Source organism: Aythya ferina, assembly GCF_964211825.1.
Source record: "Aythya ferina genome assembly, chromosome: 1".
Lineage (NCBI taxonomy): Eukaryota > Metazoa > Chordata > Aves > Anseriformes > Anatidae > Aythya > Aythya ferina.
Genome location: NC_140296.1, coordinates 71,899,929 through 71,961,242, shown reverse-complemented (window position 1 = coordinate 71,961,242; position 61,314 = coordinate 71,899,929). Strand labels below are relative to the sequence as shown.

Genomic DNA, 61,314 nt, shown 5'->3' with positions numbered 1-61,314 from the left:
TTATATGAAATGGGAAGCTCACTACAATAGCATGGTTCAGATGAAATAGCTAGCTAAATACAGCTGTATGCAAAAATATTATAATAAAACGTTACGTGGGTAATGTTGAATGATTCGTTTGTTGTTTTTAAACAGAGGAGAATCCATGGAGCTAATTATTAATTGGTGAAATAGAATACATCTTTAAATCCATACAGTAACAGAAACATGAGTTATTGCTTTGTGAACTGTGTAGTTATGTTGGACTACAGCAAGGATTTCAATGCCAAAAAGAGGCTTCTGAAAAATTAAGACTGCACTCTCAGAACTAATGAGGTTGTCCTAGAAATGCCAAGTTGCCTTGTGAACGATGAAATGTTCATTTATTTCATTGCAATATCCTGAGGATTCTCTATATTCTTTGCAATGGAAATGCATTGTCCTCCAAGCAATTTGATCTTGTGCTGGTACAGATCACTCAGCCAAACAATAGATCCAGGTTGAAATACATACACTTATTGCGATATACATAAATGTAGGTATGAGAATTTGATTAGCACAGTGTTCTCCACATGCTTCGAGTTATGGCCGTAGTATAAATACGTAGGCAGAAAAGCAGAGAGGTCCAGAACAAAAATGTTAAGGAAAGGTCTCTACAGTTCAGAGCTCTAACTGTTACTTTGCTGTTGCTCAAAATACACCCGATATTTGAAAAAGTCAACAGTTTCATAACCAACCTTGGACAAGCTAATCTTTGACTAGCATGGTCAGCCAAGACAGAAACTTTTCTGATAACTGCTGTTGTCATTGATCTTCACCTCGGTTGGCTCACTGCAGCCTCACACTTATTTTTTCCAACTCTTGCAAAGTTGCTGTAGACTAATTAAAAATAATTACTTGTCAAATCTCGCTGAACTGTGATAGCTTACTTGAAATTTTTTAGCTTGATCACAAAGGATACTTTGAAGTTTACCACATTTAGACCAGTATAAACCACATACAGGTCAATGAAAGCATGCATTTTTACAGCTTTGTGCTTTTGCCTTTTAAATAAACTAATTCAAGTCTTTGTCATGTTTGTCAGAGTAACAGATTTACTAGTTATTGGTCTTTAAATTAATAATTAAAAAAGCCACATTATCATTGTTTTCATATTAAGAAGTTCCCTGTACCAATCTCCATTTTTTTGACATTATCTGAACTGTCAGGGGAAAGACTGTAGAAATTCTCCATCCCCCCATGATCCCCCCCCCCCCCCCCCTTTTTTTTTTATTATTTAGCTTTCAAAAAGTTCTTTGTGCAAATCAGAGGAGCAGTATGTAGGCAGAATTCAGTCAAGGGAGGTAAATCATGCTTGTCTTACATTTGAGTTAATTGGGCTCCACAAGCAGGAGGAATGATATATGTTGGATACATCCTTATAACCTCTATAAATTACTAGAGACAGCAGATTTGTATTTCATTATTATCTATCAAAACAAGCTGGAAGGAACAGAAGGCATTCTTTCTGTCAAGGTTGCTCTTTGTATAAATACATGTACATGCATTGGATGGAAGGCACACCATCATTACTTCACATTTATAGTGGTGAAAGTACTCAAGAAGACTGAATAAAATGAACAGAAATAGAAGAAAATCAGGACTGTTATTGGATTGTTATGGAAAACTTTGCATTATCATCTTAATCTTCTGGAGTGTCTGAATTAAGTTTATCAAACTTGCTTATATCCCACACATAGCAATTCAGCGTATAAAAAGATGACTTCAGATAAGAATTATGTCCCAAATCCTTGCAACATCCATACAAGTGCAATTTCCCTTTCTTTGGTTCATATTGCAGTTATAATGAAGAGGTACATAAATTAAGCTTTAGGCTTATGTTGAACTCAGGCATTAGAGATAGGGATATAATACTTTTCCCAGAGGACTAATTCCAAATCTTTGACCTGTATGTGCCAGGAGACATGCATTTCTGTGACTTGATGAGATTCTTGTCCTTTTATTCAATCATAAATTATAACGGGATCATATGAAGGATACTCAGGATTCTATTTCTGTGGTATCTTCTTTTTTTTTGCAAGGAGAAATGTCACTTTTCATTGGCTTGAGAAAAGAGCAAAGAATTAGATCTGACAAGCTCTATGACAAGCAGAGACTGTTCCTCTCCCTGTTTCACACTTGCCCTTTCTTTTTAGTCACTTCTCCAGCTATCCCAGAATTATTTCAGAGTTACGGATTTGATAAGGATGTTAACATCTACTTAAGTCCCCTTACATATTAAGGACAGCAACCCACATTCACAGTTGTATTTAATCTAAGCATTTTATTTCCTTTTTCATTTTAGCATAACTTCCCTAGGTTCTTAATATATTAGGATTATTTGAGCAAAAATGTCTCTGAAGACAAATTTCAGACCTGATCTCAAGTCACTGCTGCCCATAAATGAGTCTGGTCTCATATAGGGCCACGGGACAGAGGCACTTCGAAGGAGTCAAGGAATGCAAATTGGTATGTGATGGCTATCAAACCTCAAACTGTACTAGCCAGTGAGTAGGGTAAGTATCTTGAAAGCTAGGTGTGTGTCTCTGTGAGTGTGGCACAACTTGGGGAGGTGGCTGCTAGAGGACCCAGGAGCTCCAGGCTGACTGCCAGAGGGTCCATGGGGCCTGAAGATCAACTGAGAGACCCATTTGTGTATGTGCCTGGGTGGGGAAAGATGTGTGAGGGTGCCTGTGTATCTGTACCTGCAACTGGAGTGGGGATGCGGCTTGGAGGCTCAGGTGCCAGCAGCTGGGGAGACCTGGGGATTTGGGGAGCAAGTTAATGCATAGACTGGGTGTCTAAGGTCAGATCCTGCAGGGGCTCACAGTGTATATAGGTAAGTAGGTAGGTATGTGTGTATACATACATGTATTTCCCTCTAACAGTCCTTCATCCTGACCAGCCAGAGGGGAAGAGGATGAGGCCATTGGTGTTTGTGTGGGTGCTGAGCGTGGCTGCTGGTGCTGCTCTCCATGGCTGGCCATGTGTGTACATATGTATGGAATGAGATGGACGTCAAAAGACTCTGTTAACGAATGCAAATTGCTATGACTAGATATATTTTTATTTTTAATGCCAGGGTACATAGTTCGCTCTCTTTCTAGCCAGCCAGGTATGACCTACTGTCATACCATCTGCAAGTTTTTGGGAATGTATCTGAGCTTTTATATTAGGCCTTTTTTATTTTCTCCTTCACACGAAAGGCCAAAGAGGGGACATCCTATCCGCTGAGATACCCATCAAATCATCCGGTGACGATAACATCTCATTTTTCTGCAAAACAAACCAAACCAAAACCGACAACACCTCTTTGCCGAACGCTTTCCCTCGACAACTGCTGGCGGGGGGGAGAGGTTGCCAGAAGCGGCCGATGCCTCTCCCTCCCTCCGCACTGCGCACTGCCCCCTGCCTCCACACTGCCCCAGCCCACCTCCTGCCAGCCCTCCCCGCCTGCCCCGGCTCCGCCCCGCCGCCATTATATGGCCGCCCCGCCGGGGAGGGGGGAGGAGGAGGAGGAAGAGGAGGAGAAGAAGAAGGACGTGCGGCGGTGTCTGTGGCCATGGCGCTGAACCCGGTGCTGGGGAAGCTGGTCAGCAAGAGGGTGGTGCTGGCCAGCGCCTCGCCGCGCCGCCAGGAGATCCTCACCAACGTGGTGAGTGCCGAGCCGGCCATAGCTGCACCGCCCTGCCCCGCCGTGCCCTGCCCTGCCCCTCCCGGCGGGAGGCCTGGCGGTGCCCCAGGGGCTGGGGGGGGTGTGTGTGTGTGGGGGGGGGGGGGAGGACACAGTTCACACGTGAGTGCTTGAGAAAATAAACTTTATTTTCGTTGTTTTCGATCACGGTTTTCTTTCTTAGGGGTTCTCGGTGTCGGTGGGTTTATGTGCAGATTGGTGTACGTGTGGATTGAGTTACCCTGCTGGTGATGCAGCAGGGCTGGCTCTGACTCATAAATGCCTGCATACCTACCTCTGGCATGTCACAGGAAAGTTTGGGAGGCCTTACTGTGGGCCGAAATAATTTGGAAATGGCCTACCATCTCCCTTGTTTCATGGGGTTAGCGTTAGGTGTGTGCAGCGAGGGGAATAAGGTCAGTGTCACTTTTTATTCTTGCACACAGAGATGAAGAAGCTGGATCCCCTCTGTCAGAGCATTGTGCCCGTGGGGGCACACACCGACCTCACCAGTCTGGCTGCAAGAAGCTTCTGAATGGTGCCTCAGTGCATGCCTAATAGATTGCACAGGGCCCTTCTTGTAGGAGAAGTTAGAACTTAAATGTAAAGAAAGCATATTTTTTGCAAAATATGGAGATGTAGAGAAGCACAGAGGTTGAGACATGCACTCAGCTATTAGAAGCATAGTGTCTCTGCTGGGTGCAGGAGGTGTACGTGTGTCATCTGCAGGCAGGAAGCAGGGAGAGTTGTTGTTATTTTGACAAAACCACAGATAACTGGCACTTGGTTTCTACTTATCACATGTATAATAACACATAACTGCAGGTGGTAAAGATCCTGTAAGCATGCAGTACTGTTGCACAAGTGCCATGGATGGATTAATATCATGGTGGAATAGGGGAAAATAACATAAGCATACTAGTTCAGAAGTTATTTCTGGTGAGGCTTCTTGTTCTGGACTACTTACAAATGATATGAAAACACAAAACCCTATAATAGAAGCAATTTATTTTTTTTTTTTTTAACAACATGAGGCTGACTGTATTGTTTTCCTTTCTTTGTTACAGGGCCTGCGGTTTGAGGTAGTTCCATCCTGGTTTAAGGAGACGCTTGAAAAGTCATCTTTTGCAGCCCCTTATGAATATGCTGTAGAAACTGCAAAGCAGAAGGCCCTGGAAGTAGCAAACAGAATGCACGTAGTAAGTTACCAGTTATTTCTGCAGTGAGATTTTTGTCTTTAAATGGTGTGTGTTACAGGGACTTAATTTGCACATACTTCTGAGGTGGTCTGTGAGTGTTTTTTCACCCACTTAAAGGAGATGGATGTTTTCTGTCATTTGTGAGAGATGGCATCCCTGAAATGTACTTTCCTACTCAAAAGAAGGTCCAATGCCTGCAGTTCAGGCTTTCTACAAGCAGACATAGCTTGCATTTTTTGTCAGAAGTGTACAAGTGCTTCAGCTTGGGATACATAATTGGTATCTCCTTTCAGCAGTCAGGTTTGTGACTGCATCTTAGCCTGACAGTTGCTTATTACAGGTATTATTTGACTGAATCCAGTACTTTGCTGTAGCTTTCATTGAAAAGTAGTTCGACTGAACAGTTGTGACAAGGTAATAGTTCAGAATTTGTGAGTATAAAGATGCTGAAGGTAATCAGAAAAACAAGGCATTCAGCTGTAAAGCATTCTGGAGAAAGAGATTGATGTTCGCTTTAAGAGTGAGAAGCTGATAATTTCAGGTTCTGTAGTCAAGGCAACAATTTTGAATCCTAATTATTGCCAAAACCTGCAATCCAACTTTTATAAGTAGTATATTTGATTTCTGCCCTTGTCTGTAAGCAGTGTGAGCAGATAAGGGTGTTCTTTACCAGAACCTTTTCATCAGTCTAGCTGACAAGATTCTACAAACTGTACTGTAATGTCTTAATACAAGCCCTGAAAGAGAGAAATATATTTGTTGAACCTATACTGATATCAGAAAGGGAATGTCAGACACTTTAAACCAACAATGTTGTCAGATGTCACCATTCTTCAAAGCAAATATTGCATGATCTTCAATGTAAATCGTTATCCAGGTTTCTGCCTACTCCTTTTTCAGAGAATGGTGTTCAGAGAATACATTAGGACTGTATTTTCAGTACAAACTTATGAACTAACTTACACTGGGCTTTCATTGCAAAATATGCTGGTGATAATGCTAATTCAGTGGATTTCAAAATGCTTCATTACAAAGGATTTTTTTTTAAATGTTGTGCTTTAAATAGAACTAATTCCAGCTATCAACAGCATATCTGCAGAAGTGCCTCCCTACAAATGTGTTAATATAATGGTGAGAGTTACAGACAAGTTTCCTGTCTACTTGTGTTAAATCATAGCTGTGTACCTCATTAACATGGAAGTGAATTGAAATTCACCTGTAAGACAAGTTAGTTTAAAGCCAAGAAAGGGCTAGAAGGAATCTGTATATACCCCTACTTAGTTCCCCAAAATGGGCTGTATATGTTTCCTTTTAAGAGAGAAGCAAAGTGTAGCTAAAGGAAAAAAAAAAAAAAAAAAAAGAGAGAGAATGAAAAAATGAAAATGAGAATGAAAAGAATGAAAAAACTGAGAATGCAGTTAGATCTTTCCTGGATGTACATGTATTTGTTCATCAGTAACGTATTTGGCAAAGTTGTAACCTGCTAATAGTCTGCTCAGGCCTCCTTTTTCTTCACTTTCATGGTGATACAAATTATTACTGTTTTGTAAAAAGTGCAAAAGGAGAAAGTGTTTTCAGGTCTGTGTAGTAGTACCTGTAAACTGGTCAACTTAAGTTTTCTCACCTCAGGTTTTTAATGGGCTTTGTTCTTTCTTCCTGTTTTGAGAAATACATTATTTCTTTATGCCTTTGCAGAAACACCTGAGAACACCTGATATTGTTATAGGAGCAGACACTATTGTGGTAAGAGGTCTTATATGCCTTATCATTGTTTTAATTTATGATAAGTGTAGAAAATCTTTAGGTTTAAATTTAGAAAGTGATTTTTGCTGAAAAGTTATGCCTGAAGTATGATGCGTTTTGAGGGTTCTGTAGATGTGTCTATAATTTTTTTCCTAAATGAAGCAATGTTTGGTATCTTGGGTGCTAGGAATATTAGTACTGTTTTTCCAGAGACACTAGTATTGCTTAACTATTGCCTTTGATCCTCTGTAATGTGGGTTCCTGTGCAATAGAAATTCTGTTCCCTGGTGACTTACTGTCAAGAAGTCCAGATCATGTGAACTGTTTAATGTTGCCCCTCATGCGGCGAGCAACTTTATGCCTATCATCTCCGCTGAGACAGTAAACAGTGAAAGTCAGGGGAAGTTGAATTACCTTTTGGAGAGCTTTTTTTGCTGGAGGGTAGTGGTGCTAGACAGTAAGTTAACTGTTCTACCAAAGTATCTGCGCTTCTTGCTCTGCTCAGTAGACTTATTTTGAAGGCTTGTCTGAAGTCATGGTTTAAATCTTTTCTTTTCTGGCCTCAGTTTCAAGAAAAGTGAGAAGACAGCTCGGTATCTCTGTCTTTCTGTTTTAGTCCGTGGATGAGCAGATCCTGGAGAAACCAGTTGATAAGCAAGATGCATATAGGATGTTGTCAAGGTTTGTACTTTCAAATAAGTTTCAAAGTATGTTTATTAAGTTGTTTTTACAGCTTTATCGGTTCTTTGGTGTGTATCAAGAAGTCTGGCTACAAATCTTTCAAACATTTTTAAATACCATGTCAGTTCTGTCTAAGAGTTAGATGTGCTTTTAGATCAGCTTCACCGCAGGGAACTGATAAGAGATATAACCGTTCCGTTTTCACTTGAATTAGTTTTCAGAATCACTTGTCACAAGACTCTGTATGCTTCAGTTGGTACAGGAAGGGAAGATACGGAGATATACCATGTAGGGAAAGAGGACAGAAGTGTTTTGAGGCTTGAAGTTCAATGAAAAAGAATTCTGTGTATGAGAGAGTACATAGTGATGTCCAATCATTGATGACTGGACATTTCCTTTGAAAGGAAACAAGGTAGCGCAATTTAAAACAATGTCCTTTAGTTTAAATGTTCTTAGATAAATAATTTGCTAATCACTTTCCAAGAAGAATGTGTATATTGATGATTATTTTTTATATTAAGAGCTAATACTGTCAATAGAAAATTCATTAGAGAATGGTTGAGGTTGGAAGAGACCTCTGAAAGGTCATCTTACCCAACACCTCTGCTCAAGCAGGGTCACATAGTGAAACTAATTATAAGAATGCGTTGAAAAGTAATCTCCATTTATGGTACATCTTGCAGTTTTCATCCAACCCAGATGCTGGCTTTTTGAATTTGTAGTTTAACTGAGGAAAAAATCTCTTCCATCACTGTTTCCAATGGATGGGCTGGCACTTTTTAGGCTTCTGTTTTTGTTGGTTTTTTTTTTTTTTTTTCCTGGAGGATACTTTGTCATTTAAGATGAATGGTATGTTGTAGGATTTTTTTTCTTCCTCCAAGAAACTGAAAGAAATTAATCACCTTTCAGGAAAGACTGAGATGTGACGAATCCACTAGTCAGTCATTCTTCTCTTGTATGGGGGAGAAAACACAAAATATCTTCCACTTGATTCAGGAGTTTACATGGTAACTCCAGAGTCTTCTAGGGAGAATATAAGGGGCTTGGTGTTTTTTTGGAGTTTAGCTCTCTAAGTCTATTTTAGATTATTATTTTTTTTGCACTGATGAGTTAAGCTGATTCTTATTCTTTGTGGCATGTTACTAACTTAGCAGCAGTAGCTTTTCCGCTCTTTCCAGTAAGTGACAGCAGCATATGTTATTAGTAGGAGATTCCCAAAGGAATCTGTCTGGCAAGAGATTTCTTAACACTCTGTTTTTGCTAAAAACATGCCAAGTTTGGTTAGTTCAAAAATAGTACTTTTTTTTAAAGAGTGTAGTCTACTATTGCACAGAAATGTCTGATTTTTTTGAAGGTACAGCAGTTCATTCTCTTAATCATGCATATGAAATGCACTTAAAATTAAACTCCTGTTAATTGTATTATATATAAACTGGAAAAAATAGGAAAGATAAAAATACATATCCAAGGTGTCAGGCTAAAACTTTTCACTCATCGTTTCATTTTAAAATTAATTATGTTAAATCCTGTGGTGTTTATTAAGAGTGAGATGCTCCTGGACACATCAAATTATAGCTTGGTCATGAGAGTATTCCTTAATTAGTCTCTTCAAAAATTTAAGTTTTCCTAGCATTTATTGTACTTCTGTTGTTTTTACATTTAAAAAAAAAAAAAAAAACTTAAAGCCCTCACAATTAATCAGCCACAGTGTGGCACTCTGGAGCCAACTATGAGAGAGATCATACTGGCTCAGGATTTCCACGTCAGCTCAGCTGAGAGTTGGGCTGGGTAAGAGTGAGCATGAGCTGTCTTCCTGTACACTCTGGTTTTGTTTCTGTAGCTTGCTGTGGGACCCCTGGGTGTCTGGATGAAATCCATACAAAAGCTTTTTTAGTCCAAGCTGTGTCACCTTTGGGAACAACATAACTGAATGTCTTCAACTTTTTTGTTTGGCTTGTTTTGTTAATGTCTTTTCACTTATATTGAAATAAATAAAATAAACTTGTTTAGGATACAAGTCAGAGCCATCAAGTGATATATTTATGTGATGGTCTGTTGCACAGGCTGTGGTAACATAATTATGTAGAATATTTTTACATGTGATGGGGTTCATTAAACTGTTTCTTAATGTTGTTTTCTGCAACAGGCTGAGTGGGAAAGAGCACAGTGTTTTCACAGGAGTGGCTATTATACACTGCAGCAGTAAAGGTACATGGGTCATTTTATTAAAACTCAGTATTTTAATGAGCAATTATTTACATAAGGACTTGTACAGGTGAAGAAACAGAGTGGAAGTTCTTCATATACAGTCTGAATTGGCTTCCTGCTCAAGATGAAAATTAACATATTGATATGTAAATAAACTCCTCACAGAAGCCATCCTTATTGCATTCAGTGTTCGCACTGGAGGGAAGAAGACAAAATACAATAGACTATAAAAATACCATCTCTGAAAGCTATGAGACTAACTAAAAGACCAGTGTGAACGTGTGTGAATACTCTATATGAAGTTCAAATACAGTACTACAAACTGTGGGACTGGATAGAATCTAACTTTGTATATACTACTAACTTTGTATATACTACTATACTTTGATATACTACTAACTTTGATATACTTCCCTTTCCAGAAAATAAGGGAAACAGAAGTCTATTTTTAGGAGTTGAGTAAAATAGTGGCGTAGTGCCTCAGTCTTTATTGAACTGTAAAGAGCAATAAATCTATATTATTTACTGGCTAATTTCTTCAGTAAACAAATGTTTTTTGAGCACCCTAATATTAAAATTTGAGGAGTGTTTGGTTAAGCGATTTCCTCTGATAATTGCGTTAAGACTTCATCAGTGAATATTTTGTCAGGGTCAAGATCTCGTCCAAAACTTCATTTGTCTTTCTGTTGACAAATTCTTTGCAACTTTAATTTTTTATTAGAATGGTTGCTCTTAGCTCTTGTAACAGAAATAAGGTCAGTGTTTCCAGTACCCTTATTAATATTTCTACAGTAGGAGTAGCTGCTGGAAAATAAATAAAATGTTGTCAAGTTGTATCTGTAAGTAATGTAGGAAGAATAATAATGCCTTTCATTGATTACTCTAAGAAGAAAATGCAATTGCACACACTTGCAGTAGTGATGCTAATGACAGCTTGTCTCATGTGTAGCTTACAGATTTAAGCCATGGTGTATTCAGATGAATAAAAATACCTTAAGTCAGCGTGTTCCTCAAGTGATTCAATGAAAGAGTTTTCTAGAGTACACTTTTAATTTTAATCGTAATGCTGTTGCTAAGTGCCCCATAAACATTAGATGAAATTTTCATCTTGAGCTGATAGTTTTACGTATTAATATTAATATGGAACAACATACATAGGAAGAGAGATTACTAACACTTCTTAAAATTTCTTACGTGTGATTGTTTTTCAATTTTTACACCATCAGCAGTTGGATAGTATTCTTGTGGTCTGTACTGCAGATCTTCCTCATTCCTCCCCAAAAATGTCCACTGCTACCAGAATACAGACTAATGATTTGTACAGCAGTAGCAGAAGATGTGACTTTTGTAGGAAAGAGTGAATTAATAATAACTGTTTTTGTAAGGCTGCTTTCTTTTGAACATATTTTGGAGCAGCCTTGCTCTGCAGTTTTACCAGGCTCACAGTGTACCTCACAGCCCCACAATGTTGGGGCCCACACGCTGGTGTGCAATATTTTATAGCACCTTTGACATTGTTACAACCACTTCCAGATATAGAGGGCTGAAATATTCCTCTTATTTCTTGAGAGATGGTACAAAAATTGTACTGATGGCTGCAGATGGCACTGCTGAATGCCTGAGTCTGCAGTAAAGATGCAGCTGCAGAGTCAGGCATCTATGACAGCTGTAATTCTATCTATGATGTGTTATGAGTAGTTTGACAACAGTTATAAAGTTAGAAGGGTGTTTGCAGACTTTTTTATTCTTGTTGCTGGATGTATATGCTAGCAGTTTATAAATAGTTCTGCAAAAGCATCAACTTGTGTGTTGTGCACAGGGAGAGCAGCCTGTTAGCTTGAAGATAGGACTACAAAGATAGAAGATGTAAGCTTTTACAGCTTTCAGCTTTTACTGAAAATGATGAGTATGTGGAGGGGGAGGTAAACGGATAAGTTCACTGTCCCTAAAGAGCATTATTAACCATTTTATAGCTGTAATATATTTTTCTAGCAAAAACCTCAAATTAATATGAGGTGAAATGAAACCTGTTATTCTCTAAGCTACTATTTTCATGTTAATTTCTGTTTCTAATGAAACTTTTTCATTTCTTTAGGTAATCAACTAGAGACAGAGATCACTGATTTCTATGAAGAAACTAAAGTAAAATTTTCAGACCTTTCTGAAGAGCTGTTATGGGAGTACATTCATAGCGGGGAGCCTATGTAAGTAAGACCCTGAAGCTAGCCATCAAAATGTACTCGAGAGTAGGTCTGAGGGTATGTTGCTAGCCTCTGGCATAAAGCATTTTGCCTAGTGTTCTGTTTTGCTGTTTCACGTGATACAGCATAGATGATGCAGTGTGGATGTTCTGACCTTGTCTAGAACTGTAATTCCTCCAGGTAAACTGAACTACCTTTATAGTACACTAATAAATTTGAAAAGTGAAGACTGAAATGTCCTGGGTTTTAGCAAGTACCCATACAATATTCAGGTACCTCTCTGTTAACTGAAGCATTCAGGAAGCCTGGATACCTGAGGTAATGGATAGTTCTCATTATAGAATAGGTGAATGGAACAACTGTTGGATAATCAAAATATTGAATAACTTTACTGAAAGAAGCTAGAACTTGGCTTATTTAACCTATCAAAACAAAAAAAAAAAAAAAAAGGAAACAGAGGCATACGATTGATCTAGGTTCATACTGCTCTCATAGCAAGAAACACCAGCTTAATTTTCACCCTATTCTTGTGGCCAGCTTACAATTATGGCACAAGAACACATGTCTTTTGGCTTATGGCTTTACTCTACCTTTGCAATGTAATGGCCACTTACAGACAGTGTTGATTCCACAGAAGGAATGGGAGTGAGAATAGAGTGCCTAACTGCTTTTAAGGTGAAGTTGACTGGACTGTTTAAAAGAAAAGAGGTTGTTTAGAGACAGCAAGGGAATGATCGTGATGTCACCGAACTTGCTTTTCCCTTTCATTAGCTGCAGCTTAGTGAAGGCAAATCAGGTCATGGTTAGCACTGTGGACTGTGTATCTTGTGATCTTAGGTGGACTTTTGGCTCCGAAGCTTCAACTCTATGTAAGAATATCAATGGGAGTGTTTTTATGCACTCATTTGTGGCATAAATATAGTCATGTCCTGCTAAGGAAGGAGGAACCAGTGTAGACTTTGGATTTAAGTGCGTGTGTGTAAATGAGGTGTGCTCCTTGAGCCTTATAAGGTTCCCAGCTTATTAAAGAGGCTGGAATTAATTTGGATTATACAGAAAAAAATTGTTATGGCAAGAATATGGTTTATAACAAATTCCTAGTTAGATTTTTGGAAGGCTATCCTTGGTATGCATTTGATTTAAAGGGAAAATGACTGAATTTTTACAAGAACATAAGGACAAAGTATTCTGAATGTTCTCATTATTTCCTGTAGAAGACAAGCTTTAGCGGTGCTGTGATACATCAGAATGGCTTATGAACAGCACTGGGTAATTCAGTTTATTCTGCTAACGGTGTGCAATGGCATATGCTTGAAGGATCAGCAGTTAAATATCTTTCATTTCTCTCTGGAGCAGAAGCCACTTGGTCTTAATTCATATGATCAAGAGGACAGGCAGCATTTGCTCTGGGCTTGTAAGGGAACAGCTAATGTAGTGCCCTGTAAATATTGTAAACCAGTAGAAGTTTTTGTGTGTGTTTTGTTTTTGTTGCTCCTCCTTAGCCACCCATACAAGTTACATGGTTAAGTTCCTGTAGGGTTGATGGTGTTTTTTGTTTTTTTTTTTATTCCCACTATAATAAGGACTTAATTTCATAAAATAATATAGGGCTGATTGCATGAAAAATTAAAAATTTGTCTAACTTTTGCTGTTGCAATTGGATTGAGTTGTCCTTTTAATATCAAGAACAGATGTGACGTGGTATTTTAAATTCAGTCACTGGTGACACGGGCTAATTCTAAATGTGTATATCTGACCTAAACTATGAACAAAGGAGGGAAAAGCACTATCTCAATCAAGGTAGACTGTGAGGCTATAAAAATACCCTTCATCGTGTCTGCAGAAAGATAACTTTTCGCTTTGTTTCGTTCCTGATCCTCTTTCCAACCAAGGATTTATTTAATTTTTTTTGATTACTGGAAGGGCTTTTCTTATTCTTTGCTCTGTTGAAAGAGGGCTGGACTATAGCGATCCTAAATATTTTGTGCTTGTGTAATAGTAGGCTTGGTTTCTGTCAGCCTTTCTAAGCCAGCTGTTCATTTTGCAATCTTTCCCTTGTGGAAAAAGTTGTGAATATCCTGGGCAGTTTTTGATAGCTCTGCTTGAATGGTGGAATGAAAGCAAAGGACTCCTGCACTTGGGTAAGAGATGTTCAGAGTCTGGAGCTGTACAGTTTCAGAATTAACTATAAAGTAATAAAATAAAAAAATAATAATAATAGAATATGTATGTCCAAGTTTCTTCCCTTGTGTGATTTCTCCAAGAGTTATTTCCCCTAAAGCTATAGAATATAGAAGCAAATGTATCTTTCAGGCTTTGCAAATAATTATGGTCTCCCGGCGCAAATTAGCAAGCACATAGCTAGATCTTTTCAGCTCCTATGAGCTGAAAAAAAATCTTACAGGTGTGGTGTTACAGAAGTAAGGGAATCTGTATTCTTATGCTAGAATTGACTTCAAATCTTGTTTTTCATCAATAACATAGCTACATTTGACTACTTTCTCTATGAAAGAGCTGTTCAGTGTTCACCAGAGTCCGTTACTACATCTTTTTCCTGCACCTGCCCACACCTGCTCCTTTGCAAGTTCCTTGCCAATGGAAACTCATCTTTGACTTGTTTGTTGTTGTGAATATGCCAACTTTGCCTCTCTCAAGAGACAGGAGAATGAATCCTGACTTTCTTTACCACTGGTGTCAGTAGTTCTTGTGTTTGCTCTACAAAGCTACTACATATTTAAAGGAACTTATATGATTTGTGGATATGTGAAGATGGCTAATATTAGATATCCAACCAACTGTCTCACGGGTAATAAAAATGCAAGAAATTAGTGTACTGCTTCTGACCTATTTTAAATGTTTCCTTCACTGAGGATGAACTTGTTCTTTTGTGTCTACTATTGTTCAGTCACTAGCTCAGACTGTCCCATGTGGCTGAAATTTGCCTGTATTTCTAATAATGTGAATATACAGGCCAAGACACATGGAACTGTCATACATGCATTCTTGCCTTTGGAAATCAACTCATAACCCAATCAAACATCTCTCTTCTTCTGTAGCACCAGTCGTACTTGTCAGTGCAGCAGTAGTTTATTTGATCACTTGCTCTATTTGGACAACTCAGATGTAGTATATGTGGACATATTATTTTGTGGCATAAGTAAAGTTGAAATTTTACAGGTAACAAAGGAAATGTGTTTTAATGTTGCACTTTTGTTACCTCTGATTCACTTTTCATAACTTTTTCTCCTCCACTGTTTCGTGTGTTGCGTGGTATTTTTTTATTGCTTGTTTTTTTAATTGCTGGTTGTTACACACATTCCTTTTGAAGTCATGGTTTTCCCTAGAAAGGTCAGTTGCCGAAAAATGTTTTGGCTACAGCCAACATCTTACAGCTTGTCAAGAGGTCTTTAAAGTGAGTTGTTTTTTAATACAAATTAACTGATGCTATACACACTATTATTCTAAATGAAGCCTCTTTTACTAGCATAGCACTAATTTTATCATGTCACAGAAGCCAGTCAGATTAGCCAGAGCTAGTTATAAGAGCTGTGTATATACTGATGTATTTTTTCAGAATTTTTGGCATGGAAGACACTACATAAGAGATCAATGGAGCTGTTACTAACTGCATAGCCTTACATCTTTGGATTAGGAGCTGTAGTAGAGAATCACCTGGATGCAGTGCAAGAATGTTAAGTTCTCCTTAAAAATAAATGAGGTGACAAATGGTGTTAATATCCTTTCTAGGAGCATGATACCACTGCTTTTGATTCTTGTTTTTTTTTTTTTTGCCTACTTGTCAGCATACACCCGAATGACTTCGTCCTACTGGAATACTGCTTCATTTTAAAAATAAAAGCAATATATTTAGTGATGAGAGTATTTCTAGCTTAGATGGTGTAAGTCTTCAGTATGTTATAAAACAAGAATACTTTGAACAAGAGAAAAGCTATACACAGGTGCTTAAAATGCAAGATTAAAGGAAAATCCTATTTCCTAGTTTATAGTAATTCAAAATCCCATTTGCTGGGATACTGACTCCTTTGCTTCTATTTAGGAGACTACCTGAAAGGCTCTCCGGAAATAAGTTCTAAGTTTAGAGAACTTGTTCTCATGAAATCCAGGATGAAAAGTAAATTATCTTGTGTAGTAGCCTTCTTTCAAAAGCAATTTGTAATTGCCTACTATCCAGAGTTAATAGATCTGAGACTGACTGACCTTTGGTTTCAAAGGTTGCTTACTTAGGCTTTCAGACTCTGGTGTTATCGTGTAGTAAATGCACTTATACCTTGTTCCTTAGATGTGAACAGTAAAAATGTTGGATCTATTACAGCTTATCTGGTTGTATGTATTTCCATTCTGCACAGTGGAATTTGCATAATTACACCTGAAGACATTAGATTCCCAAGGTTACTTTCTGTGGAATGCATACCTGTGCCAAATTACTAGTATTATCATGACGTTTAAGAGCACCTTGCGTACAACTCTGCATTTCAGAACTGCACAAAAATTAGAGCCGAGTGGAACAGCAGTGGATTTTATATCTGATTAGGACTTTCTTGAGGAAGAGCAATCTATCCTCTTGACCTTCATTTTAGATATTCCTGTGACTGAGAGCCACAAGACAAATACTACAGTTGTTTGGTTTCCAGGATGTCGTCTTCGGTGTGAGCTCCTTTTTGGAGCCAACATATACCTAAAGGCCCTTCAGCCTCTTGGGGAGTAGAGTTAGGGTCGGTACACAGCTGGGTGACTGGGTGGCAGTGTTGGTCTCAGTAACACCTGCTGTTACCTTCCTTTGTAGCCAGGACATGGAGAACACTGGGTGTGAGCAATGGCAGCACAGTTTGACTGCAGTCAGAGGACGTAACTCCAGCTTCTGTGGCTATGGCACTTGGACTGTCTGAAGCTTGAGGACCGTAGGCCACCTACCCTTATGGGAAAAAAAAAATATATATATATATATATATATCACAATGTAAATATAAGGACTGATAACTTTCAGTGTTGAGCCTAGCTGGTAGCTTTAATCCACCTCTAACTTGAGAACACTAGTCTTTATTCCAGTATTAGTGATTGTGTTCTGTGCTACCTTTTGCTGTTAACCTTGCTCTTAATCTTAATTTCATAGGTCTCAGTTGTTGTTTTCACTCCCCCAGGGACAAGGCTGGTGGATACGGAATCCAGGCCCTTGGTGGGATGTTAGTTGAATATGTCCATGGAGACTTCTTGAATGTGGTGGGATTTCCTCTGAATCACTTCTGCAAAAAGCTAGCAGAATTGTACTATCCACCCCCCAAACATACTGTACAGCATATAAAGCATGACTCTATCCCTTCTGTGGACACTTCTGAGAATTTGAGTGATGGAGAAAGTGAATCATCAAATTTCACAGAGCATAAAGGTGCTAATAAGTTGGACAGCAGTAGTATGTGTCCCTCAAGACCTGTTTACAACTGTGAGAACAGCTCTAGTGTCAGAACTGGCTTTACGGTACCTTTGGAAAATCAGAACGGAGCATCAGAAAGTGCAGCAAAACTTCCATCTAAAATTCTAGACCTGATGGATGGTTTTAAAGCCTCAAAGGTAAGGAAAAAATAAAACTACTTTACTAAAGGATACAGTTGTTTTGTTGGACTTTAATATATAGCAGGTAATGTGAAATACCTGAGCTGGGATAAGAATAATAATTAGTTTAAAAGGACCTGTGAAGTACTAGAGGATCTAAGCTGAAAATTCTGGTACAACATAAATATTGTTTTCTGGTATTGACGATTATCTATTCCATGAAACTTCAACTACCCATGTGATAAAAATCTTTCTCTTGATTTGAAATGAAAAAAATCTGCGTATTTTAATTTTGTTTGTGTACGATTGGCTTTGCGTATGAACAGTGAAACTGCTTCCAGAGTGTCTGACAACAGTACCCCATTGCCTCCTATATGTGTCTTTTGTCATGCTAATTAAATACAACTTAATGAAAATCATAACTCTTTCATAACTCAAATCATAATCTTTCATTAGCTACAACAGTGATTGAGGCTCTGATGCATGTTGTAATTGCCTCCCAATTACAAAATAAGTTACTTCAGAAATGTATTTATGCAGATTGTACTCCAATACTGAAGTGGAATGCTATAGGGAAACTTCAAAATGCTTTAAGTAAGAATTTACCACTGAATATTTTGATGTTTTCATTATTTTTTTGTACTGATCGTAAGACCAGAATCAAGTAGTAAGTTACCTTTAGATATACTACAAAGAAGACATTTTATGGGGTTAACTTACCAAATTCATTTAAAATATATACAATGCTTGTTGCAGTTTTTCCTTTTTAACTTTTAATGGCTAGTATTAGAGTTCTTTGAAAGATAGCACTTTTTTATTCCTATTACGGAAGTAATTTTTTTTTATACCCTGTTTCATGTTGCAGGTAAAATCTCCATGCAATATCTGATAAAGACATAGGCTACAAACTGAAGGTCAGGTGCTCTGTGTAGCAGCCAAGTGTGAAGGGAAATGAGTAGCTGGACATTAAGTGCTACCAAGTCTTCTACTCAGAGCTCCAGTATAGTGAAGGAGAAATGAGCAGCAGTCATGCTAAATAGATCACCGATTTCAATCAAGCTATTCATGTTTCAAGAAGAGGTGGAAAAAAACTGCTCAAGTGGCAGTGAAATGACAAACCTGAACCTAAAGATATATTAAAAATAAGCTCTTTAGGAGGCTGGCCCGTGGAAGGAAACACCCAGAACAGTTGACACTGGTTCTGTTGAAAGAGCAGGAAGCCATGCTCAGATCTTAAGGAAAACTACAGTGCAGTCACTACAGATCTGTGGGTGTGCTGCTTGCAGTCATACGAAGGGAACGTGTTTTGATGTACTTGAAAAAATACTAAGCATCATCTCACACATTCAAGTTAAGTGCAAAATAAGAATCATAACCACTTTGCTGTTGCGTATTACGTACGCTAGTCACTGTGATCTGATGTAGTTTTGTGCAGTAAAACTTGGTGGCAATGGCAAACAGAAGCAGGAGCTCTCCTTTCCCACTAATCCAGTGTAAAATCATAGTACACAGTGCCAAATTTCATCTTGAGCTAGTGGGACTTTATTTTCCTGTGTCTTGGATCTTTGTAAAATGAACTACTAGTTGTAGTGGACTATTTCTATAACTTCACAAATCTTACCTTCTCTCTTTCCCCTTGTAGAATAGCGATAAGAGCACAAAAGCATTGAGTTTCATAAAAGCTCAAGATCTATTTCATTTTGATCCTTGAGTGTTGTTTTAAGGCTTTTTGTAAGTCAGACTTAAATCTCCTACAGGGGAAAAGATGTTGCCACTTAGTTTATTCTGAACACCTGCTGCTGCAGAGCAGGAGGGGATCAGGTTTAAAGCATGTTCTCAAACTTAACACATTCTGAATTTGCATAGTTTGATCTTTACTCAAACCTTTAAGGATGTTTTTTTGAACTGAGCATTGTAGAATGGTAGAAGAATGATTCGTATCAGCTAGGTTTTTGACTCTTTCCGCATTCTCATTCCTCTTGTAATTTCTAGGTCATATTAGTCCAAAGATTAAACAGATCTTGGAAGGCAAATGCCTGTAGTGTAGATGCAATTGACTCAGTATAGTGAAATTCTGGATTCTAGTAAATCCCAATTCTACATTCTAATTAGTACAACAGAGAAAAACATAAAAAGAGGGAGATGATAAAAGTATATAATTACACAGTAGCAGACCTTTTCAAAGTTAATCTCCTGTTTCTCCACTTGTTTTTATTAAATAGAACGTTAATCCATTTTTCTTGACTGCCTTGAACTTTTTAGTTCGTAGCTGCTGGCGGTTGCGAAGAAATAGATTCAGTGATTGCTGCCTGTGCTTCCATTCTTGTGCTCTATATATGCTCCTTGGTTTTAGGTGCAGAATTGCACATAAATTTCAAATGGAGAGGTGTACATAGTCACGTATCATTAACATTTCTCTCTGGTCTGGTTAGCATATCCGTAAAAGTTTGGTTAAACTTTTCAGCCTAAACAGCTTAATTGCCCATGGGTTTTTCCTCTACTATCCTGCATTAATTGTTCTGTCTTCCCCAATTCCATATATACATCTTAAGGTGAGCATGTGGTATGGTTGTGCTTTGGAGTTTCATTCCTTTTTCTACTTAATTTTTATTAATCAAAGAACAATCTTGTAACTGAAGCAGCTACTGTGCCTTAATGAAACTTTCCAGTTCCTTATTGGCATCAGTTCAGATAGTTAAGCACGTCTGATTTATGGAACGTGTTCCATACCAATGGTTATGATAAATATCTGAATAAAGAGGTAGTTTGTATAAAAACTCAGTAGGCTGCATTCCAGAATAGTTCCTTTCTCTCAGACATGTGTCTGTCCTAAATACTGTTACATGGCTAAGGCATTGAAACTCCTCTGAGAGGGAAGGAAACGAGTCATAACAGTTTTTTAGGAATTTTGTTACCCTATGTCCTTTTTAAATAATAGTAATAATGTAGAATAGTACTTCTAGAACGTCTGTGGCAAAACATGTAGTTGCTTTGTTTCTTGATTGCAGTCTTTTTAAATGCAGCACGACAACATTTTTTCCTACATATAGGCGCTGTTTGTAGCCTCTAAGCTGAAGATGTTTGATTATTTGAAAACCAAAGGTCCTCTGAAGGCTGTGGATGTTGCAAACGAGGTTGGAACCTCAGTGTGTGGAACAGAAAGACTCCTTGATGCCTGTGTGGCTCTTGGATTGCTGGAGAAGACATCACAAGGTGACTTTTCCAATTCACCCACCTTTCTCTTTAAATAAAAAGGGGTGAATAAAGAGACTGGGTAGAAGGGAAGGAGGATTAAAATGGTCAAACAATGCTGCTTACCTTTAGTCAGGGGAGAAGGGTACCTTCTCTTACCTCTATACCTGTCTACTCACTCTCAACTGCATATAGTACTGGAAGAGATTTTTCAAAGGTTACAAGAACTGACCTGATGGTGTAGATATCTTGAATTTGAGGTGGGGGGGATTGTTGTTTCTTTCTGTTCATCATTAGCAGCTAGAAGTGCTTTATCTGGGAGCAGGCATTATTTAATGAAATCACCAGAGAGCAAAAACAATTATCTCTGAATTCTAATAAATTTAATGGGCAGTCCCAGGGAGCAGTGTAAGAGCTCAAATATATTGCCCAAAATAAGGACCATGTAAACTCACTTCCCTACTGCAGTCATGCAGAGTCACAAACTTGAGCAGAGAATCAGGAATTTTATGAGAGCTCTGAAATGTGTCCTTCATGGACAGCTTCTTAATTTTTAGTGCCCCTGACCAGTACAGGGCTTGAAGTGTATGTATGTGATATTCAGTAATAGGATTAACTTTTTCAGCCTGCACTCTGTATTTATAAGTTTCCATATGAATCATCTACATGGTAAGGTCAAGGGCTGAGAAAAGGAAATAAAAGCTTTCAATGCTGTTAGAGGACAAGACCAAACACCGAGAAGAAAGCCCTTAAGGGCAGAACAAAAATGCAGTCAGGAATGACAAACTTCTGGTGGTCTCCCCCTGAATATCAGGTATATAATTGAAATAGTAATAAATACATAATTTTATATATATATATATGTATGTATGTATGTGCTTACCTATATCCTTCAGCACCTACATTCTTTTTAACAAGAAAGTCCCTAGTTCATTGTTTAAGAATGAGGATGCCTTTAGAACTGTTCCATAGAGATCTTTGTACAAAAACCAAAACCCCTGTGATGCCAAGATGAGGATTTCCTACACCTTTAACAGTTGTACAGGGTAAAATGGCTTCAGATACTAGCAGACTGTTGTAAAGTGCTGAAACAAAACTGGTTACAATTGTTTTTCTCCATTAAAGGCTACAGTAATACAGATTCAGCAAATACTTATCTGACATCAGATGGTGAATACTCACTTCATGGCTACATTATCCACTCTAACGATCATCTCTGGCCTCTCTTTACAAACCTGGAGTCTGCTGTTAGAGAGGGAAGCAGACAGAACCATCGAGCCTTTGGAAGGAAAGCAGAGGATTTATTTAAGGTAATATAAACTTTCACTGTGCCAAAACTAGCTGTGAAGAACCCAGAAGAACTGATCTGGAGGGAAATGGAGACTGAGTTGTTTAAGAAAATTGGTGAATCTCAGAAATGCTAGAAATACAGTGGAACTCACTAATGAGACTTATGTTCCCTGCAGTGCAGGCTTTAGGTGCTAAAGTGCTGGAGTAATCAAAGAATGTACTAGGAAATCTTGAGTGCTGAGAAAAATTCTGACTGAAGTTTTGCCCATCTAGCTAATATATTCAGAGCGATCCTGGAGCTTGTCTTACTGATTGATGTGTGGCCTTTCAATAATAGCAGGTAGTACCTTATACATGCACTCCTTCCATACTGAGTGCTGCTGCTTGTTACTGATGGTCGTCCAGTACAATCTGTGCTGGCTGCATATTCAAAGCTGTTTTCAAACTATTTGTGTTAATGTACTAGAGGAGGGATCCAGTCTATTTTATTTAGGTTTGTAATTTTGTAAATACTTCAAGTTGGTATATATTGCCACTAAAAATGGTAATCCTTCTCTTTGTATGTTTCCATATCTAACATTCTAACATTTCTGGTACTGAGTACTTTCTTAAGTAACTTAAAAATAAATAAATAAATGTGACTAGCTTTAACCTTTTTGTCTAAAGTTATGGCCTGCTCATCTAATCATTTTCACATTATGGGAGAATAAAAGAATTAAATGAATATCAGGAAGATATCTTCCTGATATCAGGAAGAACAAACCTTTTTAGACTGTGGCAGGAGAAAAATCTTTTTTTTTTTTTTTTTTTTTTTGCAAAAGTTTCAAGGTCTGGAGACATTTTGCTATGGAGAAAAGCTGTTAGTGAATGTATATCAAAGACATAGTGTTGCTTTAAAAACAGTTCAGGTTATCTCTTCTTGCTATGCTACCTCAGCTTCAGTGGACAAAAGTGTTGAATTTAATAGCATGAGACATCACTGAGACTGCGTCCAAACTAGCTAAGTGTGTGTCCTCTGAGACATCCTACAAAAGATGTCTGTGTGACAGTTCTGGAGAGGATGCAGAAATCTGCTTGTTGCTACAGTGAAGCAGCTTGTCACTACTAAAAGACACGGATGGGCAACTAGTCAATGGTGCTTTCACATGAGATTTCTGAAATTAAATATCAGCTAATCATGCATAAGGACACCTGCTGCCTTGGCTGAACATAATCTCAGCATGCCTAAGTAATGAAAATAAATGCCAATGACTGTGTTTTTGTTTTTTTTCCCTCTTAGGACTATTATCACAGCCAGGAGGTGAAGCAGCGTTTTATGGCTGCCATGCACAGCATTGCCCACCTGACAGCACGAGATGTGGCTACAGCATTTGATCTTTCACAGTTTAAGTCTACTTGTGATTTAGGAGGTATGGTCTGTAATTGAGCTTGCGTGCAAATTACAGGGAAGAGCTTGATTTCAGTTCCATATTTTGTTACTTAAAACACGTACGTTTTTCCACTTGAATGCAGTAAAATGGTCTAATACTGTTATTTTTCTGGTGCTGTAAAGTCAGAATTAAAGTGCAATTAACTGAAAGCAGAACTCTTTAAAAGATACTTGAGTAACATGAAATAAGTGAACATTTGTCATGATTAGTTACATGCTGACACATAGCTCGACAAAGAAAATAAGGAGGTTTGTGGCTTAGCTGATTTTGATTTTGAAAACTCCCTATCAGTGTTTGTGTGAAACACAGTACTGCCAGTACAAAAATTTGGATTCTTTTAGAATGAATTGAGTTGTTCTGTAGTTCTAATGTTTTTATTTTTTTCTCCAATTAATATCTAAGATGACCACCGAAGTGTTGAATACTGATGATAGACCTGAAGAAACAAACCTTGTTAGTGTCCTTTTACACTCTTCTTGGAGTGGCAAAAAGGGGATGTTACTATATAGGGAAAAGATCCAATGTAAGAAAAAAAAGCTTAGTGCCTGGGGAGATGGACATCATGTCAGAGGAATTAACAGAATACTGGTACAACCTTTGCCACTTGTGCAGAGACTTCAAGATGTTACCACCCCTATCCTTTCGTATGCTGGAGAGTATTTGTCAAACTTCAGATATCAGTGCTTTATATCTGGTAAATAGTTCTAATGTACTTCATCCACAAATTACAAGTCCATTAGTCGTGGTGTTTAAAAAAATAAAAAGGCACAAACACATAGTGGTATCAAAGGTCATATTGTCAAGCCTGTGACAGAGTAAGAAATAATGCATTACCCAAGCTTTAAGGCATTGTTCACTGGGAGGTGTTATTGACAGTGTTAATTTTAGAGCTTACTAGCTACCTCTAATTCTGAGTTAATGTATTTCTTAATGTTACATAGAGCCTTATCCTTAAAAATGTATGCAAATTTTGGGAGAAAAGATTTGATTTTGACTTTTTAAAACTTTCAACAGGTTGTACTGGAGCTTTGGCTCATGAATTAATACAAATATACCCAAATATGAAGGTTACAGTGTTTGACCTTCCAGAAGTCATTGCAAACATCTCTTACTTTCAGCCTTCAGAACAATGCGCAGCTCCAGTGACATTTGTATCAGGTAAATGTAATGTGATGTTTCCTTGTTTCTGTTATCCTGAAGCATAGAGCAGGCTCTTTTTCTGTGGAGGATGGTGTGCTGCCCTGCTCCAATCCCAAACCTGTTTTAGTACAAGGCAGGGCGGGCTCACACATGCTAAATAGGGCCATTGTGCTTCTGACTGGAGTCAGCAAACTGACTGTGGCCAGAGAGTGGGGCTAAATAAGGAAGTATGAATTTAAATAAACTTGTTACTTCTGGGAGTAGAGTCTTGCTGTATGTCCTTATATCAGGCTTTTCATTTCTAGGCAGGATCAACATGGTGGTTACAAAAGACTTCAGTTTTTTTCCCTCCTTGCTTTCAGCTTTCTCTCCATCTTAACATGTTACCGAATTCTAACCTGTGATCTGCTTTACTCTTAAACTATCCTTAACTACAAATCAGCATATTGCTACCCGTGTTTGTTCATCTTTCTTACCTTACCCACACTGAAACTCCTAGTTCCATCTTGATGTTTCCATTTCCTTCTGCAGGAATGTACTAACTCTCCTTTTCAACAGGTGACTTCTTCAAGGATAATCTTCCAGAAGCAGATCTTTATATCCTTTCACGCGTTCTTCATGACTGGCCAGATGAAAAGATTCATGTACTGCTAAGTAAAATATCAGCTGTTTGCAAACCAGGTAAGTTTTTAATCTCATGCATTTACAGGTCCATATTAATACAGTCATAACAAGTTCATATTAAAAAATGCATATTTTTGTCTAATCATAGCAGCCTATGCTTGAATTAATACTTTGCATTAAGTTTGCATATTTGCCTTCTTTAATAAAAAAGTAAACAAAGCTTCTAATAAAAATACATAAAAGAAGCCCTTGCTGTAGTTGCAGATTTTGCATGCTACTGCTTCATATTATCTCTCTGCCATACCCAGCCTTTCTTGCAAAGAACTATATCACCAACTACCAAAGTACGTCTCTATCCAAACTACAAGCAGGCTGACTAAAGTGGCTTCAAGGTAATTGAGGAGAGGCAGTTTAATCTGTTAGTCAGTAGTGCTAATAGTAGCAGAGTTCAGTAATACTTGAGGTACAGATTTCTTGAGAACTATATAGGTTGAGAAATAAAAAGCACAAGTATCTTGTGCTTTCTCCTACATCAACAATATAAAAGATCAAAAGGGAAGACAAAGAAGCAAGAGAAAAACTGGAGTGCTGTATTCAACTAATTCCTTAATCTAAGGGGATTAATTGTAGCTATGAAGTTTGTTTCACAGGAGAGTGTTCCAAATAAGATCTAGGTTGGTAAGCATAATCCTGTTTATAAACCACAAAAAACTGTGGATGACTGCCTTATTTTCTTATACAAAGACTGGGGGATGACAGATGCTTAAAGGAGTTGCTTGGTTCAAATGATAATGAGACAGTAAAAAAAAAAAAAATAAAATAAAAAATCAGGAAGTGGTCTGAACTTCAGTGAAGTGGAGGCAGTGCTCAAACCTCCCCCTTCCTCCTAACTAATGTTTTTGTCCAGGAAGAGATTAGTGAGAATAAATTCATAATTGACACTGAGGTCTGTGAAAACACTGGTCTGAGGGGGACCTATCTATAACTGTCTCTGAACAAAACACTAAAAATGTGAAGCTAGAAATAATTTACTGAAGCACTTCTGGTTGTTTTGGAAATGCAGGAAGTGCCTTGCTAGTGGCAGAAATTGTGCTCGACGAGCAGAAGACGCACCCTGCTAGAGCTGTGCTACAGTCCCTCAGTATGACTGAAGGAAAGCAGAGAAGTGGCTCAGAATATAAACAGCTACTGGAGAAATACGGATTCACAGATGTACAAATTAAGATCACAGGAACCTTACTAGATGCTGTTCTGTGCTTCAAGAAGAATCTGTCACCTTAGTGTGAACAGAAGTAACATGGGATGATGAGTTTTTATAACACTTACGCTGGTTGACGATGTCAGTTTAAGATTGTTTTGACCCTGTATGTGAAACATAGTTGTTACAGGCTTTGAATAAAAAGTTGGACTGTTGCTTGTGCAGGAATGAGTTCTATGCTTTAAAAAGTATTTGGGGCAGATTGAAAGCTGTGTATGAAAAAACTTTTGTACACTTTGGCTAGTCTACAGACTATGTTCAACTTGGAGTTGATGTAGCTGTATAGCAGCAAGTTAAAAATGACAAGCTTTCATGAGCCTCATTAATATCTGTTTTCTTGGGCCTTAAAGCTACAGAATTCTCCCTTTGCAGTATATTCAGTGGTCACTACTCATTCTTATCAGAAATTTAAAAAATAATAATGATACTCTATCAAAATCAGGATGGTAGTCCTCTTTTTCACTTTTGTGGGGCTTTACTGAAAAGCAACTCAAGGATAACATTTTTAGAATTTTTTTTTTTTTTGCCTTGGGCAAAAGGGAAAATAGAACAAAGCTCCAACATGTTCCTGCAAGAGCAGTAGTGTCACGAGCTTCAGCAGTCTCTAAACTCCAGACATAATATATACCCCACAGGCTGCAATTGAGAGCTGTTCCTTCCAGTTTTGTTTCTTCTGAATACAGATCTGTGACTACATACGATTTCTGTCTCATTTGGCATGAATCTTAGGTGTTACAGTTTTCGTAAGAGAATATGTATGAATAGAAATTTTAGCAGCTTCTTCATGTTCCAATTTTTAACTGGAGAATTATATTCTCTATCCCCTCTCCTCAAGTAACTCATCACTTAGGTCACCACTCTTAACCTTTGTTTTTTCCTGATACTTCATTGGCATTCTTTTAGATTTAAAATCCAGTTTGTGGTGGAAGCTTTCCTGGAGATTAAAGTTGCTTTCCAGAACTAGCTTTCTTGTCTATCAGTTGTGAGTTTCTTGCCATATGTCCTGCCATGTGTTCCTACAACAGTAATCCTGATGAGCCAGGGTGATAGAGGCAGTGCCTATGTTGAATCACCGACCTCTGCAAATAAAAGTTTATGAGCAAGGTCAAGAGTTACATCTACCTGGTCTTGTTGATTAATCAGAAGTTACTTTGCTCTTTGAGCACTGAGTGAAGTGAAAGTGCTACAGTGATTCAGTTAATCATGAGGAATGTGTAGTACAGAGCATTTCAGCTGTACAAAATCAGGGAAATACTGCCAGAGAGGGGTGTAAGTCTTAGCAGAAGCTTTTTCTGCGTGGAATTCGGCTGCTCTGATCTGCATAGACATTTAGAGAAAAGATGTTGAAGTACTGAATAAATTTAAAACGGTTTTCAAAACATTTTTCTCTATTCTAATGGCTTGCCATTATGTTTAACGGGTTGGTATCCTAAGACTCGTTCCAGCAATTAGGTGTTTCTCACTTCATAGTTGTTCATAAAGTTCATAATGCTGTTCTTTAAGCTGCGAGAAGCTGTTTGAGTCAGAACACTGCAATCCTAAAGTTGGCACACCTCTGTCACAGACTTAAACCTGTGCCTGTAAGTCCTGTGTACTTGCTGACTATAAAACTTAAATAGCACATGCTTGGTTACCACACAGCCTCAGTGTACTCTCTGATTAAAGTGCAGCACTTTATATGCAGTGAGCTTTATTCCCTTGGGCATGGTGTCTGTGGTAAAGTACGACCGCAGCTCTGCTGGGCTCTTCATCAGACTTCCTTTTTGTAAAGTAGTCTGAATGTAGTCTATATTCCTGGATGTCTCCAAACAAAATACACTGTTCTATTTTAGAAACTGGTCTTGCAGTGAGAAGAAAAGATGCAAGCTGCATTTTTACCTTCCCAAGTGGCTTGCGTCATCCACACCCCTCAACTTTTACCATAGTCAGGAGACTGGGCAGAGCAAAGGAATACTCCTGAAAGAATTTAAGAGGAGGTGGCTGTGAGACCTTAATAAATGTGAGCAAGTCCAGTGGAAGTTATGAAGATGGCTTGGGGCTGCATTATGTGGCTTGTGAGGAGAGCCTTGAAGGAAATGTACCTCAGTCTAGAATAGGTGGTTTTGGAGGAAATCTGGCCTTTCACTGCTGAAGAGACAGATACCAAAAAGACAGAGCCAGGCTCTTCATTATGGTGTGCAGTATGGAATGAGAGAGCATAGGCATAACTGGGGAGAGACTGACTGGATATTGAGGGGAGGGGAAGGGAGAATCACTCTATGGACAACTAAGTGTTGGAGCAGGTTGCCCAGAGAGTCTGTGGATCTCTGTCCTTGGAGGTTTCAAGATCTGAGGACAATGCCCTGAACAAGCTGATCCGACTGTAGAGCTGCCCTGCTTTGAGCAGGGCTGGAGACTTGCGGTCCTTTTTGTCCTAAGATGTTCTGTAATCATTCAGTCACCTGAGAAATCATAAATTCATCTTCTCTCATTAATGTTCAAACTCTGTCCTTCTGGAGAAGGCTGGTATTGTTTGCTGACTGGTGAAAGGGGTGGAGTTAATGGCATTGCACTGAAAAGATTTCCTGAGCAGTGGGTGCAAGAAAACTTGGGTCCGTTAACTAATCAAGTAATAAGGAATGAAGGAGCTAAGTTTTAAAATCCAAATAAATTGCTGCTAATAAAGGCTGTAGGTTTTCTGTTGCTTCCTTGGGAAATGGCATTCAGTTGATGCCTTCTTGAAGACGCTGTCTTGCCCACATTCTTCTTTAACAAACAGTTTGGAGGAAATCTGATGCATGGGATTTTTTTTTTTTTTTTTTTGAGGTGGAGAATCACAGGTTGAAAAAATGGTGGATGAATGAGATAGATAATGGCTATTCTGTTTGTGCCCCCCTCTGGGGGTATACAAAATTTGGACACTGTCTTCCAAAGTTGTACCACAGTGATGACTTAAAAATGACAGTCCTGCATCACTCTACCTATTATTCGCTGTGTAATCTGAGACTGTAGTACTCACCTCTGTTAAAGGCAAAGGAGAATCACACAAGAAGGGTGAGAGAGAACAGAAACTACAGATTCTTGACAAATAGGGTTCATTTTTCTAGCCTGAGATACCTAAACATTAGGCATTCAAGTCATCTAGTCACTTCAAGCTTCTATTGCTAGAGAACAGGTGTTTTCAGTAGATGCATCATTTTGCCTATTTATGAAAGGAAATTTCCTGGGTTTTGTATGGAAATCGATTGTACATTTAATGGTGGATACTCTGTAAGAAAGCTAACTGAAATGCAGACAAAAATCCCATGGCGGAGAGAATGTAGGTTCAGATCACCTCAGATATGCTTGGCTAATTATTTTTCTTTGTGAAGCACTTGTTCACCACAGCATAAGTGGCTTGAACTTGCCTTAAAGTAACTAATAATATGGTGATGATGTAGAGATCTCAATGAGCTTTTAGAAGGACTTTAATGACGCCTGATAGTAACACAGACCTCATCTGGCAATTTTATTGTCAAATCCCAATCTTTTCTCTACCAAGCTGCAGTGTTATGCTTCATTTTTTTTTATTTTTTTTTTTATTGATTGCTAAATGTCAGAAGTGTACTGATTGGAATGGCAGAGGGGATTGTCTTCACAATCAGAACACAGTTATTAATATTGTACAGCACTTAATACTAAAATCACTGTACGATGCTGGCATTTTGATCTGAGTTGGTGGCCTCCTATCTCTATTGTGGCAAGAGAAACTTCTGTGTAAGATGCTGGTCCAAAAGACAGTAAGTAAAACAAGCATTGGTTTGTCAGTAATCCCCTTGCTCGTGTCTTCCCTTTCATGGGTGTGAAGATGGAGGAAGAGGCTGTGTGAGCACAGAGTAACTCAAGTTCTGCTCTCTACCCTTGGTCGCTCCCACCAGGAGAACCTCAGTTTGTACAGAAATAACTTGCAATGTCAGCTGCTGCTGTAATACCTGCCATCCACCACAATTTCAATATGAACATGGATCAGCAGTATAGTCCAAAGAAATGTAACTACTATACTTACCTTACTGCTTTCCATAGCAGTCACACCAAGTCTACAGTAGCCCCCTCTTGCCCTGCAAACATCTGTGATGTGTGTTGGATTTTTCCGTGTTTTTTATAAGAGTAGTGGATTCTACATTTAATATTGGTTGGCCATTTAAAATACAGCAAATGAGTAAATGAAAAATGGACTCACCTGTGTCCTATATTTTGCACAGTTATATATGGTAGCAGAAATTCTCTTGCTGGATAATGGATTAGCACTGTTGCATGCATTTGTTTTTAAATTAGGCTGTGGGATTTTGCTGGCTGAAATGGTAGTGGATGATGAGAAGAAGAACAGGAGCACAGCTTTGCTTCAGTCTTTGAACATGCTTGTGCAGACAGAGGGAAAGGAGAGAAGTGGCTCTGAATACCGAGGTTTACTGGAACAACATGGATTCGCAAATGTGAAAATCAAATTGACAGGAAATTTGTTAGATGTCATTCTCTGCATTAAGACATAGGAAAAAAAAAAAGATCTACTAGTAAAATCTGGATCATGGTTGATGTCTTGTAACTATGTAAGTATATTCTGTTTCCCATCAATATAAAAAAAAAAAGATGTAACTGGAGTTACTCTTAAAATTTTAAAAAGAAGTGATTGCATTTATTTTAAATTTGAGTAAAGTTCAAAATAAAGTATGTGCTGGCAACACTTGATGGCACTGATACCTACTGTAGTTGCACAACACTTGTAGTACGGTCAGAACCAGGCTCCAAACCAATGGTATCAGCAGCCTTACAGTAGTATTGACGTTGCTGAGAAGTCAGTTTCTCTGTACTGGGTGCAATTCAAACAGTCCAACTTTTAGACCAGCGCACATTGATTGCTTTGTCCCCGCTTCAGGAGGTTAATGCAGGTATAACTTCAACACCATCCACTTTAATACCATTTTTATTTTTATAGTCTCCACTGTAAATAAAGAACTATTATCCTATTTACTATTTGTCTGTAGCTTTGCATTCTACCTTTCCTACTATAATTTTTTATACACTTTTTTTTTGCATCTTTTTTCAACATATCCTCTTCTTTTTCATAGTCCACAATTTGGTTAAATGTTTCAAATGCAATTTATAGTAGTTCCTCCATATTTTTTGCTCACCTCTTTTCTTTATTGTCCACCACTTGTGTATGCGCTCTTTATGTGGTAAGAAAGTGTGTGGGCACAGCAGCATTCCAAAGTGGGGGTGGGCTGACTGCCACTCTAGAGACAGGGTTGAGCCTGAGATGCAGGAGGTGCCACTCCTCTGCTTCCCATGAACGATTTTCTTCCCATTACCAACCTGTAACTGATTCCTGGGATTCCTTTTCTTGTCCTTCCTCCCTCACAGCAGTGCTCCAGTTCAGCCCCAGGGCTTGTTTTCTCCTTAGTAATTAAGTGAATGAAGATCATCACATTGCTGTGGTCTCCAGCCACGGGGCTCAGTCATTTGTAAGCCTCAGAAGACTGAGGGCTGTGGAAGCAGGCTGCTCCTCAGGAAGCACATTGTTCTCCTATCTACATCCATTTACAAGGATGGGCTGGAAGGGCCATGACACCAAGTATTCAATAATAGACATCGTGTATGTGTGAAAATCAATGATAAAAATCACTATTTCTTCAGCGTAACTGAGTTTATCACCACTGGTTTACCCTCTTTTCCCCTGCATAAACTTGTTAAAAACTGCTATCTCATAAAATGCATTAAAGCATTCACCTGTGTAGTATGGAAATATTAACTGTTAAATGAAGCCAGGAAACAGCACTATTGTGATGGCGTAGTCAAGATAGGAAGAACTAGAGCAGAAGCTTGTCAAGATCAAGATTCCTCTGTGTTCTGTGAAGTTTCTGGAATAGACAGCTGCATAAAAGCACGAGTTTCATCTGTGTTTTTTTTTTTGTTTTGTTTTGTTTTTTTTATCTCAGCTATAATTGGAGAAGAGATGTGGGGACACCTCATTTGGTTTAAGAACATCCTCCTCCTCCTCCTTTTTAGCCCTGTGTAGCTCTTATGAAAGTAGATAGCAGAATATGAAATTTTTCAGTTAAAGAAAACTAAAATTTTAGTTAAAGAAAAATAAAATTTTCAGCCTGGAGAAGAGGAGGCTCAGGGGTGACCTTATCGCTTATTGCTACAGGTACCTTAAAGGAGGCTGTAGCGAGGTGGAGGTTGGTCTGTTCTCCCACGTGCCTGGTGACAGGACGAGGGGGAATGGGCTTAAGTTGAGCCAGGGGAGTTTTAGGTTGGATGTTAGAAGAACTTCTTTACCAAAAGGGTTGTGAGGCATTGGAACAGGCTGCCCAGGGAAGTGGTGGAGTCACCATCCCTGGAAGTCTTCAAAAGACGTTTAGATGTAGAGCTTAGGGATATGGTTAGTGGGGACTGCTAGCGTTAGGTCAGAGGTTGGACTCGATGATCTTGAGGTCTCTTCCAACCTAGATGATTCTGTGATTCTGTGAAAATAAAATAAACAAAGCAGCACAGAAACGAGGAAAAGAATGATGCTAAAGAGAAAACGAGATTTCCCCCAGTCAGATGCATCTGAGCTCCAAGGTGAACAGGACAACCACTGACTAAACAATTTCTTATCGCAAAGGTTTCATACATTTCACTTTCATTTTGCAAACTGACAGCACCGGAGTCTCAACGAGCGAAATTCTTTTCTCGCCAGCAGGAAGTTTTATGGGGAAGAAAGTCCCAGCCTAGATAACTGCGTGCACGGGGTCCGGTGTACGAGGGGTCCCTTCGGTATCCCGGCTCAGGACACTGCATAGCGCACACACACACCCCTAACCGCTGGTTTCGGGCGCCTCAGCCGCCGCAGCTTTGCGGTTGGGCCGCCAGGTCATCCGTGTACCAACACGGCCGGCTTTATTCACGCCTGTGGGAAGCGCCCGGTGAAAGCGCGGGCGGTTACGGGACCTAACGCAGGGGAGCGGCCGCTGCGCTCCGCCGGGCCGACGCGGCGCAGCCCGACTGGCGCCGCGGGGAGGGGGGGGAGGGGGTGTAAGGGGGGAGCAACGGCCGCAACGGCCGCCCTCAGCCGGCGAGGCCCCGCCCCTCCCGCGGCTCGGCCCCGCCCCCGAGCGCGGCTGGCCCAATGGGCTACGAGGCGGGGGGCGTGGCCGGCGGGGGCCCGGCATTTAGCTCATGCGCGGCAGCGGCGCCGCCCTTTCGGCGCGAGCGGCGGCGGCGTCGGTTCAACCCCCCCTCGTTCCCCGGTGCGGTGCCAGCGGCGGCCATGGCGGAGCAGGCCATCTCCTTCCTCAAGGACTTCCTGGCGGGTGGCGTGGCCGCGGCCATCAGCAAGACGGCGGTGGCGCCCATCGAGCGGGTCAAGCTCCTGCTGCAGGTCGGCGGCGCGGCCGGGCCCGGTGACCTTCCCTCCTTCCCTATCCTCCGCGGGCCTCAGGCCGTTGGCAACCGGTTGGGGGGGGGGTGGGGGAGGGGAGCGGCCTTTACCCGCGCGAGACAAAGGGGCTGCCCCCCCCCCACCCTCGGGTGGGGAGGGGGGGGTAGGGGGTGGTCACGTGGGCGGTGGTCGCGCGCGGCGGCGGCGGGGAAGCCGGTTCCGCTACGCGGGGGCGGGGCGGGGCCGGGGGAGGGGGCGGCGCGCGCTGTCACTTCCTCGCGCCGAGGGCGCCGGGGCGCTGGAGGAGGGGCGGCCGCGCGCCGCCATCTTGGGCGGGCTTCACGTGACGCCGCGCCGCGGCCGCCCATTGGCTGGGAGGGCGGGCGGCGGGGCGGGGCGGCCCCGCGGCGCCCGGCGTGACCTGGGCGGGGCGGCCCGGCGCCACAAGGTGACTCGCGTGACCTTCGCGGCCGGTAACGGGCCCCCGGCGGCCGTTAGCTGCCCCCCAGCAGCGCTGACACTTATCGGGGCAGCCCCTCTGTGAGAGGGCTCTAACATCGGTTTTCAGTCTTAACATTCATGCTGACCCAGAGGGTTTTTTGGACTTTGAGGTTTTTCTAAGCTTGTTATCAGGGCAGGCTTACTGTGGTAACCACAGACTCTGTCTCCATACCCAGCTGCTGTCAGGCATTCTGGCTTGGCAGCTCTTCCTGTTACGCTCCAAACAAGCTTAAGCCAAGCCGCAGTGCAGGCCTGCCAAGGCATTGAGTCAAAAATGCGTACTCTTATTTGCAGGTGCAACACGCAAGTAAACAAATTGCTGCCGATAAGCAGTACAAAGGCATCATCGATTGCGTAGTGCGTATTCCAAAGGAGCAAGGAGTACTGTCCTTCTGGCGAGGGAATTTGGCGAATGTCATCAGATACTTCCCAACTCAAGCTCTCAACTTCGCCTTCAAGGATAAGTATAAGCAGGTCTTCCTGGGAGGAGTAGACAAGCACACTCAGTTCTGGAGGTATTTTGCTGGTAACCTGGCCTCTGGTGGTGCAGCTGGAGCCACTTCCCTCTGCTTTGTCTACCCCTTGGATTTTGCAAGAACCCGCTTGGCAGCTGATGTTGGAAAAGCTGGTGCAGACAGAGAATTCTCTGGTCTAGGGGACTGTCTAGTCAAAATCACCAAGTCTGATGGTCTGCGTGGCTTGTACCAAGGGTTCAATGTCTCTGTCCAGGGCATCATCATCTATAGAGCTGCCTACTTTGGAATCTACGATACAGCAAAAGGTAAAATTTCAGGAGGGAGTTGATGAACCTATTTGCAGAATTGTATTGCCTGTTTACGTCTGTTCTCGCATGTCACTGTGTTTGCTGTGTCTGTAGTTTACGTAAGTGTGGGGGCAGAAGGGGATGTCTTGGTCAGCATTAGTGTGACCTGCCAGTGGTACTGTTCAAAGCCAATCTTCAGGATGTATTGATAATACAGGCTGCTTTTGAATTTTCCTTTTGTTTTACTTGGAGTTAAAAAACAGCAGGTTTTCTTTATAGCAGTAATGTTTGTTGGTAACCATACACAAATATTGTAAGTTTGGTTTTGCTCACTGAGTGGCTGTAGTTACATCAGACCAATTTGGGTGTGCTTAGCAGAATCGGTTTGAGCAGTGCTTTCAGAAATCATTTGTTTAAGCTTGACTTCTGGGTGTGGGAATCATTGGTGTGTATAGTTCATTAAAATTTATAGGGACAATGAGTTACTCTAGTGACCCTTATTTCTATAAACACCCAGGGAATGATTAAAACACTTCCGTGCCAGTCTGAAAGCATCTTGGTGCCTAAATTTTGATTACTGAGAATATAAAATACTGTGGGTTTCCATGTGTTTTTTTTTCTACATAGCCTAAGTGTGCTTCAAGTGTATCAAGTGTCTTGTTGCAGCTTAAATCATAGCTTTACAATGTTTTATAAAAGCTAGAAAAGTAGCTGTTGTTGTGCAGTGAACTGGAGGAGGATGTGGAGGATAAAAAGCTAATTAGTTTTTTTATTGCAGGCATGCTGCCAGATCCCAGAAATACTCACATTGTTATCAGCTGGATGATTGCACAGACAGTGACAGCTGTGGCTGGTGTGGTTTCCTATCCTTTTGATACTGTGCGGCGTAGGATGATGATGCAGTCAGGACGCAAAGGAGGTAGGCTGTTACTCTGTGTGGTTCTTTACGCAGCACTAACAAGATGGAGTTCCTAACGGTCATCCCTCAGCACTTCCAGTTCCTTATTGCATAAATTTCTGTTAACTTTAATTACATTTAAGTAGTACGAGGCAGTTGAGTAAGGCTCACAGTTTGTGGTGTTTGTGAGGAATTATGCTGAGGACTTCTCTTTGTGGAATATGAATTGGGTAAATGGGCTGGCTGTTTACAGTGGCAAGCTAAGTGAAAGCAATGAGTTGACAGTATGAATGCCATAAGAACACTTCAGATTCTTTTGTGACGTAACTTTTAATAACTAGGCAGGCAGGTAGCAAGATTTTCTGTTGCCTGAGCTAGTATTGTGGTAGTCTTAAAGCAAGGTATGGGACATGAAGTAGATAGGGAAGTGAAATGGCAGTTGCTAGAGACACCTGAGGTACAATTACAGGAGCTAAAAATCACTTTGCTCTTTTTCTACAGCTGATATCATGTACTCTGGAACGATTGACTGCTGGAGGAAGATTGCAAGGGATGAGGGAGGAAAGGCGTTCTTCAAGGGTGCATGGTCTAATGTTCTCCGAGGCATGGGGGGAGCTTTCGTGCTTGTGCTGTATGATGAATTCAAGAAAGTCATTTAAGCAGCCTAACTAGAATTTGAAATCAAGTTGAGCAGATCATGTAGAATAACTACCATTATGGACCATTGACCTTCAAGAAATTCCTGTGAGTCTTATTTATCGGAGCCAGATGATATTTGTAGATGGGGCTAGAAACTGACATAAAGAACTGATCCATTTCACGGTAACCTGTGTGAAGACACTGAATCTGGCAGTTCAGTGTGGTGACTTGTTTCAGCAATGAGAAATCAGCGTCACTGGTTCAGGGTCCAAAGTGGCTGGGTCCAAGTTAGGTAGAAAAGCATTGTATGCCCATGGATCAGTCCCCAGTTTCAAGTCCTATCTGCTCTAGGACCATAAAATTGTCTTTGAAAGTACTTGCTAACAAATCATTCTTTTCCACTTGTACTGAAGCACTATGTACCATTTTGCACAGCTGAACATCTAGCAATTTTGTTCTTAAATTGGGGCATTCTGCTGTAAAACAATAAACATACTTACTCTGTCTGTGTTGAAATTATTACATCGAAGCTGTGGGAAAGCCTCTTTTCTCTGAAAACTTGTTTTGGATAATGGTTCATCTGATACACTTACACTGCACTATAACAGAATAAGCTTGATTTTATTAAAATAATTGAATGTGAGACCTTTGAAGAAAAAAGCATAGGTTGTACTAATAGAAACCACTCCCATTCTTTGTGCCTGATTGTGTATGATGGGCTGCTGCAAGTGGCTTTTTGCATGATTCTTAAGAATTGATTTGCAGCTTTTCATGTGATGTAAAATGAGGGTTTTTCTGTTGTAGCACTTCAAGAACCCAAAGTTGCAAGGGCTGTCAAAAAGTGATGTTCTTGCCCTTCGCAAAGCAACTTAAAATGGAATATATATTTTTTTTAAGTTAATATAGAAAGCAACACAGGACATTCATGCAAAAACCCAGGAACCCAGTTAAATGCCTTTAACGTTTGAGTGACCTGTCTATTGTATTGTTGCTGCTATTTGGAAATGCTGATATGTCACTCAAGCGTGTGTTTGGCCTGATCTCTAGCAGTGGTCAGTACCTCTGTGGAAGATAGATTTAATCTGAAATGAAGCTCAGTTTTAGAGGTGCAGTTAGGATATGTGACAGGGAATATGTGTGATCCTGTGTAGCTTTAAAATAGAGGTAACGGTAGGTCAGCCTTCACTAATAACTGAATAATGTCTACTTTCAAGGATTGTCTGAAGACTAGAAACAGGTAGTACGTTACCTCAAATGGCAGTATGAGGAATTAAGTCTGTGATCTGCATATGTGTATACAATCTTGCTTTTGTACTCTGTAATCTACAAGGATGTGGGGAGACCAGTAAAGGAAGAAAAGGTGTTCATCTTCCAGTCATGTTCTTAAGAACTTGCCCTGTATCTGAAAGAAACTATGTCATTGTATGAGTCACTGAAGGCTGACTGAGCTGAGGTTTTTTTGTGCCTTCTGAGGTTGCTACTCAAGATGAGGTATTTAAATTTACTACATGGCTTTGTCTGATTATTTGGCTCCAACATGATGTTCCTTGGCACAAGCACTGCTTTCAACATCTTTATATGAATGTAAGTACATTACATAGCTACTTTGTACACAGGCTAATGGCAAACCTTATGTACCTACTGCAGGTGTTTTTTTTATCTTGTTCAGTCATGGTAGCACTCTTGTGATGTGAGCAGGTCATTTGATGTTGACCTTGCCAATCAAGCTGCTGTTTCAATTGTAATTATATTGATTGGGGGGGGGGGGGGGGGGCAGGGAAAAGGTTGTCTGTATAAATAGATTGCATTGGTTTACTTTCTACATCAGTGGCTTGGAAGGTAGAGATAAAGCACCTTGCATAACCTTACCGTGAGTGCATGGTGGCCTGGCTTTGTGAGGAAGAACCAAGCATGACAGTTACTTGAGCAGTTCTTGAACAGGGGGATGACAAATCTCATCCCCCCACTACAGAATTTGGTTTTAACCAGAGGAAATGGGAAAAGAAATCTATGTAAGAGTGGGTTGTTCTGTAAGTGGAACTGCAATTAGCTGTGCTGTGCATTTCAGCATGTACTACTAGGTGTTCATTTTTCTAGTATTTTGCTTCCCTTAGTCATGCAGCAGCAATTCTCAATGTGATTATACGGTGTGGGAACATAAGAGGCAAATAATAAATGACTTTTAAAAAAAGCATTTGTTTTCTGCCTTATTGAAGCACATCTTTAGTGAAATGTGTTTATTTTGAAAAATACATTTAACAGAGAAAGATCTGGAATTTTACATATAAAAGCAGGAATCTAAATCTAAGGCCTGTATTTTAAAAAGCTTCCTATTCCATTTTATTTTTTGTTTGTTTTTGTTTTTAATGGGGGAAAATTTCATAGGTGTTCATTTCTAGTCTATACTGTGAGGAACACCTTAAATGCTTGTAGATTGTCATGATGCATGATTTTGTGTTGAAGAATCCAAGTCTGTTTTCTTTTTAGAAAGTTAGGTCATCTCTTCAACCATAGTTACTTCCTTAGTACAGTTTAGGCTGGATGGAAACATGTTCTCTGCCTAAGGGAGAAAATTCATTAGCCTTTAACTTGCAGTAAGCTACAGATTTATTGTTGTAGAGCAGGGAACATTCAGAAATACTAGACACACCTTTCAAAGGCATACTGGTTTTGCTATTCTGATGCATAAGAAATGCTTGCAGGGGATAAACAAAGAATGACAAAGTGAAGGCAGATCACTAAAACAAAATGAAGGAACATTGTCTGAACTGTGTAGAATATTACCCAAATAAAATGGGAAAGCAAACACTTTAAACATAAATGTGAAGGAAGCAAGTGCAAACTTGGTGCAGAGTTTACAGTTATAAACCATGAGTTTTTTCAATGATCTAGCAGAAAGCTGTGTCAAGAAGCAGGACAAACAATGAGAAGATGTGAAAAGGTCATTAGAGGAAGGAGGGACAAAATGAGGAAATACAGGCATCAGAAAGGTGAAGCAGAGGACCACCATAAATTTAAAAAGAGTTCATAAATGTATTAGACCTAAATGCCAGGAATATGTAGTCCTGGTATTCAATTAGATGGGGAAGTTTTGAGAACATATTTTTGCTCTATCCTTTTTGAAGGATTACATCATTCAAGCATCTTTACCAGTGATCATCTTTGGGAAGAAGAGATGAAACTAATTTTTAAGACTAAAATAGGCAAAGAAGAGCATAGAAGGTGTTCAGCAGGTAAGAGACTGGGAAAAATACCTTCACAGGGTTGGCAGCTGTGAACTTGAACTTTGGCAATTAGTACTGATCAGCTGCTGTCTGCGTGGAAGTGCCCATGCCACAGTTTATGAAACCACATCCACAAAGATAACCTGGGCTCTGGGTGGTGTTTGTGTTATTCCAGTAATACGAGCACAGGGATTTTGAGGTCCCTCAAGTTTAGCGTAAACATCGAGATGGAGGGTCTGCAAGATTTAAGGACTACTTGCTACTTTACTAGCAAATACCAATTTATAATTTGGTGGTTTGTGAACTGCTGATCTGCAGCCTTTGCTCTGGTAGCTTGACAGGAAATGAGGTATCAGGCTTTTGTAACGTATGGATGAGAAAACTCACCCAAGTTATATTGCTGTCTACCTAATATTAACCCCAAAGCTGGTATCTATCATATGTAGGTCAACCTGTTGGTATATGGTTACCAAAACAGGCGTGTCAGTAACAGTAGCTTTTAGGAGCCTTTGTGAAAGCTTGAAGGAAAAGTTCTCACTTCTCAAACTTTATTGAGAAAGGTGTTGCCTGTTGAAATTGTAGGCAATAAATAACTAGCCTCATTTAGTGACTTAAATATCTATAGCTAATTAACACAAGGCGGGCATTCCATCATGCAGGAGCAGTGCAAGGGACTCTTCACATGGACCAAGTAGAGGAGAAACATGCATGGTTTGAGTTTGGTTGTCAGGACACGTGAACAGAGACTGGGAGTGTTAGTCATTGTTGACAGTGTTCAAGTACATACGGTACTGTAAACAGGAAAGGAGTAAGGTTTGGAAGTAGTGGATTTTAAATTCAGTAAAACAGACTACTTTGACAAAGATTCTGAAAGTAAGCGTAAACATAACATGCAGTCTAAGGATGCTATAGAATGTCAGTTGAATGCAATTTGCCCAAAACGTTGAAATTGTCGTTAACTAATCCTGTGCTGAAGCAAAGGGAAAGACCAGTTAAGTTTCTGAGACTCTTTCCAGCCCTACTTTTTTATGATTCAATGTAAAAGAGTTTTCATAAGTATATATCAGGCTTTATATATGCAAATATGCATTTCATGATCACCAATACCAGAAAATACTACTGGCAAATGCTTCCTTGATTTGGTTATTTTCAAACCACAAACAGTAACCTTGCAAAATCAGTAAGTACAGAAATTACCAATCTGTTAAAAATAACTATGACCTTAAAATACGATGCAAACACACACAAGATAATCTCTGGACTCAGCACTCACTAAGAGTATTTCTAGTTTCAAAACAAAATACTTTGCACAGGATCAAGTTAGTTTTTAATGGAATTTGGCTCTCATCTTTATATGCTAATTATTCGAGCTTGTGTGTTTTAGTTAGCAAATTTGACTAAATAAATGAGAAAGCATACCTGGATATTTTCATCATGTGATGTGTTAAATTTGTCTCTTGGTTGTGGAATAGGAGGAAATACTCTTTTGAAACTGCAATACCTTTGGATACAAAATGGGATTGAGAATAAATTAAATTACTGGTAAATACCAGCAATATAACACAAACATTGTGTTGTACCTTAAGGATGTTAGTTATTGCTCTACAAATCACTAAGTGAGAAGAAAGAAAATATTTTGTGTAGACTGGTGGGTAACTTCTTACACTGATCACTTAAGTAACTTAAGCTTACTTTGTGACTAAAGCTACACTAAATAATTTATTAAACTGATTTTCAGTAACTCACCTGGTGTAAATAATTTTCTTCCACCACTATGTGAGAAATTTTATCAAAGGACACATTCATTTATACTGCTTCCTTGTTGTCTTGCACTACGTGAAGTCAATGATTGTAAAGTAATGTCAATGTTAAATACTTAAAAACAAAGACTTTTTTTTTCCCCAAGGTCTGCTTGCATCAGTCTTTCTCCCTTTTTCGCTTGTGATTTTGTGTGCCACAGTGCCATCCCAAACAATACTGGTAATAACACTTCATGATATTGATAACCAGATTCTTGAAGCTTATAGAGGTAGGAAGAATGTGTTTCACAGAAATACCTACGTTAATAAGATTGATTTACCTTTTGCAAGGAAAAAAAAGGAGCAGTGTCACTACGATTGTTCCAAGTACTATCAGAAGTAAAAGCACAAGAAGGAAGTAATCTTTCTCTTCACCTGAAAAATCCAAGGGAAAAACATCATAGTGTGCCTAAAATCTATTTTTGTGATTGTCGGTAATTAACTCCAATTTCACCTTAACATCTTGAATAATCCAAAGGATTTCAGCTTGGCATCTGATTTAAAATATCTTAAAACAAGTTGAACATGTAAACTGTGGAGATCAATTAAAAAAAAAAATCCAGAGAAGGAGAAAGTTGCAGGATGAAAAGCAGAGACAGTTGTGGAACTAAAAAAATAACATTTAGGAAATGATGAAAAGGATTCAGAAGGAAGAGGATGATTGTGATAAAATCTTCAAGAACTTAAAGGAAATCTCAGAGCTTCAGGCAGATGATAGTTTGTGTCTATCTCAGCCAGTTCCTATAACCCTGGCATCTGACTAATAGCTGTCTTCACAATCACAACTGCTCACAGGTTGTTATCAGCCTCCATTTCGCAGTATTTGAGCATCTCTTCTACGTTAATAGTTTCTACTGTGTTCCTTCCACGTCATTGGGTAAGAATCAAGATTTAGTCATATATTTAGTTCAAGATTTAGTTCAAGAGAGAAAGGTTTGCAAACACTGTAATAATATATATATATTTTATATATATATATATTATATATATATATTATATATATATATTATATATATATTCAATGGGCTTACCAAACTCTATGGGTTCACTCCATTCACCCCAGCTTCTATTTACAGGACAGTTTCTTCCACGTGCTCTGATTTTCAGAATGTATTTTTTTTTCACATTATAATTGTTGAATTCGTATTTGTTTGCGTTTACCTAAAATCAAAGCATTTAGATGGTGTATTTCATTCCAGAGGCAAATATTAATAAAGTTTGGAAAACTAATTTGTATGATTTTGTAGGTACACGGTTGTCAAGTGTTCTTTTCTCCAAATTTTAAATTCTGATACATTAGTTCGTCCTACCACTGAGTGTTTCTGTTGTGAAGTTTAAAGTTGTTGAGAGATATTAAGAAACTTACATATGAAAATACCACAGAAAAATATCTTCCTGAGTTCTTATGTTGATGCAAAAGCTATAGTTCCAGAAATAACTACTGTTCTGTATAATAGTAATTTACATGCTAAAGAGGGCAGAAGTGCAAATATGTATAGGGTAAGAATACTTACTGTTACAGGAGGATCCTTTTTATCTTCTTCAGGCTCATCCTGCAAAACAAAGATAAATCTTTATTTTTATGATTTTCTTGTCAAGTAATAATGTTTTTTCCTCTTTTGTTCTCCGGTTCTCACTTATAAATATCATAAGTAATTATAAACTGGAAAGTCCAAATGGAGATTCTGCTCCAGTAACATCTCAGAATATGGCACTTCATTCAGAGTTTTGGCTTCCTTCCTTTTCATTTTAGAAAAGGAAGAAAACATGAATTTGGTACAGGTACTATAAGGTAGCTGATTAGGAAAGGTACCCTCCTAGATCTGATGCTTGTAAACAGAGGTCTTGTGGGTGAAGTGGCAGTTGGTAGACTGTTGGCCATAGTGACCATGAAGTAATTGAGTTTAAAATCTTTGGCAATCTTTATATACACCCTCTAAACATAGCAGATCTGGAAGATGTGTTTCTGCTGTCTTCTTGATAACACGGCACAAAATTGATGTGAACAGCAAATTTCTTCTTCCAATCAAATTCTGTTAGACAAATACTCACGCATACATTTTCTATTAGACAAATACTTACACATTCCATACCGTTAAAATTTACTTAACAAGAATCAAATATTTTCCATGACCAAAAAGCCTGAAAATTTTTAAATATTTAAGACAGAAACAAGCATAAATGTAAAAATTAGGAAACAATATCACCTGCAGTGGTTTTAGTAAGGATCCCAGAAAGCATTGAAAGGTGAGCTCCTGGAAACATTTATGACATGTAACATCAGGAGAGTTGGTGTTATGGAAAAGTGAATCCCACCCATTCCTACTGCTACAGAGAAAAGAAGAGCTGACATACGTTTCTTTAAAATAAACATTGAGAATATTGGTTTAGTCTTATTTCTTTTCGAACTTGTGGTTTCAAGAAATTTTTCTGAGATCTGTGGAGGAGGATCAGATACCTCAGCCTCTTGTCTGTTGTACTTGATGGATACCAGACATACTTCACCTGTGGTAAATTGGCACGCTCTGTATTGCCCTGCGTTTTTCCTGTGGTTACCATGGTAAATTGGTAGTACTCTGCCTATACAGTAAGATAATTCCCAGCTCACTTTGGGGAAAATATCTACACATTTACATCTGAGTTAGCCATCTTATGTTCCTCTTATAATCAATGGAAAGAAAGAAGCATTTTAAGGACACAATTTGTCAAATACCTTAGGAGGTGAAAAATACCATATCTGACTGAACAGAGAGTAGAGGAGAACTTACTGAAAAGTAAATGCATCCTTTGCAGATGTCTGCCCTGGGCCTGTATTAACTTTCCCTTGAGTTGCTGGTATCTTTTTTTTTGAGGAATAGCTTCCTTTTTCAGTAGCTTCTGATTTCAAAAGGTAGGTTCATATAGAAAAAGATGGATTGTGCAGAAAGATGAGGATTGGGTTGTCCTAACCAGAAGGAGAACAGTGCCTAAGAGAAGGCTGTCAAAGAGTGTGACATCACGGGGGAGATGGTGGAGGAGATGGGGAAAAACAGCCCCATGTGCTGAAACTCAGAGGCAGTTGTGAGTTTTCCAGCATCTGCAAAATGCCATCAGGGTGGTTGAAGCTGAGGTACCCTGTGAAGCAGGTTGAGCATGAGGGGCCCTGGCCTGGCCTGGAGGCTGGTGCCAAGGAACAAATCTCATTTTGGATCACTGGGCTGCAATCATATGGTCATCTTCTGTGAGGAAATGCAGGACAGCATCTCAGGTGCTCTCCTAGTCTTTGGACAGAGACCCCTCATAACATTTCCCTTCTCTCTGTTTTTCTGCTATGCCAATCTCATTAGTTTGAAATAAGTTCACGAGCAGTGGGAAATTAGAACATCAGGACCAGAGCCAGAGGACACTACACAGCTTATGAGAGAGAAGTTAATAAGCAAAGGAAAGAGACTATTGCATGCTATGTAAGTACATGTAGCTAGGTATGGTGCCAAATTCAAAACAAGAAATTGTTTTTACCTTATTTTGTATGTTAATTTCATACTCAAAACAATGTTCAGGTTTCTCATAACTTGTACGGGGTTTTTGCCATGTAATTGTGCAACCTGCTGGATCGATAGTACAGTTGACACTGACATTTAACGGAGGAGTGAATCTTTCTGGAATGGAATGAAATGAAAAAATTAATGTAGACATGGTCTGTAATCAGCTACAACTCATTCATAGTAAAATGCATGTGAAGCTGAGGCAGCTTATAAATGGCTGTGCACTACTAATGGTAACAAATACTATCTGGTAAACAGAAGTAATACACAGAGAAAAACTAGAGAATCTAGTGCTACAGCTGTTGGACATTGAAGTAACTGAAGTTCATGCAAAAAAGTGTATGAAGGATTTTGCATAATTCATAAGTCTGCAGTGCACCATTTTCTTCTACATCTAAATTTCACATTGACAATGCAAGTCTCCATAGGAAAAAAAGAAGATGGAAATTTTTATCCACATGGTGATATTCATGTAGAAGATTGAGTCATCTGAATCTGAGTGCCTACAATACAGCTGTCTACAGGTGACCTGGGTATCTAACCACTACAGTCAGCAGAGACCTCATCAGTAGTGCCTACAGTGCCTGCAAAGCCCCCCATGGAGCAGGTGTGCTCAGCTGAACAGCTCTGGCTTTCCAGCCTGCACTGACTGCAGGCAGGAGTCAGTTGCTTGAACTGTCCTGCGCTGTGGTTTTCAGACCACATGTGACGCTCACAAAGACCCTGGTCTCTCACAAGTCCTGAACACAACTGCAAGCCTTGTGGATGTCTGAGGGCATCTTGAGTGGAACCAGGAGCATGTTTTAGAGAACTTGACCACCTAGCTCGCATGTAGGTATCCACTAATACAGTCTTAATATGCCATTTGAACCCTCCCTCTGGCTTTAGGACACATTGCTCTTGCAGCTCTCAGTGCATTATTGGGATGGTGAAATGAGCCCACCAGAAAGCTGACTTTGAAAGTTATTAACCATTGCATTTCATCACTTGGGTCCCATGGATTTGTTCACACTCTTCTCAAAGCTGCTATTGCAGTCTCTGTGTCTGTTCAGTGTAGTAAATTTTGGAAACATATCTTGTCAGCTCTCAAGAACCAAGTTTGAACCACTGTATAGAAACCTGTAGTAGTTATGCACTTTTATTTTCTTCTTCTTTTTTTCTCTTCAGAGAGAAATTCCCCTCTCCCCTTCCCCCCCCCCCCCCCCTTTTTTTTTAATACAGCAGTAATATAATAAAATAACATTGGCTGTGTACTTACCAATTTTATACAGAGTTATGTACTCATCATAGAACTGGATCTGGGAATCGTTGCTAATTCCATACACCAGAAAATAAGCAGTTTTGCCTTCAATCATCACATTTTGGAATCTGCATCCTGTGTGCATGCCATTTTCACCTTCAATGTAAAGCTCACAGCCTGACTCGTTCTCATCACTGTAAAGGTATTTGAGTAAAAAGTGAGCAGTGAGATGTGTTGAGTGAGAATTCAGACTTTCCAAGACTCAAGCAGGCTTACTTACCTTGAATTCTTCCAGTAGAGAAAATATTGGGTATCTCCTGGAGCATTCCTGCCTGCCTGCCAAGTGCAGTTCATGAGAGAAACATCATAAATCACACAGGAGAAGTTTTCAATGGCTGACCCCTTTTTGCCTGCAAACACAGCAATCTCTGTTAGGTTGAAGAACTGTGTGACTGCTCCAAGACAGAGGGATGCATCCACATAGCAGTGGATGTAATCTTTCTGGATTTTAGTAAGTCCTTTGGTACCGTCCTTCTCGGCATCCTTCTGCATAAATTGTCCAGTTGTGAGCTGAACAGGTTCATGCTGCACTGGGTGATGAACAGACCCAATGTCAGAGCTCAAAAGGTTGCACTGAATGGGTCTACATCTGGCTGGTGGGCAGTCATTATTGGTGTTCCCTCAGGTCTAGGGCTGATTGAGTTCATTTATATCCATGATCTGGATGCAGGAGTGGAATGCATCCTCAGCAAGTTTGCTGGTGATGCTAAATTGGGAAGTGTTATCTCTCTGGAGGGAGGAGAGGCCTTGCAGAAGGATGTAGATAGGTTGGAGCACTGGGTGACCAGCAACAGCATGTAGTTCAACAAAGGTAAATGCTGAGTGCTGCACCAGGGATGGAGTAATACCAGACACTGGCACAAACAGGAGCTGAACGGCTGAGGAGCAGCTCAGCAGAAAGGGCCCTGGGGGTGCTGGTGACAGCAGGCTCAGCACAAGCCAGCAGTTTGCCCTGGCAGCCAGAGGGCAAACCACATTTTAGGGTGCATTAAACACAGCATAGCCAGCTGGTCAAAAGTGGTGGTTCTCTTACGGGATTTAGTGTTTGTGAGGCCTCACCTTGAATACTGTGTGCAGTTCTGGGCTCCACGATATAAAAAAGAATAGTAAGGTACATGAAATATTCTTATATTCGAAGTATTTATATTATATATCTTATAATACATATATTAACATATATATTACAAATTAAAGTGTTTATATTATATATTTAAAGAGATCTTATTGCTCTCTACAACTACCTGAAAGGAAAGTGTGAGGAGCTGGGTGTCGGCCTCTTCTTGTAGATAATTAGCGATAGGACTAGAGGGAATGGCCTCAAGTTGTGACAGGGAAGGTTCAGGTAGGAAATTGGGAGCCATTTCTTCTCAGAAAAAGTGGTCAAGCATTGAAATAGTCATGGTCCCTGGGGGTGTTTAAGGAAAGGTTGGACTTGGTGCTTAGGGACATGGTTTAGTGGGTGATATTGGTGGTAGGGGGATGGTTGGACCAGATGATCTTGGAGGGCTTTTCCAAACCTAATGATTCTACGAAAGCATCCAGAGGAGGGCAGCAAAGCAGGTAGAAGGGCTGGAAGGCAAGTCCTATGAGGAGAGGCTGAGGACACCTGGGCTGCCCAGTCTGGAGAAAGGAGGCCGAGAGGCGACCCCAGGGCTCTCTGCAGCGTCCTGAGGAGGGGAGTGCAGAGGGAGGTGCCGGTCTCTGCTCCCTGGGCACTGGTGACAGGACACGCGGGAACGGCACAGAGCTGTGCTGGGGGGTCAGGCTGGGATTAGGGAAATCTCTTTACTATGAGGGTGGTCAAACCCTGGAACAGGCTTTCTAGAGAGGTGGTTGCTGCCCCTGCCTGCCAGTGTTCGGGAGGCATTTGACAATGCCCTCAGTAATGTGCTTTAACTTCTGGTTAGCCCTGAAGTGGTCAGGCAGTTGGACTTGATCATCTTTGACGGTCATTTCCAACTGAACTGTTCTGTTCTGTTCTGTCTTGGCACATGCTTGGATATGCTAGTTACACCTGCATCTCCAACCAATTATTGCTTAGGTTAGCAGTGACAGTTGAGAGAAAACTGCAATCGCACTGTATTTTGCCTACCTCTGAACTGTGAGACTTGGGAAAGGAGAGCATTCACATTGGTAAAGCAAAGCCCATGGGCTTTTAACACTATTGTTGGTGCTACAGAGAGAAGTATTTCTCATTCTGTGACCAACACTCGGGAACCCTCTCCTGAGGTGCCTCCTGATCAAGCTGCCCACTCACTAGAGCTTTCCACCCTGACATTGGAGAGAGCAACTTTGCCCTTTCCTGGAGCACTTTCAAGTGGGGATCTCCTTTCTTTGGAGGCTCCCTCGCAGCTACGCTGTGCAGGCATGCTCGACCCACTTCTTCCTTCTCCTTCAGCCAATTCTCTGCTTAATTCTGCGGTGTGCCCCAATTTCAGCAAAAGGGTGGGGCCTTCCTCCACTTCTGCTTCTGACGCCCTCCAGTGCCCCGTGTTGAGTGTGCCTCAGGAAGCAGTGGGGATTCCCTTGGGGAACCTGCACATGTGGACGTGAGGTCTGACTGGGGAAGAGGTTTTAAAAGGCAGCGTCCTGTTTTCACTCTGACCAGCACCGTGAGAAAGTTTCCTCTGTGGAGTCCCCAGGAAAAGATGAGCAGGGCAGTGCCTTTGCTGCTCAGATATGAGCAGGCTGCACATCCTCTCTGTCACATCTGAAGCATCCCAGCTGTGCACAGCTGCAGAAATACTGGTGACTGAATGATTTTAATGGAGAATACTGAGTTCAGAAGGAAGTTGAAAATGGACCATAAAGACGCCAGGTTTGGACTTATGAATCTTGGATCTGCCTAAATCCCACTTTGGGACTTATGCACAAATGGGACAGACACAGAATATTTCTATCTGTGAACCATTATCTTAGCACAATGGGTGGATGCCAGCTGCGGGAACCCTACTGTGTGTGAGAGCCAAGGTCAGATTAGGAGATTACTACATTCAGTTTGCCCCCATCTGCTTATCACCAGCATTTCCTTTCCTCTCTTCCTCCCATTTTATGGGTTTCACTGTTCTCTAGACTATGCCTTTTGCTAGCACTGTGGTCTGGCTTCTGACAAACCCAACACAGCCCAGCAGAAAAACATTTAATAAAGATGCAAGCACTAAGATTCAGACTCATAATAGCCAGAACAGTCACTTGAATCCAGTCCTAAAACCACTGTAATTTAGTGACATTTTGGAGCCCTAGCAAGAAAAAGAATAATGTAATTACTGATACATTTTTAATAATAACTCTCTTGCAGAAGTGCAGAAAAGTCATTAGAGAGCAAATAATTTTAAAAGATTTGAAAATAAACAAAGAAACAACCTTTAAAAAAAAATACAAAGGAATAGTTAATTACTATGTAAGGAATTGTTTTCTATGGCACTGTTTATCTTTAAAAGAATGCAAAAGGAGAAAACCTTACCCAGCTCATAAGCATTACCTTCAGGGATAAATCGGCAATGTTTTGAGATGTTTGTATTTGGTACTTCAATGGTAAAGTTTATCCCTCTGTGCAGAGGTAGATTACCTTCTATTGAAAACCCGCAATTTCTGTTCTTCACCTGAAAAGTAACAAGTTGATACCCTATTTGTCCGTTTTTCCTCTGCTGTGTTAGATGGCACTGACTCTGAAAACGATAGTCAGCAACAAGTCCTATGACCAAAATCTAGTGTGTATATATATCTACGCATATTTCAGTCTCAGGAACTAAATTCCTCTTTTAACACTTGAGGGTAATATAGAATGAAGCCGAGTCACTGAACGTGTAAGTACACAAAAAGCTTCCTACACTGGTGTGTGACTATTAGAGAAGGCTAATATTACCCCATAAGAGAAGATGGTGGCTAAACTGGTAAACCAAGATGAAATTTAACCAGAGGATCCTGGTTAAATAGAAGTCCTCAGCTGGTCTCCCCAGGGGCTAAGAAAGGTGTCTATGGCATTAAGCTTATAATCTTCAATAAGAGTGTGGTGTTACTGTAGTACATATTTCCAATTAAGCATCTCCTTTTCTGTGCTAAATAAGCCTTCCCTCTTGCCTCCTCCCTCTCCACCCAATCACCTTTTCTGTTCTGAGAGTGTGAGCTTATAACAATATGTCCTAGAGGCAAGATCCAGTTTACTGGGAAACAGGTGAAGACCTTGAGATGTTGAACATCAATATAGTATTCGGGGAATTCACTTTTCATCTGAAGGATCTTTTTCTCTCTAAATTATCTAGGCACCTCACTTAGTCTCACAACCTCTTTTTTGTGGCATAATGATTTTTCAGCATTTATATTCCTTCTCATACTTCATTGTAGCTGCACTTCAGGCTATCATCTCCTACCCACTTTGGTGACAGAACTTTGGTTCTGTAGTGTGCACAAGGTACTTTTCTTCCAATTAATATGCCCTGGTGTCAGTGGTGGCTTTTCATAGCTCTTGACAGATCAAGCTGTAGACTGCAAACAGTCACTTATCAGATTTTACCTCCAACTGATCCATTTTTTAAAGGTAAATGTAGTCTATAAGAGGTAAAGTAAAAGGTATAAGTTTTTATCAATGAATAGCAAGTGTACCTGCTTCCTTCTACGTCCATCACTGCTGATCATCGTACAAGTATAACTAGGGAAATTCTTGCTACTCTCCCAGGACAGCTCCATTCTTCTCCAATTCCATGTCAAGTTTGTGATAGGTGATTCTTCTGTCTCTGCTGAACAGATTCCTAACAGGTTAAAGAACAGGTTCAGTAAGGACATGCTGTTATTGAGTAGAGAGGATAGTATCTGCCAGACCTAAGATGACTATTGCCACCTTAATTATAAATATCTCTAATAAATGAGGAAGTAAACCCTATTTCTCAGACTATGTCTGCAAAATCATACTCACGCTCCATACGCTGGGGGTCAGCATGCAAGGGATGAAATAGTGTCATACACCACCAACTCATCCAAATGAGTCCAAGAGTATCAAACATCTTTCCTTCTCTGGAAAGAAGTAATGAAGCCTTCAGGGAAAAGAAAAATAAAATAATAATAATTTAAAAAGAGTGATAACAAAGAACACTTTTTTTTTTTTTTTCTGCAAAGCTTCATTTTCTTCATGAGAAGTGTGAAAGAAGTTGTTAATTCACTCCTAGAACATATTCTTTAGAAAAACCAAGCAGAAGTTGTGCTTCAGGACTTCTGGTAGGCACCTATTCTTTGAAAGAACGGAACAGACTCACTATCAGCTATTACAACACAGTGATTTGAGATGGAGACACCACAAGTTATGACACATCCACTCAGTTTTCAGTGCAGAGACCATGACTTCAGCTTGCTCTCAATATCTGTCCTAACCATACCATCAAAAAGTCATGTTCTCTTGCTTCCCTATCCTGTGAATGACCCTGCCAATTTTCCTATGCAGCACTCCTGCTTCTGCTGTAAAGTGAACACTGGCTTTCAGCTGTTTGTTGAAGGCACCTTTTGGAAAGTGGACAAATTGTTTTTTGGCTCTGTCAGGCTATGGACGATTGTCTCACTTCTCCGTGAGTGCTCTTTTAAAGCCGGCATCACCACCAAGTCAAGTTCAAAGCATCTGCCTGCTCCTGTCAGTATCTGAGGTGTGCATGGAAAACACCCATGAGATATGAACTACCTAAGCAAAGCAGGAGGAGAAAGGCTTTGTCAGGTTTTGGAAGGAATTAAATACTGACCTGCTTGCTTACTTTATTTATTTATTTCTGACTGTGGCAAATCTACAGTCTTGCTTGAAAAGCTTTTCAGGGTGATTTCAAGATTTCATGTAGGAAAGAAGAAAGCATTAATAATGCTTGGAGCATTTCCCTGAATCACTTTTTATAATTGTTATTATTATTATTTTTAGAAGCAAAGGGTATTTCTGTTTTTGTGGGTTCTCTTGTTTTTGTTTTCTTGTTATTTACTATAATCCTTTTTTTTTTTTTTTTTTTTTTTTTTTTTTTTCTGACCACAGGTCTGCTTTTCCATTTTCCTGAATGTCTCCAATAGAAGCATTCATCATAAAGCTGAACATTTCTGTCAGTTCCTGATTAACCTGAATGAGCTTTATTTCTTTATTTATTTGTAGTTGTTGTTATTTACTGTGGTCCCTCACTTTTCACCTGTTTTCACAGAAGACTGAGTATAATAAAGAATCACAATTGTTAGGTATAGTTTCCTGCATCTCTATCACTATTAAATATGATACTTTTTTTTTTCTGCACTTTCTATGTTGTTCATTTGTTTTGGGTCCAGAACTTGCTGAAGCTTACTCTGGACTCAGCTGAACCTCTAGAATATCTGCTTTGTAATCAAAATATGAAGATATCTCATAGAACCATCTCCATAATAATTTTAAACTACACTGATGCACAATTTAACCTGGGCTACAAAATACATTTGAGAAGCTGGGAAAAGTAATGAATGTACCTAGGGCCTTGATGAGACCCAAATCAAAATTAGCAGAAGAATATGTTTCTGAGTTAAATGGGTTTTTTTGGGGGGTATGATCATTACATCAATCTTTTTATAATCTAAATATATTACATTATTTCCCTGATTTTTATCCAATTTTTTATGGATATACAGACCAAATGCTCATAGATGAGAGAGATATGTGACTCCCTGTGTGAGAATGTATTTATGCTTTAATCAGATTTTCTTATCTATGTATTTTATATTCTATTTCTACAGAATAATAATTTCATAAGGTCTTTACATATGCGTGAATTGTTTAAGCTCCCATTACAGGCATTGGAGATCTGGCTGAAATCTATTCACTGCTTCTGGTACAAGTAAATAATTTTTCAGTTCTTGTTTTAAACCCTTTGATTATATGCAGGTCTTTTTAACCTTGTTGATGTTTTTCTAATATTTATTTATTTATTTATTTATTTTGCATATCTGGTTTTCTGTTTCCTTCTGCTGAGCGTCTTTAATTTTAAATTATTTTTTCTTTAATTTTTAATTTCCTAAAGAAAAAGCAGCAACCAAATTTTATACCTAGCTGGGTCTCTTTTTTGCCTACTTTTTTTTTTTTTTTTTGTCGTCATCTCTTACAGAGTGTGTGAATATTACCTTTGGTAGAGCATTATACATACAGAAAGTGGAAGGATAGACCTTCCCAATCAGGCTGTGTGAATGTAGAAGAGGATCTGTATTGCTGTTTGCTTTATCAAGGTACTTCATGGCTTTGCTTTCATGAGCAGTCCTCTAGCTCAGGGTCACTGATGGGAATCAAGAAATATCTTTTCTTTTCTTTTCTTTTCTTTTCTTTTCTTTTCTTTTCTTTTCTTTTCTTTTCTTTTCTTTTCTTTTCTTTTCTTTTCTTTTCTTTTCTTTTCTTTTCTTTTCTTTTCTTTTCTTTTCTTTTCTTTTCTTCTCTTCTCTTCTCTTTTCTTCTCTTCTCTTCTCTTCTCTTTTCTTCTCTTTTCTTCTCTTTTCTTTTCTTCTCTTTTCTTTTCTCTTCTCTTCTCTTCTCTTCTCTTCTCTTCTCTTCTCTTCTCTTCTCTTCTCTTCTCTTCTCTTCTCTTCTCTTCTCTTCTCTTCTCTTCTCTTCTCTTCTCTTCTCTTCTCTTCTCTTCTCTTCTCTTCTCTTCTCTTCTCTTCTCTTCTCTTCTCTTCTCTTCTCTTCTCTTCTTTCTCTTCTCTTCTCTCTCTTCTCTTCTCTTCCTTTCTTTTCCTTTCTTCCTTTTCCTTTTCCTTTTCCTTTTCCTTTTCCTTTTCCTTTTCCTTTTCCTTTTCCTTTTCCTTTTCCTTTTCCTTTTCCTTTTCCTTTTCCTTTTCCTTTTCCTTTTCCTTTTCCTTTTCCTTTTCCTTTCCTTTTCCTTTTCCTTTTCCTTTTCCTTTTCCTTTTCCTTTTCCTTTTCCTTTTCCTTTTCCTTTTCCTTTTCCTTTTCCTTTTCCTTTTCCTTTTCCTTTTCCTTTTCCTTTTCCTTTTCCTTTTCCTTTTCCTTTTCCTTTTCCTTTTCCTTTTCCTTTTCCTTTTCCTTTTCCTTTTCCTTTTCCTTTTCCTTTTCCTTTTCCTTTTCCTTTTCCTTTTCCTTTTCCTTTTCCTTTTCCTTTTCCTTTCCTTTCCTTTCCTTTCCTTTCCTTTCCTTTCCTTTCCTTTCCTTTCCTTTCCTTTTCTTTTTCTTTTTCTTTTTCTTTTTCTTTTTCTTTTTCTTTTTCTTTTTCTTTTTCTTTTTCTTTTTCTTTCTCTTTTTGGGAAAGCACCAGCACCACTTCCTTTCACTATGACCAGAAGTTGTTTTTCTGTTCCTTTCTATGTTAAGAAGCAATGGCAATTCATGGTATTATTTGCTTTAGTATTTCCTAGTAGTGTAATTTTCTAGTAGCCATTTTCTTGATTGTAGGCATTTCTAAGGCTAAATCTAACACTGTTAGATAAATTCTTATGAACTCAGGAGAAGAAGAAGTTTGCTAATAGTTTGTTACTTGTCTGTCTTTCTAGATTAATTTTTATGGTCATTTCAGAAGAAGACATGGAAATAGCTTAGCATGGCCTGTCCATTACAGTCTCCAGAAATTGAGGCAGGACAGAGTGACTCTTCACTGTAGCCTGATGCCTTTCTGCTTATCTCTGCAACATCAATCGTTTCTTTGCAAATCATCCTGCTACAGTGAGGATGTGGCCACAGCTGCTGGGAAGTGATACTGAAGAATCTTAAGCGCAAACTGTACGGAGGACCAGCACTGAAATGCTCTGCAAGATAAGGGTCTCAACACTTATTCTACTCTTCCATGCTCTCAGTGATCTCCTCAGAACTGCGCACAGGAACCTCAAGACCTCCTGTTCTTTTTATATAGCCATATTTTTCTCGGTTTTGTGCCTTCTGTTTAATGACTCTTAACCTTTCATTGTTCTTTTCCTCATCCTACCCTCAATTTTAGGTGTTTGCTTCCTTATTCTCTCTCAACTCTCTGGTCTCCTTTCCTTTATCGTCTTTGCTTCATTCTTCTTGTCATCTCCTTCTGTCTGTTCTTGTGACTCTTGGGCTTTCAAATTCTTATGAATGACAGCAGGCCCATTCTGTAAATGTTCTCCATGTTTTCTCATGGAAATGCTCATTTGATCACTGATCTGATCACTGCCAAAGAAGTCATCTGCAGCCCTTCCTGCTTAGAGGAGTGCTTGCTGGCACTGTTGTGTCCAGGATCTGGACTTGTCGGTGAGCTTGCAGTAGAAGTAGAAGTTGTGTTTACTCTCCTCATAAGAAATGTCCCTTTCCATTGACCAGAGCACTGACGGAATTTGCTTCCCAATAGACTTGTGTTTCACTGTTGACTGACTTTTAAAATAAATTACACAAGAAGAGATTTGGGTTGAGTTATTGCTGTGTTCTCTCCATTGCCCCACCAGGTTTGAAAGTACCAACACATAGCCAGGTCTCCTGAATTTTCTCTGGGTTGCAGGCAGGGTGAAGGATAGAGGAGCTGCAGAGAGACTTAATTCAGTTGCCTTGCTCTTCCATACCTTCTGCCTGGCAGCCAAGCAAATGGCTCCAGCACCACATCTGCAGGAGCTTTGTACTTTCAGGACCTGCATCTTCTCCCAGATTGATGTTTTGCAAACAGGTATGGTTAAACTCTCTCTGCTCTCAACAGACCTCAGGGTGTCAGAAGAAAGGTGTAGTTATCTCAGACTGCTTGGGAGTGTTATTTGGAGGATCAAACTAACAGGAACAAGAACATGTATAAGTAGTGTTTCCCTCATTCTTAACTCTATGCTTGTTTGTTTGTTTTGTTTGTTTGTTTGTTTGTTTGTTTTTCTTTATTTTTTCCTCCTGACCAGCCTTACTGGTGCCTTGGCCTTTCAGCATGTGGCTATGCTACTGCATGGGGGAGGGATGCAGAGGGAGCTCAAGAATCTGGTTTCCACACTCCTCAGTTCTTAGGTCACCCCCTAGCTCTCTCCAAGGCAGATTTGCTGTAAGACTAACCTAAGCTATGTGGATATGAGCTGGTCAGTGCTACATGACCCTGGAGCTATGAAAAGCTCTAGCTTTCTTTTCTTTAGATGTATGGACATAGACTATATGGTTAATTTTTCACTAGCAAAATCTTATCAAGGAAAACATTTAAAATACTGCTAGGCTTATTATCTAACATTACCAGATGTATGATTTGACTTACTCAGAAATAGTGATCATATCCCTGGTAAGGTGGATTCTTTCATTGTATGCTAGTGAACTTGAGCATATTCAATCCTTTATAGCATGGGCAAATGCAGTATGCTTTGGAAAGATCTTAGTACTGACATGCCAGAAGGAAAACAAGGTCACATTTAAAAGTTGTGGCGTATCTGTAGCAGTTTTTACAGAAAGCATCAATTCAATACTAACTTAAACACTCTAATTTCTTACCCTATTAGTCTGTACAGGCTGTTGTCTTTTCTCTCAGGGTGTGAGTGTAGGAAGCTACCAGAAAATGCCACCTGAGACCAAGGTCCCTTGGTTCTAATTCCTAGCTCTTCAATTGACTTTATTTTCTTGAATGGATCTGGGAAAAGCACTCCTGCTTGTGACACCCTTCTAGAGATGAAAATTTGGATTTTACTCTCTGGGTGATGTGGACATAAATTGATGCTTATACATTGTGGACATATGGAGAGCACCATACACATGCTAAGCATACCCAGAGGCATAGAAATAGGGATAAAAATAGGGCAACACACACAAGGCAATTAAATATTTACCTCACATTGATACTTTAATTAAGCTTTTCCAGAACCAATTCGGTCTCTAGGTCAGTATTTTCATTTTTTGAGATGGTACGAAAGTGGGAGAAGTGATATACCACTATTCTGTTTTGCTTCAGAGAGTCTAAGACAGGCCAGATAAATGGACTGACAAGTATTTCATAAATTTCATTAAAGGAAAATGAGCTCTTGGGGTTCTTGCACAGGCTGAGGATGTTTTGCTGGAAAGCAGCTTTGCAGAGAGGGCCCTTGGAGTCCTGGTAAACAACAAGCTGCCCATGAACCAGCAAGTGCCCTTATGGCAAAGGCAATCCATAGCAACCTTGGCATCAGGAGTAATGATGCCAGCACTACAAGGAAGGTGATCCTTCCTCTCTACTACAGGTGAGGCCCAACCTGGAGTACTGTGGCCAGTTTGGGCTTCCTAGTACAAGCAAGACATGGACTCAATAAGTCCAGCAAAGGACCACGAATATGGTTAAGGGAGTGGAGCAGCTTTCATAAAAGGAGAGGTGAAGAGAGCTGGAACTTCATTCTGGGAAGATGAATGCTCATCTTCATCTTGAGGATCTTATCAACTGAGAGGGAGCCAGACTGCTCAGTGGTGCCTAGTGACTGGACAGGAGGCAATGGGCACAAAATGAAATATGGGACATTCCATTAAAACACAAGAATACACTTTTTACTTTCAGGGTGGGCAGACACTGGCAGAGCTGCTCAGAGAGGCTGTTGAGTCCTCAGTCTCGGAGATATTCGAAAGCTGACTGAACACAGCTCTAACCAACCTGCTGCAGCTTACTCTGCTCTGAGCAGGGGGTGGGACTGGACAGTTTCCAGAGGTGCCTTCCTGCATCGACTACCCATGTTCTTTATTTCAGGATTCACTTTGTGTGTTTTTTTTTTTTTTTCCCCCAAGAAACAGAAACCCACATATTTCTAGTTATAATAATTAATAGAAAGGGTATAGAAAAGAACATTTATTTTAGTTATTGCAAAATAAATGCCAGATAACAAACGTCAAATCGTACAATTGTAGAATGGTTTGGATTGGAAGGTACCTTAAAGATCATCTAGTTCAGTCCTGCTGCCATGGACAGGGACACCTCCCACCAGACCAGGTTGCTCAAAGCCCCATCTAATCTGGCCTTCAGCACTTCCAGGGGGCATTCACAGCTTCTCTGGGCAACCTGTTCTTGTGCTTCACCCCTCTCTCTGAGTAAAGAATTTCTTCCTTATATAGAATCTACATCTTCCCTCTTTTAGCTTAAAACCTTACCCTTGTCCTGTCAGTACAATTCCTGGCAAAGAGTATGTACTGGAACACCAGTAGAAGGTCTTCCCAGAGCCTTCTTTTCTCCAGGCTGAATAGCCCCAGCTCGCTCAGCCTGTTTTCATAGGAGAGTTGCTCCAGCCCTCTGAGCATCTTTGTGGCCCTCCTCTGAACCTGCCCCAATTTCCTTCTTGTCCTGGGGGCCCCAGGGCTGCAAGCAAAATAAACTGTTCAAGATAGTTATGATTGTCCAAGAAGTGATTGATTTCTTTAAGCTACAGTAATTTCTTCCAATTAAAGTTTCTTATGAACAAGACGAGTTCCATGCATACATACTGAAATACTCACCTGTGCAGAGGCAATTTCCATGCTGGAATATTTCTTGATAACCTCCTCAGTGAGTATGCTTTTTTTGTTTGTTGCTTGCTTGTTTTGGTTTTAGTGAGTTAGTTAGTTAGTTTGTTAGTTTTTAATTTTATCTGGATTAAAAGGGCTGAAGTGTGATTTTTTTTTTTTTTAAATATCTGTTAAATAGTACTAAGCTCTACAGAGATACTACTGCACTCTTACACAATCACACATCACTGTAATGTAAGTTTTAATCACCACTAAATTCTTATGTTTTGTTTTTCATTTTAGTTTGCCCTTTTAATAAATACAGCAATGGATATCATAGACATTTCATAGTCTTCCCTGAATCTTGCAGAAAGCTCTAGATGTTTTATATATATACAAATTCATGTTTTTAATCAAATAGGCTTATGCATCACAAACATTCTGCCTAGGTTTTCTTAAGCAGTAAACTAATACAGATTTTGTACATGTTGTATTATAAGTCAACCTAATTTTATCCTTGGCAAACATTTAGATTCTGTACAAGCTATTTATTTATTTTGTGGCAAAAGAAAAAAAAAAAAAAAAAAAAAGAATAGAGAGTCACCTACCTCCTCTTGAAAAAACCCTCCTCCTTTATTGTGTTTGATTATGGATCGGAGCTGCAAAGACTCTGTGTTTTGCTTTGCCACTTTTTAAACTGCAAACAAATGTTCAATTGCAAATGTTGCAAGTCACAACGTTACTCAGATTATCATTTCCCCTACTGCGTTTGAACTTCCTTAAATTTCCTAATTTGCAGATGCTAATGATTTCACATGAACTGATCACGCAACTAACTCTTCCTTCCTGCTATGTTGGATAAGCTAAATATTCATAGTCACAGTGTGCAAACTAAAATACACAATAGTTGTGAACATGCTCACAAAAATACCCCTCCTATAAATAAGAACAGTTTCATAAATAACATGTTCTGGAAATACATTACTGCAGTTCTGTTATAAAAACTGAAGTTTTGTGGAACTAGTCCGTACTTAAAGTGCTTACAACAGGGTTATTAAATTTTATCATGACCTATCTGGCTGTATATATTATTTATGGCCAGGTTCTCCCTTGAGTAAGATCAATCCTCAGGCATTCATCTGGAAGCAGCCAAGAAAATTCTGTCTCGTATATTTGTAGGCAAAGAAGTAGCATTGAAAATGCAAGAAGTGCATTTCTGAAATGAATGACTTTTGATTTGGTTTGGTTCATCTTAGGCTACAATACCCTGCCAAAGTTCCTGAATGTTCAAATTTAAAGAAAATATCCAAAGTGTATTGGATATTTTGAATAATGTCAAGTTTGTAAAAGACTTTGCAGTCATATAAATGTGAGAATCTAACCCACAATATTTACTTTAACTTTCAGCAATGTTAGATGTGGCTCTGGGTGATGCTGAGAATTAGCTACTTCACAGTTGTTTTTATGTGGTATGTGATATACATAGAAGAAGCTAGTTGTTCTTCATGCAAATGTTTCTTTTTATTTCTTGTTGTTCTCAAGCACTTATAGCCAGAGTGATTTGAATTACCCTGTACTTTTCACCTCTAGTGCAGGCATAATAACAGGAAAGAGAGCTCCCTGTCTTCTTAGGAGTGGGACGGGATCCTTAGTCTGCTAGAGGAAGGGCAGGTCTTAACCCTGCTTTCCTTGAACCAAAATCTCTCTCTTTATTAGTAGTAGTAGTTGGCTTGTGCATGTGATCAGATCCACCAAGGAAGAGTTCTCAGACATTTCTCATACACTGTCTGTTTTGGGTTTATTCTGATAGTGGGAATTAAAATAGTTCAGCAATGTTCAGGACACAATTCAAGCAAGTATTGTTCACTGTTGTCTGTTGGTTGTTGAGAACATTCCTCCAGCCTTGTGATAGTACAAGAGAGGATTTGCAGCTGAGTCTGCTCTCAAAAGAGCAGGAGAAGTCCTTCAGCCTTGTGATAGATGCCAGGGAGGATTTGCACCTGAGTCTGCTCTCAAAAGATGGTTTTCACTTGGGAGCAGGAGAAGGGGAAGAAGGATTGAAAAGGGTTGAAGATGGTCTAAATGATGGTGCCTAAAAGAGTAACAAGACAAGTCATTCCAGGTGAAGGAAATAGATAAATAAATGATCAATAAGTGTTCAGAGACAACCTTGAGCCATTTTACACCCACTTTTATTTATTATTTAATCATTTATTTATTTATCTATTTATTTATTTATTTATTTATTTTTCCCAAACAGCAATTAATTTTTATGAAGGAATTTACTTCCTGTTGTGGTGGCATTTTTGGTCAGGTTCTGGGTAACTTGAGGGTTGTCTAACAGTCTCATCTGACTAGTACTTTCAGGCTGTTCAGAGTAGCTGAATTACTTTTGACTAATCAGTTTTAAACTCTAGTCTGGATTAATTCACCAGGTCTCTGTGTGCACCAATTGGCTCGACCAACCTTCCCCTCTGCTCAGGTTGTGTCTGCCCTGCTCCCTCAATGGCTGCTGTGGGGTGGGTCCTGCTCAGGGAGGGCATGGCCTGCTTGCCCCATGGATCTCTTCAGGTCCTGGCTCCCTTCTTGGGGCAATTGACCCTCCTTGTGCCATGATATATCTGCATGGCCAAGCCCAGGACTGTGACTCTGTTGGAGACCAGCTTCCGCCAGGACATCTCTTTTGTGCCCCCCTTCATCAGTCCTCACCCTCTCCTGGGAGCTATCAGCT

General features: G+C 39.6%; 3 protein-coding genes and 1 long non-coding RNA gene across 6 annotated transcripts; 3 read left to right on the top strand and 1 right to left on the bottom strand.

Annotated features, from left to right (window-relative positions):
• The first annotated feature begins 3,466 nt into the window (after window positions 1-3,466).
• Window positions 3,467-30,927, top strand: ASMTL (acetylserotonin O-methyltransferase like). Of its 3 annotated transcripts, none has more exons than XM_084505882.1 (13): window positions 3,467-3,673; window positions 4,759-4,890; window positions 6,586-6,633; window positions 7,250-7,314; window positions 9,461-9,522; window positions 11,618-11,726; window positions 16,883-17,309; window positions 20,342-20,504; window positions 21,609-21,793; window positions 23,053-23,182; window positions 24,218-24,361; window positions 24,902-25,024; window positions 30,519-30,927. In XM_084505882.1, exons 1-13 carry the CDS (start codon window positions 3,581-3,583, stop codon window positions 30,731-30,733), a joined length of 1,896 nt encoding a protein of 631 aa, XP_084362008.1. In that variant the 5' UTR covers window positions 3,467-3,580; the 3' UTR covers window positions 30,734-30,927. The 3 variants fall into 3 exon arrangements, with proteins under 3 accessions (XP_084362008.1, XP_084362007.1, XP_084362009.1); XM_084505881.1 differs by lacking the exon at window positions 30,519-30,927 and adding an exon at window positions 26,031-26,380; XM_084505883.1 differs by lacking the exons at window positions 3,467-3,673; window positions 4,759-4,890; window positions 30,519-30,927 and adding an exon at window positions 26,031-26,380 and having other exon boundaries at window positions 6,600-6,633; window positions 7,200-7,314.
• Window positions 30,928-33,321: 2,394 nt separating this feature from the next.
• SLC25A6 (solute carrier family 25 member 6) lies at window positions 33,322-36,908 on the top strand. The gene is made up of 4 exons (XM_084505890.1): window positions 33,322-33,603; window positions 34,399-34,885; window positions 35,646-35,786; window positions 36,267-36,908. The coding sequence occupies exons 1-4, from the start codon at window positions 33,352-33,354 to the stop codon at window positions 36,422-36,424; spliced, it is 1,038 nt and encodes a 345-aa protein (XP_084362016.1). The 5' UTR covers window positions 33,322-33,351; the 3' UTR covers window positions 36,425-36,908.
• LOC311429715 (granulocyte-macrophage colony-stimulating factor receptor subunit alpha-like) lies at window positions 36,324-59,348 on the bottom strand. The gene is made up of 12 exons (XM_084505885.1): window positions 59,192-59,348; window positions 51,164-51,281; window positions 50,854-50,999; window positions 49,733-49,853; window positions 46,472-46,601; window positions 46,210-46,385; window positions 44,926-45,065; window positions 42,942-42,980; window positions 42,459-42,588; window positions 41,709-41,802; window positions 41,048-41,129; window positions 36,324-38,964 (listed from the first exon to the last, which is right to left on the bottom strand). The coding sequence occupies exons 2-12, from the start codon at window positions 51,249-51,251 to the stop codon at window positions 38,896-38,898; spliced, it is 1,215 nt and encodes a 404-aa protein (XP_084362011.1). The 5' UTR covers window positions 51,252-51,281; window positions 59,192-59,348; the 3' UTR covers window positions 36,324-38,895.
• LOC311422268 lies at window positions 53,338-55,594 on the top strand. The gene is made up of 2 exons (XR_014685245.1): window positions 53,338-53,457; window positions 54,731-55,594. It is a non-coding gene; the product is annotated as an uncharacterized lncRNA (long non-coding RNA).
• Window positions 59,349-61,314: the final 1,966 nt, after the last annotated feature.

What these genes read in the sequence shown, in the direction of transcription:
- ASMTL (XM_084505881.1), top strand. Translation starts at nt 3,581, where the DNA reads ATGGCGCTGAACCCGGTGCTGGGGAAGCTGGTCAGCAAGAGGGTGGTG. An exon ending in GCATATAGGATGTTGTCAAG is followed by an intron (nt 7,315 to 9,460) that starts GTTTGTACTTTC and finishes TTTCTGCAACAG; the next exon opens with GCTGAGTGGGAAAGAGCACA. An exon ending in GCTGGAGAAGACATCACAAG is followed by an intron (nt 20,505 to 21,608) that starts GTGACTTTTCCA and finishes TCTCCATTAAAG; the next exon opens with GCTACAGTAATACAGATTCA.
- SLC25A6 (XM_084505890.1), top strand. Translation starts at nt 33,352, where the DNA reads ATGGGCTACGAGGCGGGGGGCGTGGCCGGCGGGGGCCCGGCATTTAGC. An exon ending in GGGTCAAGCTCCTGCTGCAG is followed by an intron (nt 33,604 to 34,398) that starts GTCGGCGGCGCG and finishes TCTTATTTGCAG; the next exon opens with GTGCAACACGCAAGTAAACA. An exon ending in GCAGTCAGGACGCAAAGGAG is followed by an intron (nt 35,787 to 36,266) that starts GTAGGCTGTTAC and finishes CTTTTTCTACAG; the next exon opens with CTGATATCATGTACTCTGGA.
- LOC311429715 (XM_084505885.1), bottom strand. Translation starts at nt 51,251, where the DNA reads ATGTTTGATACTCTTGGACTCATTTGGATGAGTTGGTGGTGTATGACA. An exon ending in ATGGACGTAGAAGGAAGCAG is followed by an intron (nt 49,854 to 50,853) that starts GTACACTTGCTA and finishes GTTACTTTTCAG; the next exon opens with GTGAAGAACAGAAATTGCGG. An exon ending in GAGTGAACCCATAGAGTTTG is followed by an intron (nt 41,803 to 42,458) that starts GTAAGCCCATTG and finishes TGGATTTTTCAG; the next exon opens with GTGAAGAGAAAGATTACTTC.